Raw genomic sequence first — 56,806 nt, 5'->3', positions numbered from 1 at the left:
GGTGAACTGTTTAGAAATTACAACACTTTTTGTACCTAGTCCCCCCATTTTAGGGGACCAGAAGTATTGGGACATGTTCACTTATTTGTATTAAATTAGTTAAAAGTTAAGTATGTGGTCCCATATTCATGGTACGCAATGACTGCATCACGCTTGTGACTACAAATTGGTTGGATGCATTTGCTGTTTGTTTTGGTTGTGTTTCAGAGTATTTTGTGCCCAATAAAAATGAATGGTAAATAATGTATTGTGTCATTTTGGAGTAACTTTTATCATAAATAAGAACAGAATGTTTCTAAACACTTCTACATTAATGTGGATGCTATCATGATAACGGATAATCCTGAATAATGATTGAGAATGTTGCAAATATCATACCCCTCCCCCAAAAATGCCAACCTCCCCTGTTATTGTAATGGTGAGAGGTTAGCGTCGTATGATATTTATGCGTTTGTAACTTTCTCAGTCATCATACTATGGGCCCGTGCACCCAGGTAATCGTTTCTTGCTTATATTTATGTGTTGTGAATCACATTTTCTTCAGTGAGGCGGTTCACATTTGATGTAACATCATGTCCACATTTATGATCCATAACAGCAAATGAGAACATGACTCACTGGGCACAGATGTCAATTCAACGTCTATACCATGTTGGTTCAACGTAATTTCACTGAAACAACATTGATTCAACCAGTGTGTGCCCAGTGGGGATGAAGTGGGCTAAAGAACTCGGAAAAATACATATTAGTATCATAAACTGATTAATCAATTCCAATGACAAGCAATGGTATTATGGACCCTCTTTTAGATCCTAAATGCATTATGAATTCTTATTATATACAGCAAAGTCAATAAACTGAATCAACTGATTTAATACTGAGTGAATGAGTTAACTAAATTAACCTAATAGATTAATTGGAAGCATTTAAAATCACCAGAACCTCATGGAGATGGTCCAATGTTCTTGAGGCAGTGATTAATTATGCTTGACGTTAAACTGCTGTAAGGGCTTGTGTTGCTATGAGATAAGTGTTCTCCCATGTAGGGGTAATATTGGATTTTGGCGAACACCACATCCTCCCGCCCAGCTGTCAGCTATGTCTAGAGCAGGGGTGGGCAACCCTGTTCCTGGAGTGCTGCAGGTACTGCAGGATTTTGTTCCAACTAGGCACCACACCTGACCAACTGATGTAATAGATCATTTCAGTGATAGCCTAAATTCAACACACCTGGTCTCCCAGGTTGGTTAAATCAAAATTATGAAGTGCCTGAGTCATGCCAGGGTCAGTGTTGCCTAACCATGAACTAGAGGTTTGGCGTTTAAAATCCTATATACCAGGGATATTGTCACGACTTCTGGTGGACATGTCCATTCGGTTGGATAACCTGCTGGTCACCCGCGGACGTCTAGAGAGGGCTCTGTCGATTCCAGTTCCCAGCACCACCGCTCCGGTGCCTATGGAGCTGGGAGGGTGCTGCGCTCAGGGAGACCGGATGAGGGGCTTTCACTGTACCATCTGTGGCCGCAGATGTCACACTGCTGGTCGGTGCCGTATTGGTTCCTCTAGGGTTCGAGGCAGCAGGCAGGGCACTCTGGCGTCACCCCAGGTGAGAAGGCACCATTCTCACCCAGAGCCCTCTGTTGCACACATTTTTGTTTGTTACTTTTCCTGAGCTTTTCCTCCAGGAATCACGTGTATCCCCTATCCCCTCTCACAGGCGGAGACAGGAGCTATGGAACGGGGATACATTCGGTCCTCCATTTCACCCGCCTCCTCGAGTTCATTTTTTTGTGAAGAAGGAGGGAGGTCTGCGCCCCGTGTATTGACTATAGGGGTCTGAATCAGATCACTGTGAGGTATAGTTACCCGCTACCGCTCATAGCCACAGGATAGAGTCAATGCGCGGTTCTTCACCAAACTAGATCTCAGGAGCGCTTATAATCTGGTGTGTATTCTGAAGGGAAGATGAGTGGAAGGCGGCTTTCAGTACCACCTCTGGGCAGTATGAGTACCTCATCATGCCGTACAGGTTTATGAATGCTCCATCAGGCTTCCAAGCCTTTGTAAATTAGATTTTCAGTTCAGGCACGGGCAGGGTGTAGTGGTGTATATTGATGACATTCTGATCTACTCCGCAACACGCGCAGAGCATTTGTCCCTGGTGCGTAAGGTGCTTGGTGGACTGATGGAGCATGACCTGTACGGCTGAGAAATGGCTGTTCTTTCAACAGTCTGTCTCCTTCCTAGGGTACTGCATTTCCACCTCAGGGGTGGAGATGGAGAGTGACCGCATTGCAGCCATGTCGACTCCCACCACGGTAAAGGAGGTGCATCGGTTCTTAGGGTTTGCCAACTACGGTTTTGGTCAGGTAGCAGCTCCCATTACGTCACTGCTGAAGGGGGCTTTTAGTCACCTGAGGGCTCTGTTTACCTGGGCACCCGTGCTGGCTCATCCGGATCCCTCTTTGGCGTTCATAGTGGAGGTGGGCGTGTCCGAGGCTGGGATAGGATCTGTGCTCTCTCAGCGCTCGGGTATGCCACCGAAGGTCCGCCCTTGTGCCTTCTTCTCGAGGAAGCTCAGCCTGGCGGAGCGAAACTATGATGTGGGGGACCGGGAGTTGTTAGCTGTCGTCAAGGCTTTGAAGGCATGGAGACATTGGCTTGAGGGGGCTAAACACCCTTTTCTCATCTGGACTGACCACCGCAATCTGGAGTACATCTGGGCAGCGAGGAGACTGAACCCTCGCCAGGCAAGGTGGGCCATGTTTTTCACCCGTTTTGTTTTCACCCTTCCTTACAGACCAGGTTCCCGGAACGTGAAGGCAGACGCACTGTCCCGGCTGTATGACACAGAGGATCGGTCCATGGATCCTACTCCCATAATCCCAGCCTCCTGCCTGGTGGCGCCTGTAGTGTGGGAGCTGGACGAGGACATTGAGCGGGCATTGCGTGCAGTGCCCGCTCCCCTCCGGTGTCCCTCCTGGCGTCTGTACATTACGTCTGCTGTCTGTGACCGGCTGATCTATTAGGCCCACATGTCACCCTCATCTGGTCATCCAGGCATCGGTCGGACGGTGCGCTGTCTGAGCGGGAAGTACTGGTGGCCCACTTTGGCTAAGGACGTGAGGGTTTATGTTTCCTCTTGCTCGGTGTGCGCCCAGTGTGAGGCTCCTAGGCACCTGCCCAGAGGTAAGTTACACCACTTACCCGTTCCACAGCGGCCATGGTCACACCTGTCGATCGATTTCCTTACTGATCTTCCCCCATCACAGGGAAACACCACAATCCTGGTCGTTGGGGATCGTTTCTCTACGTCCTGCAGTCTCCTCGCTCTGCCCGGGCTCCCTACGGCCCTACAGACTGCGGAGGCCTTGTTTACGCACGTCTTCCGGCACTACGGTGTACCTGAAGATATACTGTCTGATCGAGTTCACCAGTTCACTTCGAGAGTCTGGAAGGTGTTCATGGAACGTCTGGGGGTCTCGATCAGCCTTACCTCAGGGTTTCATCCCGGGAGTAATGGGCAGATGTCTCATAATCACTATTTTGTTTTTATTAAATCGGTCCATATATAGCCTAGATATCGATCTATGAAGACTGTGTGATAAACGGAAGAAAATAGCGTCTTATAACGTAACTGTCACGCCTTGGTCATTGTATTTTGTGTTTTTGTTATATGCTTGGGTAGGCCAGGGTGTGACATGGGTTTATATGTTGTATTCGTATTGGGGTTTGTATTATTTGGGATTGCGGCTGATTAGGGGTGTGTCTAGTTAGGCTTGGCTGCCTGAGGCGATTCTCAATCAGAGTCAGGTGCTTGTCGTTGTCTCTGATTGAGAACCGTATTTAGACAGCCTGACTTTCGCTTTGTATTTTGTGGGTGTTTGTTCCTGTCTCTGTGTTGTATTCACCAGATAGGCTGTAATTAGTTTCTCGTTTCGTTTGTTGTTTTCGTAGTTCAGTTATTTCATGCACCGTCTTATCATTCATTAAAGTCATGAGTAACCTACACGCTGCATTTCGGTCTGACTCTCTTCTTACAACAGACGAACGTCGTTACAGAAACACCCACCACTCACAGACCGAGCAGCGTGTGAACTGGCAGGAGCTAAAGGACGACGTTATGGACAGCAGAAGCATGGAGTATACGTCGTGGGAGGAAATCGACAGGTGGGCGGCCAACCCAGAGCGAGTGCAGGAGCCAGCCTGGGATTCGCTTCAGCAGTGCGAAGAGGGCTACAGGCTAATGGAGTCTAAGAGGAAAACACGGCGACGCAGAGCGAAAAAAACGAAAGTAACGGGGGAGAGCGCAGAGAGAGAGTGGCTGAGTCAGGAGTCAGACCTGAGCCTACTCTCCCTGTTAATCGTGAAGAGCAGTTGCAGTGGGAGAGGCTGCACCACTTGGAGATTTGGACATGGGAGGATGAATTAGACGGAAAAGGACCCTGGGCGCAGCCGGGAGAATATCGCCGTCCCAAGGAGGAAATAGAAGCAGCTAAAGCGGAGAGGCGCAGGTATGAGGAGGCAGCACGGCGACACGGTTGGAAGCCGGAAAAACAGCCCCAAAAAATTATTGGGGGGGGGGCTAGAAGGGAGAATAGTTATGCCAGGTAGGAGACCTGCGCATACTCCCTGTGCTCACCATTGGGCTAGAGAGACCGGGCAGGCACGGTGTTATGCTATGGAGCGCACTGTGTTTCCAGTGCGGGTGCAGAGCCAGCTGCGGCACATACCAGCCCTTCCTATTGGCCGGGCTAGAGTGGGCATCGAGCCAGGTAAACTTGGGCAGGCTCGGTTCTCAAGAGCTCCAGTGCGCCTGCACAGTCCGGTCTATCCAGAGCCACCTCTACACACCAATCCTCCGGTAGCAGCTCCCCGCACCAGGCTTCCTGTGCGTGTCCTCGCGCCAGTACCACCAGTTCCAGCACCAGGCACCAGGCCTCCAGTGCGCCTCGCCTGTTCAGCGCAGCCAGCGCTTTTCTCCTCTCCTGCGCTGTTGGAGTCTCCCGCCTGTTTAGCACAGCCAGAGCCTTTCTCCTCTCCTGCGCTGCCGGAGTCTCCAGTCGGCCAGCGCGGCCAGTGCTCCCAGTCTGCCCAGCGCGGCCAGTCTGCCCAGCGCCGCCAGTGCTCCCAGTCTGTCCAGCACCGCCAGTGCTCCCAGTCTGCCCAGCGCCGCCAGTGCTCCCAGTCTGCCCAGCGCCGCCAGTGCTCCCAGTCTGCCCAGCTCTGCCAGTGCTCCCAGTCTGCCCAGCTCCGCCAGTGCTCCCAGTCTGCCCAGCGCGGCCAGTGCTCCCAGTCTGCCCAGTGCTCCCAGTCTGCCCAACGCCGCCAGTCTGCCCAGCGCCGCCAGCGCCTCCAGTCTGCCCTGTGCCACCAGTCTACCCAGCGCCGCCAGTCTGCCCAGCGCAGCCACTCGGTCCAGCGTCGCCAGTCTGCCTGGATCCGCCAGAAGTGCCAGTCTGCCAAGATCTTCTAGATCGGCCAGACAACCTGAATCATCCAGTTCCACCATCCAGCCAGGATTTACCGGAGCCTACTACCTGCCTGAGCTTCCTCTCAGTACTGAGCTTCCTCTCAGTACTGGGCTTCCTCTCAGTACTGTGCTTCCTCTCAGTACCGGGCTTCCCCTCAGTACCGGGCTTCCCCTCAGTACCGGGCTTCCCCTCAGTACCAGGCTGCTTCTGTCCCGAGCTGCCCCTCAGTCCCGAGCTGCCCCTCTGTCCCGGGCTGCCCTTCTGTCCCGAGATGCCCCTCTGTCCTGAAATGCCCCTCTGTCCCGAGCTGCCCCTCAGTTATGTGGGGATCTGGGTGAGGACTATTAGGCCATGGTTGGCGGAGAAGGTGGATGATCCCAGGACGCTAAGGGGAGGAACTAGGACATTAATGGAGTGGGGTCCACGTCCCGAGCCAGAACCGCCACCATGGACAGACGCCCACCCGGGTTCTGTCATGCCTTGGTCATTGTATTTTGTGTTTTTGTTATATGTTTGGGTAGGCCAGGGTGTGACATGGGTTTATATGTTGTATTCGTATTGGGGTTTGTATTATTTGGGATTGCGGCTGATTAGGGGTGTGTCTAGTTAGGCTTGGCTGCCTGAGGCGATTCTCAATCAGAGTCAGGTGCTTGTCGTTGTCCTTGATTGAGAACCGTATTTAGACAGCCTGACTTTCGCTTTGTATTTTGTGGGTGTTTGTTCCTGTCTCTGTGTTGTATTCACCAGATAGGCTGTAATTAGTTTCTCGTTTCGTTTGTTGTTTTCGTAGTTCAGTTATTTCATGCACCGTCTTATCATTCATTAAAGTCATGAGTAACCTACACGCTGGATTTCGGTCTGACTCTCTTCTTACAACAGACGAACGTCGTTACAGTCACATCATTTTTTTAAATTAAAAAAGTAGACTATAAACTTTCACAAAACACTTCGAAATACTTTTGTAATGCAACTTTAGGTATTATTAAACGTTAATAAGCGATCAAATTGATCACAAGGCGAAGTATATTCTTTAGCTGTCCGTCTGGAAAAAATGTCTGGGTAATTCTCAACCAAAATATCCGTCTGTTTGACCAAGAAACAAAGTCTAGGCAAATGACAAGAATCTAGACAACGTGTGGAAGCTGTAGGTATTGCAACATCAGCCCCATTAAATGTGGTTCACCTTTATCAATAGGTTCAAGTCGCGCATGGATATATATTTCCATTTTCAGTGATCAGATTTTCCAGCGCTTTTCGATGAAACGCACGTTCTGTTATAGTCACAGCCGTGATTTAACCAGTTTTATAAACGTCTGAGTATTTTCTATCCACACATACTAATCATATGCATATACTATATTCCAGGCATGGGTAGCAGGGCGCTGAAATGTTGCGTGATTTTTAACAGAATGTTCGAAAAAGTAGGGGGTAGGATTAACAGGTTAACAAGTCCAATACAGCAAACGAAAGATAAACATCTTGTTAATCTACCCATCGTGTCCGATTTCAAAAATGCTTTACAGCTAAAGCAAAACATATGATTATGTTAGGTCATAGCCAAGCAAAAACAACAGTCTTTTTTCCAGCCAAAGATAGGAGTCACAAAAAGCTGAAATATAGATCAAATTAATCACTAACCTTTGATGATCTTCATCAGATGACACTCATAGGACATCATGTTACACAATACATGTATGTTTTGTTCGATAATGTGCATATTTATATCCAAAAATCTCAGTTTACATTGGCGCCTTACGTGCAGTGACATTTTGATTCCAAAACATCTGGTGATTTTGCAGAAATACTCATAATAAACATTGATAAGGACTGTTATTCAGTCCTTAATGCAACCGCTGTGTCAGATTTCAAAAAAACTTTCCGGGAATAGCATAATCTGAGAACGGTGCTTAGAGGAATATCCGCCATTTTGGAATCAACAAAGTTAGAAACAACACCATAAATATTCACTTACCTTTGATCTTCATCAGAAGGCACTCCCAGGAATCCCAGTTCGACAATAAATGACTGATTTGTTCCATAAAGTTCCAAAATGTATGTCCAAATAGCCACTTGTTGTTAGCGTGTTCAGCCTAGTAATCCATCTTCATGAGGCGCAGGCACTTCATCCAGACAAAAACTTGAAAAGTTCTGCTACAGTCCTGTAGGCTACATGCCGTGTTATAGGGTTTTGTTCATAAGCCAGATGGGTTTGGAATGTTCCTCTATTTTTGTAATATTCTATTTGATTACTTGGATGGTTGATCAACCATTGTTTCAGTTATAACGGTGTAATACCAACATTAATCATCTAACACAGAAGCAGAGAAAGGTTCTAGAAACTAGGAGGAAATCCAAATAAGTGAGTGACCTTCGTCAACTGCTACAAAGTTAAAAACATCAGCTGTTACAGAGTTAGAAAACGGTAATAAAGGAATGACAGACGTCAAAGGGGCGGCAGCGTAGCCTAGTGGTTAGAGCGTTGGACTAGTAACCGGAAGGTTGCAAGTTCAAACCCCCGAGCTGACAAGGTACAAATCTGTCGTTCTGCCCCTGAACAGGCAGTTAACCCACTGTTCCCAGGCCGTCATTGAAAATAAGAATATGTTCTTAACTGACTTGCCTGGTTAAATAAAGGTAAAATTAAAATTAAAAATCAGTTCTCAACAACATGAAACAGTAGTAATAACATCAAACAGTAGCCCTAAACTTATCAACTAACAATGGTGCTAACATGTTTCTCAATTTCCATGTGAAAGCATGTGTCAGTGTCTCCCTGCTCCTACTCACACCAGGATCACAATTTGATTTGTTTGTTTTGTATTTGTCACATACGCAGAATACAACCTTACTGTGAAATGCTTACTTACAAGCCCTTAACCAACAACGCAGCTCAGAAAATTGAGTTAAGAAAATATTTACTAAATAAACAAAATATATATATATATTATTTAAAAGTAACACAGTAAAATAACAATAATAAGGCTATATACTGTACAGGGTGTACCGGTACCAAGTCAATGAGCAGGGGTACAGGTTATTCAAGGTAATTTGTACATGTAGGTATGGATAAAGTGACTATGCATAGATTAAACAGATTAATAACATGGGGCACCACGGAGAAGTTTATTTAAGGAGTTCCATCTTCTGAATGAACTCTTAGATCTCTTACATTTCAGTCATCATTCAGTCTTGAATTATTCTTTACATTCTATCAGTCTCATTTGAACGTCGTAAAATTATTGGTTATCTGCACGAACCCTAGTTACCATAATGAATCAGCAATATACAAATTGGCTTAATTTATTTACTAACAGAAATACATTACAAACAAACAGTAGATATTGGTTACTATCAATGCTAGAAAAGTCCCTAGAGGGCTAAGTGGATATGACGGCTTGGTCGACAAAGGAAAGGGGTAGGTACTGAGAAAGAGAGCGGGATAAACAAAATGGATACACTACACACAATCTATAATTATATTCATTGCAATGTTAATCCTTTGCACATGAATGGCCGCTCATTCGAGAATAATTGCAATGTATATATATTTACACCCATATGTCTTTGTGGTCTTCTCTGTTGGAATCCTCGATCATACTGTAGGGTTCATCAGAGTCTCTGGTCAACTTTCCCAGAAGTCACAATGCCTTTCGTGGTTGTAGGTGGTTAGAATGGATACTTCAGAGTATCATTCGGAAATGTTCTCATAGAATAGTATTCTCATTGTAGATTTATGTAATTTCTAGCTGCAGACTAGTAATTTTACGTCTAAGATTTGCTCTTATTCTGTAGTGATCAATAGTGTCACGTTCTGACCATAGTTCTTTTGTGTTTTCTTTGTTTTAGTGTTGGTCAGGACGTGAGCTGAATGGGCATTCTATGTTGTGTGTCTAGTTTTCCCGTTTCTATGTTTGGCCTGATATGGTTCTCAATCAGAGGCAGGTGTTAGTCATTGTCTCTGATTGGGAACCATATTTAGGTAGCATGTTTTGTGGTGGGTTTTGTGGGTGGTTGTCTTCTGTCTTTGTGTGTCTGCACCAGACAGAACTGTTTCGGTTTTTTTTCACATTTGTTGTTTTGTATTTTGTAGTGTTCATGTTTATTGTCTTTATTAAACATGATGAACACTAACCACTCTGCGCTTTGGTCCTCTCCATCGTCCACAGAAGAAAGCCATTACAGATGGTCTCAGAGTTTAACCATTTCCAGCCGTGTAGCCAATGCTCCACGTGGTATGGTCTTGTCCTTTGGTAGAGTTTTAGTGCCAACTATTTCAACATGTCGTGTCAGCTGCATGTTTTCTAGTCTTAGAAATGGAACCATTTGCAACCTTAGCATACACAGGGGTTTGCGTGGTCTGGTGTGAATTTCATCAGGAGTGGGTTTTATACATTTCAGTAGAAAAGGGTGGTTCCATGACACCTACGTAATGTCTATGCTCGCGTGGGCGTAGCCGTTGATTTGGTTTATGTAAAAAACCCATACTCACATTAAACATGAAACTATTTGTGAAAAGATGTAATCTCAAATGTTTCACAATACTTCGATGTAAACCTGACAGGTGGGAAATGAACACTTTAAGGGATACGGTTGTGTGTTTCCTGTCATGAGATCACCAAACGAAACACACTCGTCATAACTGTCCCCTAAGTGTCCACGGACCATTCTCAAAAGTAGAAATATTGTTTAATTCTCCCATTTTGGGGATTAGTAGTTGGCCAAGAGAGGTTATTTTTTCTCTTAGACTCTCTCAATAGTGCATGGCTGTTTCTACAAGGTATTTATGACCTGTGGTAAAGTTATACAACTGTAGAGAGAGAGAGCGAGGACTATGATCCTTCCCCCAGGGCACATCATGACAGTCCCCTTCTGCTTGGTTGAATGTTGTGATTATCCTGCAAGTTGCAAACCCACATGAAAATAATAACCACGTGATGTCCTGGTTGTGGATCATTGTTGCGGTCCTCCCTCTGGTGTTTGAACTTGGTAGGCTCTCTGAGAGCAGAGCAGTCCACCACAAGAATGGGCAGTGGATGTCCGGTTGGTGATCGCATAAACAAAGCATAAACAAAAGATATACAAAAAATTATCACACCAAAATCATCTAATTGGACTGTATTCTATATATGCCCAAGGTCCTAGCAAAATGACCCTATCATGGCATTGTCTAATGTCATCTCTAGAGCGTTCCTAATTTGCAGTGTGTTGCTTAGGGCACTAATCCTAAGTTGATAACTACATGATAAGTCTACAACTGTAAGGCACTAGCTTTGGGCAGTCTACAGGGATGACCAAAGAACCTTTGTGGAGAAACTGGTGAGTACTGTAGCTGTAGAGTCAAAGGCCTCAGAGTAATTTTCAACTTTACTAAGGCTGGTATTTTGTTCGGACCCTTAAGTGATCTGAGCATAGATCCTCATTAAATGTTCAGTTGTACGTGTGCGTTTATGCTTACATTGGCGCACATGCCAAGGGAAAGAACCAAGTATCCTAGTAGGTTGCAACCTGATGTCATCAGATAATTTCCAGGTCAATGGAGGTCAGTAATATATGATGTTGACCTCAAGACATGTGTTAAGGTGATCTGTAGTAGTATCACTACACATCACTGTGTCTTACACCATTGTAGCGGTGATAGGTATGAAGGAGTTTATATCCACAGAGAAGCTAACCTCATACCGGAAGTACTCTCTAAGCGCTGAAACAGTCGTATACGGTGTGATCATGGTTCATGATTTCTAATAACTTTCCTCCTTTATTTAATTTAACCTTTATTTTACTAGGCAAGTCAGTTAAGAATAAATTCTTATTTACAATGACAGCCTACCAAAAGGCAAATTAGTGGCATGTGTGATTCCCTTACACGTGTTGCAATCTGAGTGACTACTAACTGTTACGGCTCTTGGTTGTAGAATGACCGGCCCAAGATGCAGCGTGGTAGGCGTACATTGTATTTTTATTGACGACACCAAACAAAATAACAAAGCCAAAATACAAACGTGCACAGTTCTGTCAGGCTCAGATACTAAACAGAAAACAAGATCCCACAAAACCCAAAAGGAAAATGACAACTTATATATGATATGATGCCTCTGATTGGGAACCACACTCTGCCAAAAACAAAGAAATAGAAAACATAGACTTTCCCTCCCGAGTCACACCCTGACCTAACCAAACATAGAGAATAATAAGGATCTCTAAGGTCAGGGCATGACACTAATTCCTCTGTCGCTATTATCAATAGCAATTTGACTTGTGAGGTCTCTAATCCTCTTACTGATTGTTGCTGGACTGACTGTGGTATTGGTACTGGTACTCAAGGGGACCAGTTGTCCTACCAATTTATTCTGAAATGTTATCCTACAGGAACACATGATTAGAGCATTTGACTAGTTGTATTGTAGTTGAACCTACACATGGCAAGGCATTACTATTTTTGCTATTTGTTTTGGAGGTGGAAGACCACTGGACTTCCTTTACGACCAGTGTGGTACAACTCAGTAATATCTTAAATGTGTTCTAAGATAAGCCCCGTCTAGGTGTCTATCTGCTCCTCACTGTTATCACAGGGGAGTTTACAAATATATATTTTTTCTGCTCTGCTGGCCTCATACGGTGTTACACTTGGTCTCTGTGAGGCTCATCAAGGGTCTGGGCTAGTATTCCCATTCTGTGTGTCTCGGGAACGAGTGATACGTCCTGGAAGTGTAGTTTCAGCATGACTCTCAATGTGAGAGGCGAGGTAGTCTGAGTGAAACCTTGAAGTGTAGTGTCGCATCATTCTACTTTTAACCAACATTTTGTTGGCTTCAAAGTCCTTTTGAGATCATTGAACAATGTTTGAGAGATGAGCGATATTGTCGTGCCAGAATCAATTAGTGCATGACAAGTTAAGCGGTACTCCAGGACTGTTTCCAGGTATGGCCGTTTAGAGTTGCGTTTAGTGGACATATTCTCCACAAAGTGGAGTGGTCATCCGCAATGGCGTGATGTGCCATTTCTGTTCAAGGTGAAGGCAAATCAACTTTTTTGATTTTGAGTGGGCTTGGCTTTAGCAAAGCTTTTGACCTTTTTCTTCACAACCTGTGTATCAGAGTCTATAGACAAAGCCTGTTGGCTTGTTTAATGATCGAGTGGACCCTGGATAGGGTCTCAAGTGAGAGCGGGAGATATTCTATTTTTTACGTCCTCGCTAAGGGTTTTAATTCCTGCTGACCTGGTGTCCGGCAATTCCCCGTCTAGTCCTTGTGACTTATCATTTACCCTTTTCCACAAATGTTTCTCACTTTAGTTCTTCACATAGCGGAACTTCTAGGAAACATTGGTCTACATTTTGATTGTCCTTTAATAACCCTTTGTTACCCTTGTGTTCTGACACTTTGTGTGGGTTGGGTGCAAGAACGTAGTGAACAGGTCTTTTGTAGTGGTTGGCGTTTCGATGGCGACGTACTTGACAGTTATTTCAACCTCGGTGGTTATTGGATTTGTGGTTTCGTGGTACAAACCGTTGTTGTGTGTCATCCTCTAACTGGAGTGAGTGTTCCTGGTCAAACTTCAAAACCGAGTGGTCATGGCTCTTAGTGTGGTGAGCTTTTGATGCCTCAAAAGCTGTGCTTACTAGCTCTCTGAGTTGTAAGATAGGCAAGCTAACATGGGCTGTTGGGCCCTAGTAGGTAATGAAGGTAGGATACTTGTTCGACAGAAACATTTGTTTGATTGGTAACAGCTCTTCCATTGCAGTTTCACTGAGTAGGCCAAAGTAAGCTAAATGAAGCCTATAATAGTAAGCCTGTGGGTGTTCATTCCGAGCTTGTTTGACAGTGTAAGCCAGTGATCTATCGTGTTTGCGAGAAGCAGAGCCACTGAATTTCCATTTCAAAGCTGTGGCAAGTTTATCGTAGTCATTAAGCACGTGCTGCTATTGTAGACGAATGAACCTCATCACGTGTCTATTTGACGTTCGCTTCAACAAGTAAACCCTGTCAGAACCCGTAGCTTTCGGGTAGCCAACCAATGCATCCTCTGTCAGCTAGGAACTTCTCAGTATTGTTTGGCTGACCTGGAACGGGGTCAAAGGTGGGGAAATTCTTGACAAGTTTGTCAAGGCGTTCTACACCAAGCAGATGGAGAGGGTTGGCTTCATCCTGTGGGGAAATTGGGTCCGAAAGGCCAAGAGGAGAAGCCAAGCTTTGCCTTTGCTGATGAAGAGGTGCCATATTACTCAGTGCCAAATGGCCAAGAGGAGAAGACTGAGGGACACATGAGGGAGGCAAAGTCTGAAACCTTCAATCATCTTCACTCCTTTGAGTACCGGGCTCCAGTTGCTTGGTTGGGTAGTCACGCTGTAGTGTGTGACCGTTCTGGAATTCTACCAGATTGTAACTAAGAGTGGTATTCTGTCGTTGTTGTCTTTGTTGGAATACTTGATCGTCCTGTAGTGTTCATCAGAGTCTCTGGTTAACTTTCCCAGAAGTCACAATGTCTTTTGTGGTTGTAGGTGGTTAGATTGGTTACTTCAGAGTACCATTCGGAAATGTTCTCATAGAATAGATGCTTCTGCGGTTGTCGGTATTCTCGTTCTAGACTTATGTCATTTCTAGCTGCAGACTATGTAAGGTTTGCGGAACTGGTGGCAGTGAAGTCAGACGCAGGAGAGCAGAAATAGGTAATAGCCGTAGCAGTCTAATATCAAATCCAACGGCAAATAAAAAATAACCTATAGCATTGTTCCTTACCCACATCTCTGGGGACCAAATATATATCCAAAAATACACACTGCCATCTATTTATGTAAATGAATTTCACATCAGGTTCCAAATCTTAGAGGCGTAGTTTACTATTATACAACTAAGATGTTAATGTTTCCTCACAATTAAAGTAGTCTTACGGGCCAGAAAAAACTGTAATCCATGGTTCAGTTTTCTTTAAACAGCCACCACAACCTAACAATCAAATCAAGCCTAATTGTATTTGTCACATGGTTCGTAAGCAACAGGAAAGAAAATAAAGATATAGAAAAGATAGAAAAGTGGTAATAAATACACAATAAGTAATGATATCTTGGTTATATACACGGACTAACAGTACCGATTTGATGTTCAGCCAAGGTAATTGAGGTAGATACAGTGGGGAAAAAGGTATTTAGTCAGCCACCAATTGTGCAAGTTCTCCCACTTAAAAAGATGAGAGAGGCCTGTAATTTTCATCATAGGTACACTTCAACTATGACAGACAAAATGAGAAAAAGAAATCCAGAAAATCACATTGTAGGATTTTTTACGAATTTATTTGCAAATTATGGTGGAAAATAAGTATTTGGTCCATAACACATTTTTATCTCAATACTTTGTTATATACCCTTTGTTGGCAATGGCAGAGGTTAAATGATTTCTGTAAATCTTCACAAGGTTTTCACACACTGTTGCTGGTATTTTGTCCCATTCCTCCATGCAGATCTCCTCTAGAGCAGTGATGTTTTTGGGCTGTTGCTGGGCAACACAGACTTTCAACTCCTTCCAAAGATTTTCTATGGGGTTGAGATCTGGAGACTGGCTAGGCCACTCCAGGACCTTGAAATGCTTCTTATGAAGCCACTCCTTCGTTGCCCGGGCGGTGTGTTTGGGATCATTGTCATGCTGAAAGACCCAGCTATGTTTCATCTTCAATGCCCTTGCTGGTGGAAGGAGGTTTTCACTCAAAATCTCACGATACATGGCCCCATTCATTCTTTCCTTTACACGGATCAGTCGTCCTGGTCCCTTTGCAGAAAAACAGCCCCAAAGCATGATGTTTCCACCCCCATGCTTCACAGTAGTTATGGTGTTCTTTGGATGCAACTCAGCATTCTTTGTCCTCCAAACACGACGAGTTGAGTTTTTACCAAAAGGTTATATTTTGGTTTCATCTGACCATATGACATTCTCCCAATCTTCTTCTGGATCATCCAAATGCTCTCTAGCAAACTTCAGACGGGCCTGGACATGTACTGGCTTAAGCAGGGGGACACATCTGGCACTGCAGGATTTGAGTCCCTGGTGGCGTAGTGTGTTACTGATGGTAGGCTTTGTTACTTTGGTCCCAGCTCTCTGCAGGTCATTCACTAGGTCCCCCCCGTGTGATTCTGGGATTTTTGCTCACCGTTCTTGTGATCATTTTGACCCCACGGGGTGAGATCTTGCGTGGAGCCCCAGATCGAGGGAGATTATCAGTGGTCTTGTATGTCTTCCATTTCCTAATAATTGCTCCCACAGTTGATTTCTTCAAACCAAGCTGCTTACCTATTGGAGATTCAGTCTTCCCAGCCTGGTGCACGTCTACAATTTTGTTTCTGGTGTCCTTCGACAACTCTTTGGTCTTGGCCATAGTGGAGTTTGGAGTGTGACTATTTGAGGTTGTGGACAGGTGTCTTTTATACTGATAACATGTTCAAACAGGTGCCATTAATATAGGTAAGTGGAGGACAGAAGAGCCTCTTAAATAAGAAGTTACAGGTCTGTGAGAGCCAGAAATCTTGTTTGTTTGTAGGTGAGCAAATACGTATTTTCCACCATAATTTGCAAATAAATTCATTAAAAATCCTACAATGTGATTTTCTGGATTTTTTTCCCCTCATTTTGTCTGTCATAGTTGAAGTGTATCTATGATGAAAATTACAGGCCTCTCTCATCTTTTTAAGTGGGAGAACTTGTACAATTGGTGGCTGACTAAATACTTTTTTGCCCCACTGTATGTACATATAACTAGGAGTAATGTGACAGTCATCAGTAGCAGCAGCATATGTCACAAGTCAAAAAAGTTGGTGCAAAAAGTAACTTGGCAAGTCAGTTAGGAACAAATTGATATTTTACAATGACGGCCTACCCCGGCCAAACCTTTCCCTAACCCAGATGACGCTGGGCCAACTGTACGCCGCCCTATGGGGACTCCCGATCACGGCCAGTTATGCTAAAACCGAGCTCAAACTCGGGAACCTATTTGGTTATAGTCCGGGTAACTATTTGGTGAACTATTTTGCAGTCTTATGGCTTGTGGGTAGAAACTGTTCAGGGTCTTATTTGTTCCAGACTTGGTGCATCGGTACCGCTTGCCATGCAGTAGCAGACTATGACTTGGGTGGCTGGAGTCTTTGACAATTATTTGGGCCTTCCTCTGACACCGCCTGGTATAGAGGTCCTCGATGGCAGGGAGCTTGGCCCCTGTGATATACTGGGCCGTACACACTACCCTCTGTAGCGCCTTGCAGTTGGATGGCAAGTAGTTGCCATACCAAGCAGTGATCAACCTGTCAAGATGCTCTCAATGGTGCAGCTGTAAAACTTTTTGGCTCTTGACAAATCTGTTCAGCCTCCTGAGGGGGAAGAAGGTATTGTTGTGCCCTCTTCACGACTATGTTGGTAAGTGTGGACCATGATAGATCCTTAGTGATGTGGACACTGAGGAACTTGAAGCTCTCGACCCGCTCCACTACAGCCCCGTCGATGTGAATGGGGGCGTGCTCGGCCTTCTGTTCCCTGTAGTCCACAATCAGATCCTTTTTCTTACTGCTGTTGAGAGAGAGGTTGTTGTCCTGGCACCACACTGCCAGGCCTCTGACCTCCTCCCTATAAGGCCTACCACTTTTGTGTAATCGGCAAACTTAATGTTGTTGGAACCGTGCGCGGCCACGCAGTCATGGGTAAACCGGGAGTACAGTACAGGTAAGCATGTACCCCTGAGGACCCCCATGTTGAGTGTCAGCGTGGCGGACGTGTTGATGCCTATGCTTTCCACCTGGGGGCGGCCCATCAGGAAGTCAAGGATCCAGTTGCAGAGGGATGTGTTCAGTCCCAAGGTCCTTAGCTTGGTGATGAGCTTTTGAGGGCACTATGGAGTTGAACATTGAGCTGTAGTCAATTAACAGCATTCTGCCATACAGTGGCCTTCAGAAAGTATTCACACCCCTTTACTTTTTCCACATTACAGCCTGAATTTAAAATGGATTAATTTAAGATGTTATGCCACTGATCTACACACAATATCCCACAATGTCAAAGTACAATTTTGAATACCACTCTTCCTATTTTCAAGCATGGTGATGTCTGCATCATGTTATGGATATGCTCGTCATCGGCAAGGGCTAGGGAGTGTAGGTGTTCATCGTGTCCAGGTGGAAATTAGGAATGTGGAGTGCAATTGAGATTGCGTCATCTGTGGATCTGTTTGGGCGGTATGCGACATATGAAACGTATACCTGGGCAGAAGATATCTCAGAAGAGGAGTTGCTTCAATTCATAGGCACCATTTTTTTCTAGGTCAACACCAAACTGTGTACCAAACCCTGTCTAAAAAAGTAGAAACATCAAATATGAGTCATCAACAACAAAACAGTATGTTCCATTTGATCCAGTCAAACCAAGACACATGGTGAGTGACAACATGTCTTGGGGAGAAAAAAAATTGCACTGTACTGGTCTTTTCATGACACTGAGTGGAAGTGGATGTTTCCCCGTAAGTCCTAGCCTTTACTACAAACAAATGGCCTTTCATCCCAAGCTTCAGGCAGGGAGAGTTGGTCTGAGCCTTTGAATTTTACAGATCATGTTTGGTGTGTTTTCTGCCTAAGGAATGTTTGACAGACACCCCCACTTCTACACCCCACCCTTGTCTCACACATTCACTCACTCACTCACTCACTCACTCACTCACTCACTCACTCACACACTCACTCACACACACACACACACACACACACACACACACACACACACACACACACACACACACACACACACACACACACACACACACACACACACACACACACACACACACACACACACACACACACACACACACACACACACACACACACACACACACAGGTAATTGGTTGTCTCAGAGTCAATTAATGGACCCCATGGATACATTCAATAAGGTAAACTAGGACATTAGAGATAATATACTAAAATGGTGTATCTGACTTCTCTCAATTGTTTTATATGATGACATGAACATATATGCTTGTCAGTCACACTTAAATAGCATAACCCAATTTAAACCGAAAAAAGTGACATTATGTTGGAAACTTCCCTAATTACAAAAAACACGTGATCACATTGACAGAGACTTGCATGCGCTCTGATTGTGTCCTTCCGCTGCCAACAAAAGAACTAGCCGACTACAAAAAACGTAAATTGACAATACACTGACTACAATATAAAACGTATGCAAATAAATAGCTATTCTGAGAATCAACAATTATTTATTTGTTAGGAAGAAAGTGTTTTTGATTTCGCTCTAGAACTATATATTTGCGGCGGTAGGATATTTATTTTAAAAACCTTAGCCTGCTCTACATTTTCTTCCTCCGTTGGAAGCCATGATGGAAGCTTGAGAATTCAGCTGGAGAGAAACGCGAAAAGATGATCCCCAGGATATAGCTATCTGTCAGACGAATCTGTGCTCATATTTGATCCCTGTATAGACAATATAAATGCACGGTGGAGCCTGTCACTTTTTCCGGTGTAGTTTAGCAAATAATTCACGACGATGTTGATTCGCTAGGAGGTTTTTTGATTAAAAAAAGGGGGTAACGTTAGCTAGCTAGTTAGTTACTATACTAGCTTGCTAACGTTAGCTACGAGTGGATACTGTTGCTGTCCTTTCCGAGAGTAACATTATTCTTCAAATTCGAGCGCCGGAGAGTTTTCTCTCCTCGCTGTCCGGTCAATCACGGCGGCTACTGTAGATCAAGAGGTTCGGACCGTCTCTTATACCATACGGTTAGGCGGGAGGAGAATTGTATGTCTTTTTCAGGGGGGATTTGAAAACAAATTCCAGGATTGGGAAAGTTGGGCCTGCGTGGAGGAGCAGAGCAAGGCCCGTCTTTATGATCCAGAGAAGACATTCTAGTTAGCTAGTTAATCCTACTCACAAAGACTATCACTGCTAGCTTTGCTAGCTTGTCATTGCGAGAAAGGAGCTACAAAATCAAAAGCGCAAAGGGCGAGCGAGAGGCAAATCAAGCGAAAGCAACGATACTTTTTCATAAATAGACTCCTGTCACTAAGTTAGCTACAATGGCTGCGAAGATAAAATTAATGGTCAGCCGGAACAAAAGGAGATACCAAGAGGATGGGTTCGACTTGGATTTAACGTGTATCCTTTTCTTAAATAACTAACGTTAGTTTATCATACTGTAAACTAGTCACGTGAGTATGCATATTGTATCAATTCAATAGCGATGATTGCTTGCTAGCTAACGTTAGCTAGTTAAGGTAACTGGCTGTTTTTGATAAGCCGGAAAGCATGTTTGAAATATGGTGGATCTGTCAAATTAGCACGTAGAAATGTCTGAAACAAGTATGTATGACATCCAGTAACTACCTAGCTAGTTGTCATTACCAGGTACAGTGCCTTCAAAGTATTCAGTCCTCGACTTTTCCAACATTTTGTTACAGCTTGAATTTAAAATGTATTGCATTGTGATTGTCACTGGCCTACACGAAAAATACCCCATGTCAAAGTGGAATTATGTTCACAAATTTAATAAAACATGAAAAGCTGAAGTGTCTTTGAGTCAAGTATTCAACCCCGTTTGCTATGGCAAGCCTAAATAAGTTCAGGAGTAAATGTTTGCTTAAGTCACATAAGTTGTAAGGACTCCCTCTGTGTGCATGCACAATTTTTATTTATTTTTATGACAACCTCGTTGTACCCCACACATACAATTATCTGTAAGTCACCCAGTGAATTTCAAAAAGATTCCACCACAAGAGGCCAGGGAGGTTTTACAATGCCTTGTGAAGGACATCTATTGGTAGATGGGTACAAATAAAAAAAGCAAATGTTAAATATTCCAAAAATGTGGCAAAGAAATGAACTATGTCCAGAATACAAAGTGTTACGTTTGGGGCGAACAACACATTTGCACAGGCAAAATCTTAGACACCGGGAGACAAATTCACCTTTCAGCAGAACAATAACCTAAAACGCAAGGCCAACTGTACGTTGGAGTTGCTTACCAAGACAACGTTGAATATTCATGAGTGGCCTAGTTAGTTTTGATGTAAATCGGCTTAAATCTTTAGCAAGACTTGAAAATGGCTGTCTTGCAATGATCAACAACCAACTTGACAGAGCTTGAAGAATTTTTAAACGAATGTGCAAATATTGTACAATCCAGGTGTGCAAAGCTCTTAGAAACGTACCCAGAAAGACACAACTATAATCGCTGTCAAAGGCGATACTAACATGTATTGAGTGGGTGTGAATATTTATGTAAATTAAATTTCTGTATTTTATTTTCAATTTGTATGCAAACATTTCTAAAAACATGTTTTCACTTTGTCATTATAGGAAATTGTGTAATGAAAAAAATACATTTGATACATTTTGAATTTGGGCTGTAACACAGCAAAATGTGGAATAAGTCAAGGAGTATAAATACTTTCTGAAGGCATTGTAAGTTGTGTTACGAGTAACATTAGCCAACACATTATTTTACCAATTTAGCTTGCTAGCTAGGTTCAGGTTAGCAGCCAGTCATTATTACTCAACTTTGTTGGCTACAAATGGTCAATATAGGCATGATTACTTGAAACTACTACTTAAGTAGTTTTTGGGATATCTGTACTTTACTATTTATATTTTTGACAACTTTTACCTCAGTACATTCCTAAAGAAAATAATATCCTTTTTACTCCATACATTTTCCCTGACACCCAAAAGTACTTCTTACATTTTGAATGGCTAGCAGGACAGGAAAATAGTACAATTCATTCACTTATCAAGAGAACATCCCTGGTCATCCCTATTGCCTCTGATCTGGCAGACTCACTAAACACTGCTTATTTTGTAAATTATGTCTAGGTGTTGGAGTGTGCCCCTTGTAATCCCTAAATTAAAAAACAAGTATTGTGCCATCTAGTTTGTTTAATATAGGGAATTTGAAATAATTTATACTTTACTTTCAATACTTAAGTATATTTTAGTAATTACATTTGCTTTTGATACTTAAGTATATTTAAAATACTTTTAGACTTTTACTCAAGTAGTATTTCACTGGGTTACTTTTACTTGAGTAAAAGTAATATCTTTGATAGAAAATTACTCGAGTATGACAATTGGGTACCTTTTCCACCACTGATGTTAGCCAACCTTCCGTAATGTAAACTAACATTTGGTTTGCTTGCTACAGTAAAACTTGACTTATTTGACAGTGCAGGGAAGCTGGTTGGCTGCTGTAACAATGTTTTCTTCTCTTAGATGAAATATAGATGACATGAGGCATAATTCTAGCTACCTAGCAAACTACCTAACCTATTGGCCAGCTAATCAACCGCAAACTTGGTTTGCGAACACAGAGACTGCATTTACATAAGCTGCCCAATTCTGATCTTTTACCCAATTATGGACAATATATCTGAATTTGGCTGCTTGTGTAAACGCAGCCTGACAGTTCTGGGATGTTGGCCCAAAGGCCAATGTATCACAGATTTAATCATTGGACATGTTGGGAAGCAATCGATTTGAATGTTTAAGACGGTGCAATGCACCTTTCGAAAAGCACTGTTAACCAGATTGAGAAACTAAATATGTTCTCATGAATTTGGCAATCGTGCAGCATGTGCTGCTAGCTAGCTGTCAAACGTGATCTAAATTAGGTTCCCTTAGGGTATAGGGAACATATCTGGCAACCTTGGATAGAAAACATTTGAAAATGTGCTACTGCCGAAAGAGCCTCAATTCTGTTCATGTTATCTTTATGCAAATTATTAATTCAATATGCCAATTTTCAATGTCTATCTTTTCAATGAATCACTATATACTTTTTACAAATAACATTCACACTGATGCACCACTTCCTGAAAATTCTTAAATTGAGAAGATCTAATGCTAATAAAGTCCAAATGGAATCTGCATGATTGGATATTGTAAATTTATTGAGGTTACCTTCAGAACATCCTCATGTATTCTGTCAAGTGACATATGTGATCTAGGCCTATACTTATTTTGTTAACCCATAATATGCTGGTGGTGAGAATGGTAGTCCCTTGCTGCAGCACATCTCATACCTGGCCCTGATATTGAAGACAAGTTTAAGGGAGTGCACTGTATGGGTTTGGAGGAGAGATAGTGGGAAGAGTGGACACAGGGATTGTGTTAATTGTATAGTTTTCTCTGACATGGATTATGTGCACAATGTTTATTTGGAGCAGTTTTTTGTGCACTTTGCAAAAAATCTAGGGACTCTAATGGCCTGTATAGTCCTTTTTAATCTATGGTGTGGTAGGATGGTGTTCACCCTAATGGCAATACCTTTGACGGTTTAGTGAGGCATTTGTTCAGTTACTTGTGGGCCTGAGCAAATCAAAACGACTTGTCCCACAGTCTGTTTGAATCCACTGGTTGTGCAGGCTATACAGTATTATAATGTGGAGACCATATTGATGTAAGTTGCGGCACAGGTTAAGGGGTTTTGCTTTACTTTTCTATCTTGTTTTAAAATTGATACTTACATGCGACTAATAGGAAAACTGGTCACTGTCTGAGCATTAAGCTTACCCCTCATTCAAAGTGTCAAATGCCACTATTCTGTTTTGAATGGACACCACTCACTGGAGAAAGGCTTTTATGTCAATTCAACTCAGTTTATTCCCTGCACCCATTCAGTAGAAGAAACCACAGATGAATGGATAACAGGCTGATCGTGTAAAGATGCTGTTATTGAGATATTGATATCAGATTTGTCCATTTCTGTGGGGTTTTCTGCTTGTGAGATAGACGCGAGGGAGCGAGAGGGGTGTGTCATTCAACCCCAGTAATTCCTCTGTTGATGAGCAACAGCCAGTCAGTGTGAGTCCCCTCTCTGCTGATCTAAATTCAGGCACTTGTGGACGCAAACTTTTTTTATCGGATTTGGCATGGTGTCTTAAAACAATATGAGCTCTTTGCAGTTATGTAATGCAGTAGGGGTGGACATTTCGGTTAACCAGTCAAACTGTAGAAAAAATAACATCCAAACAGGAAAATAACGTGACCAGCAGAAAATACTATGCATGCATACAAGGAACTGACATATTTCATTACGAGCTTAATGAACATTTTCAACAATAGCAAGCCCTCCGTTTTACAGTCAAAAGGCTATTATTGAACGTTCAACAGCTGTAGTGAAGCAGGTAATAATATTTTCTTTTTAATACATTTACCAAAATGCAATTTGCGTGAACACCATTCTAAGCAAAGCACCTAATGCGAGCGGTTCCATTTATGACGTAGATGAACGTCTCCATTTGAAACTTAGAAAGAGGGAGAATCTAGTAGCAACAACTAGGATGGGTTGCTAATATGACTATGATTGTGCCTTTGGCTTCTGGACAATGAAAGAAAGTTATGAAAACCAATAGAACAGGATAGAAAGGCTGCTTAATGGCATGAGGAAGTATTTATAAAATAATTGCCACCATGTTTCTATGGTTGGATTTTGGCTAGGCTAATTTGAAGCAAGGTAAGACATTCTACATTATTTAAAGTTAAGTAAAATGTTCAGGTTTCAAGCAATGATACCGCCTTAAGATCACATTGCAATATGGTGGGTGACGAGCTGATAGCCTGCCTACCGTTGACTATAGCCTATACATGCGAATAGGAGGCGCACTTGAATTGAGAGTTGAGATTGAGATTGTGGCCATCAAAACTGTTTTTAACACACCATTGCATTTAGAATTATTTGTTGCACAATGACTGGGTTTATTTATAAAAACATATTTAATTCCAATAGCAGCTTTTTTAAAGGGTCTGCTCTCGTGTTGTCTGACAGGTGATTGGCCATTCCGCTCCTCAAACTAGGCTCTGTATGCTGTGCATGTTTGATAAATAATTTATCCTTTTATTTAACTAGGCAAGTCAGTTAAGAGCAAATTCTTATTTACAATGACGGCCGAACCCGGATGACGCTGGGCCAATTGTGCGCCGCCCTATGGGACTCCCAATCACATCCGGATGTGATAAAGCCTGGATAATAAATGAGATGCATGACGACTAACAGAAATACACACGCGCCAATTTAATTCCACTAAATTATGCAAATTAACATAGAGACCGATAAGCATGACTGGTCAAATGTGTTTTCGACAGCTAACCCATTAACAGTTAACCGTTTATATCCCTATAATGCAGTATCAGGGTTCTGGGAATAATCCTCATAATAGAGCACCAGTGATCTTGTATCAGCAATGCTGCCTGAGTCCCCAACCAACCAACTGCCCTCTTCCCCATATTCTCTCCTCTACTCTTATCCACCCTTCCCATATCATTCGCTCTCTGCCTGCTCCTCTCATTTTCTCTTTTCAACTCTCTCCCCCTCTACTCTCTTTTTTTTCTGTTGCCCAGCCGTGGAGTTAGCTAGAGCACAGAGCTGTGGCAGGACAGCTGAAAACGCCAGAGAGAAAAGGCGTTCCTGAAATGTCCGGTTTTTAGAGGAGCTTCCGTCGGGGGTCCTGTATGTGCGTTTCCTCCCAGCTGCAGAATTCCGAGCCCCCCGTGCCCTGGGCAGTAGCTCCCCTAGGAGCTCTGGAGCTTTTTAAAACACTTAAAATAGTCTGAGTGGAATGATTTTGCCAGTAGGACCAAAGGCAGAGGTGGAGGTTGTAACCCATTATGTGGTATAGAACGGCCTGGATTTGGTTCCTAATTAGGTCTTTGAGGCATTAATGGAAATGATTATGTTCCTCTATGTAATAGACAGGCTCATATGCTGAAGGCCACAGGCAAGTAGCTTGGCATTATGCAAATACTATAATAAAATCTCTGCTGTGTTTTATTGAATTATTGCAATGCATTGTGTTCCTCTTGAATTTTAATGCCATAGCTGGAATTTGGTAGATACTACGCCTATCTGACATAGGGCATCATATTCTTGCTAGTTTCATTCAAATTTTGGTCAAGTTACATTGGATCTTGGCAAATGTGTTCATCCACAGATACTGCCATTGTACTGTGTGTTTGTGTGCATGCAGAAATTAGAGGCAGTTCAAGGTTCAAGGGAGTCAAGTCTTCACCTTTCTCACCAGAGTCACCAGAGTCGTCAGTGGTGTGTCAAATCTTGGAGACCAGTTTTAAAATGATTTGCTCCAAAATAACTTCTGCTAGTAAAAAACAGACATTATATTAGAGCTGTTCGCCATTCTATTTCTGACACGGTGACACAGGAAACGTACAAAAGGGTGACCTTTCGTCAGTGGTTAAAGTGCAAAATCCCACGGCTTATGTAGGCAGACAGGCTTCAGAATTTCAGTTACAGGTTGGAGTTGAGATGATGTGCAATCAATTCAATAATGTTTTGAGATATGACATTAAAGTTGATATGGGCATGATCACACATAATATGGTTGACATTTGTCCTCCAGAGACAGAAATTAGTTTAGTAGTTTAAAGTATCTTTCAAAAAACCGCAGATGCACTAGAAAATGTTCAATATGCAGCTGAAAGTAACAGCTTCATTTTGCACTTAATGAGTGTGTGGGTTTAGCAAAATGGTTGGTCAATAGAAACGTTTTTGCAATCATCTTAAGTCGTACACAGTGCCATTGAGATGGTATTATTCAAGATATTTTGATGTGCAGCCTAAACCAGTGATTGTAATGAATTTTGGGGTTACAATTAGCCTGTTGCTGTATTTTACTCTAAAAATAGGGATCCAGAATTGCTGTCTTTAGTTCAATACATTTGCATACGTATTTTGTGTGGCTACAAATAGGCTATCACAAATAGCTACAAATAGGCTAATTCCTTTAGGGCTAATTTGCCAACTGAGGAAGTGGAAACTCCAAATGCATTAGCTAGGTTGAGGAATATAATATGTTGCTAGTAAGCCATGTAATTGGTTAATCTAACAGCAAATGTAATAACTTTGTAGCATTCCCAATGATGTCTAGGCCTATGTAATCACTGTAAATGGCAGATGCGTGCTCCCCCGTTCCGCATATCTCAAAGCCCATAGCCTACCAGATACTTTTGTTTAAAAAACGGCACTCAGACAGTCAATATTGAGAGTTGAGAAATAAATGTAATACAGAAAGCTGAGAACCTCTTCTCTCCAACAGTCACAACAGTAGTTGCTTTTGGAGAATAACAAATATTTTGTAAAGGTTGCTATTACAACTCATTTTTCTCAGCCACTCCTCTCCCACTAGCCTACTCAGAGCCTGCAGGAAAAATGGGCACAGGCAAGCACTTTCATGCACTTTAGGCCAGGGTTTCCAAAACTCTCTCCTGGGACCCCCCTGGGTGCACATTTTGGTTTTTGCCCAAGCACTTCACAGCTGATTCAAATAGTCAACTCATCAATCTTTGATTATTTGAATCTGCTATGTAGTGCTTGGGCAAAAACAAAACGTGCACCAAGGGGGGGGGCAAGACCATGGCCAGGACTGACTTTGGGAAACAGTGCTTTACGCTAGTTTGACCAAGTCATGATTTTAGCCACCCCATAATAGAATGTTTCGAATGAAGTAACCAGATAGATTTTGCAGCATGCGCCAATGTGACCAATTAAAAATGTAAACTTGACAATTCAAGTCAAAGGGTGCCAAAATGTAACCACCCTGGAGCCCTGTTCATCGCTGAAGTCACCTCATCAGTGTGTTTCACTGCTCCACTGTTCCTCCCCATGAACCCCATAACCAATTGTCATTTATCCCAACAAGATACTTTTCTTGTCCGTCAAGGCAGGGTCCTCATTACTCTTACATTTGATCTGTTAAATATTCCATGTGATTCGGCTGGGGCTGCAGGAAAATTAAGCCCAACATCTGCGACGATCTCAATATAACTAGGGCTCTATAAATACATGCAGGTCAAGCTGTGTAAATTCTCCTAGTGCACCCACATGTGGGCCCCGCTTGATTAGGAGTGCTCCGGTCCTCTCGGCCTCTCTCTCGCCCTCACACAGCCAACACCATCTGTTATTCTACTGATCACAACCCTTCTGCCCAGCACTATACTTTCCCTTTCTGTTCATTACTGCACAATGACACCCACATGGTGATACAAACGTCATGATGATCTTTCCTCAGACCTTTTGTGATAGGATTACGTTGTAAGCTAGAGGTTTTGGTATTGTATGAGCTATACAGTGCATTCCAAAAGTATTCAGACCCTTTGACTTTTCCCACATTTTGTTACAGCCTTATTCTCAAATTGATTACATTTTCCCCCTCCTCATCAATCTACACACAATACCCCATAATGACAAAGCAAAAACAGGCTTTTATATTTTTTGGGATCAAATTTATTATAAAAAAAATAAATAAACATAAGTAAACTGAAATATTACATTTACATAAGTATTAAGATCATTTACTTTGTTGAAGCACCTTTGGCAGCAATTACTGCTGCACAGTTATTTTCAGGTCTCTCCAGAGATGTTCGATCGGGTTCAAGTCCAGGCCACTCAGGGACATTCAGAAACTTGTCATGAAGCCACTCCTGCCTTGTCTTGGCTGTGTGCTTAGGGTTGTTGTCCTGATGGAAAGTGAACCTTTGCCCCAGTCTGAGGTCCTGAGCGCTCTGGAGCAGGATTTCATCAAGGATCTTTCTGTACTTTGCTCGGTTCATCTATCCCTCGATCCTGACTAGTCTCCCTGCCGCTGATAAACACCCCCACACCATTTTTGTTATTTTTTATTTAACTAGGCAAGTCAGTTAAGAACAAATTCTTATTTACAATCACGGCCTACCACAGCCAAACCCGGACATCGCTGGGCCTATTGTGCGCTGCCCTATGGGACTACCAATCACGGCCGGATGTGATGCAGCCTGGATTCGAACCAGGGACTGCAGTGACGCCTCTTGCACTGCGATGCAGTGCTGCAGAAATGGTTTGGTACTCTTCCCTAGATCTGTGCCTTAACACAATCTTGTCTCTGAGCTCTACGGACATTTCCTTCGACTTCATGGCTTGGTTTTTGCACTGAGATGCACCGTCAACTGTGGGACCTTATATAGACAGATCTGATCCTGTCCAAATCATGTCCAATCAATTGAATTTACCACATGTGGACTCCAATCAAGTTGTAGAAACAGCCCAAGGATTATGAATGGAAACAAGATGGACCTGAGCTCAATTTCGAGTCTCATAGCAAAGGGTCTGAATGCTTATGTAAATAAAGTATCTGTTTTTTATTTGTAATACATTTTCAAAAATGTCTAAACCAGTTTTTGCTTTGTCATTATGGGGTACTGTGTGTAGATTGATGAGGGGGAAAAAAATAGTTAATACATTTCATAATAAGGCTGTAACATAAAAAAAATGTTGAAAGCAGAAAGGTGTCTGAAAACTTTCCAAATGCACTGTATATAGGATTTTCTTCTATCTGTGTGTCCTTGACCCAATGGTGACCACAGATATCTATCCAAACATCATTGCTATGGGCTTTCCTGCAGAGCGACTCGAAGGAGTGTACAGAAACAATATAGACGAGGTTGTACGGTGAGTAACAGCCACCCATGACCTCAACTGGTGAGGACTGTGAAATTAATGCATGTGGAATGTGGTTTGTGACCAACATTAGACAAAACAATCCAAGTTGATAAAGTATCCTGAGGTGTTTTACATTCTCATTAGATACATTATGTTGTCAATTTCTGTAGTTGCGGAAAGTTTTGAATGTAACTACCTTTTACCTCAACAGGTTTCTTGACTCGAAACATAAAAACCATTATAAGATTTACAATCTGTAAGTATACCGCTAAACACTTAAATGCTAATATCAATGTTTTGTTTACAAATGAATTGTTCCTTCATGACTGCTGACTTAATATCCTTCCTATTTCAGTTGTGCAGAACGACACTACGATGCTGCCAAATTTAATTGCAGAGGTACGCCGTCACAAACAAAATGTTTTTAGAGCCAGGTTGCTTAAAGGAAACTTACTCTTTATATTTCTCTCTCACTCTCCACCCGCCAGTTGCACAATACCCCTTTGAAGACCACAACCCGCCTCAGCTAGAGCTCATCAAGCCGTTCTGTGAAGACCTCGACCAGTGGCTGAGCGAGGATGACAATCATGTGGCGGCCATCCACTGCAAGGCAGGGAAAGGCCGCACCGGGGTGATGATCTGCGCCTACCTCCTGCACCGTGGCAAGTTCCAGGACGCCCAGGAGGCACTCGACTTCTACGGGGAAGTGCGGACAAGGGACAAGAAGGTCAGTGACAGTGACTTGCCAGGGGTGGTGACTAGTGATGGGCCTTTTACATGATTTAACTATTCAAATAACATGACATTTTATTATTTGTTCGAATATCCGGATAGTGATTTATCAGTACGACGCAAATGCACATGACAGAGAACTGAGGACAGGCTGTTTTTTTTTTCTCTGCTTATTTTTTTGGCTGAAAGCAACAGTGAAAGAGAAGTCCAATTTTTGCCATGATAGAACTGATTCTGTTACAAAAAGGTTTTCTGATGAATGTTTTACATTCATCTGGGTCAGTTATTGTGGGAACTCTGTTAAGTGTGCGCCTGTAGTTGTTATTCAAAGTGGGGGAAATAGCAAACCAATGTCAATTCATTTTTTGGGGTCAAAATTGCCTTTTAAAAAATCACACAAAAATGAACACAAGTAAACGAATAATAACGTCCGTTCTGATATTCAATTAACCGTGCCCATCCCTAGTGGACACTAGACGCTAGTACTCGGTGTGAGAATTTTTAATAAACGCAGACTAGGCCTAGATCGTCTGTTTTGTCATAGACCTGCCGTGATTACATTTTTACATTGACATTTTAGTCATTTAGCAGACACTCTTATCCAGAGCGATTTACAGTAGTGAGTGCAAACATTTTCATACTTTTTTGTACTTGCAAGCACCATGCGCTACCAGCTGAGCCACACAGGATTTCAAAGACATATTTTTCACAATCTGTATATCCTCTTCTTTGCGGTAATTATTAAATTGAGGTCATTCCCTATCATTGACTGTTTTTGTTGTCTTTCCTTTTCAGGGAGTGACGATCCCAAGCCAACGGCGCTACGTGTACTACTACAGCCACCTGCTGAAAAACAAGCTGGACTACAAGCCTGTGGCTCTCCTCTTCCACAAAATGGTGTTTGAGACGCTACCAATGTTCAGTGGAGGCACCTGCAGTGAGTCACTCATGTTTAACTTGAACTCCGACTCAGGGTGTAGGCATGTAGCTCTTTAAATGGTGTGTATACGGCCACCCACGGTAGTAGAGAATGGTGCAGGTCAACTTGTGTAGTAAGAGCATAGAGTCGTAATTATGTACTTTACATTGAAGCCAACGAAGCTCTTGATCAGTTGCTTGTACTCTTTAAGAAAGATGGCTAGATATTGATGAGAAAGAGAGCATGGATGACACTATCCTCAGCTGCGTTCAGCAAGGCTGGCTTCTACCTGCTTTATCCAAATTGTGACATGTTTTGCTCTGCAGTTCAGAGGAGGAATTCAGTACGTGTAAATAACAAGTCACCAATGACCTCTTACAGATAGCAAATATAATAACTGCGTTTATTGTTGTCCAGGGATTTTTAGAGAGACAAAGACTTCAACTCCTAGCTCAAGTAGACATTTTCACCTATGATCTTTAATCAAGAGATGTAGTGATCTATGTTTTTCATCTAATAGAATGTGAATGACTATGCATGTACATCTACTGCATGTAATTTGCTTGGCTGAACTTTTCTGTGAAACAATGATTTTAATATCTTTCCATTTTGGTCATATGAAATATGGATTTCTGGTTTAATGTGCCTGAGTCATGGATTATCTTCTTGTTTTTTCTCAATATTTCACTGTTGCACAAAAATGCACCTTTTTCCTCCTTGGATTATCTGTGATGCTCTAACCTAGCATCTGAATGTGCTCAACTGCTCTGAACTAACCCTTCTCTTTCCCTCTTAACACTCCCTAGAGAGGGCCCTATTCTGAGTTTGACGTTCTCTATTTGCAAAGACCTAGATAGAAAACATCATGTTACTTGTTCGCACTCATTTTAAAGTATTGGCTAAATACTGAGGTGTATTGTAGTGATGTGCAGATCAGCTGTTTGTTCACCCCCCCCCCCCAAATCTGAGGCCTGCACTCGACCCTAACCTGTAAATATTGAAAATGCGCTGTGCTGTCAGATGGCACAACTATTTTTTGAAGAAGTCTTTTTAAATAGGTCCATGTTTCGTCTTATAATTTCCGACATTTTGTTAGGCTATTTGTTAGTCAACTTGTCTATAAATAGATACATGCAGCTTCTCTTCTGTCATTACTTGTTTCCCTTAGACTAAATAAAACCTTTTTCAACAAAATGTCCTAAATCGATAGAATGAATGATTCAAACTAGTTGGCATCGGTAAAGTTTGCTTTCTGTTTCCTCTTTCATCTCTGCTTCTCTACAACGTTGTTTAGGTACTGGGGAGAAAATGCAATAACTAAAAAATAATAATAATAAGATTTTCAGTACAACATTTCCTAATGACATTGGTTTGACTGGTTTTAAGGAAATTTAAATCTGTTAAAATTACCCAACAATTTGTGGTTGAAATACTATCAGCTTTTATGACGCTGATAAAGACAGCACATATACAGATGGTCGTGTCCATTCTCTCAGGATGTTAAAATAAATCAATCCTATTTCTCCACTCCTGTTAATATTATATCAGGCTATGAGCGAGGTTATAGAGCTACAGTGTATAACCTCCTGGTCCCTAAACATCTTTCCAGGTTTCAGTTAGGCTACTATTCCATTTAACCCATCTGAACAGTACAGTTACCTTGATGTGCCATATTGATATCCCTGTCTTGTGACTGTCAAATGTATATAGAGGTTCACAATCATCACACACAACATAGCCGGACGGCACTGCTATCATCCTCTCCTACCACTTCAGCAAATCTTTCCCAAACATTAGACTACTGTTCTTGCCCTCCGTTTAATTTATTTTCAACTCTCCATTTCACAGCATTCCTCTTATTGAATTCAACTCTTAACATTATCCTTTTTTGCCTCAGTCGATTGACATGAACCTTTTCCCAAAAGCATTTGGCAATTACAGTGTTTGTCCCTAAAGCCTAGGCTTAGGGAATGCACTAATTCCAGATTCAAAATAATTAATGAAAACCTCAATGTAGACTATAGATATAAATTGCACATTACATACATTTATGTATTTGTTATGCATTTTCTCTTTATTTAATCCTCCCGCCACCCACCTGCCTTTCATCCACACATATTTAATGACCCATAACCCATCCGCCCAAGCGGGTCCTGTGGGTTATGAGTCAACCCGCACATCACTAGAGTATTGGGTGAGAAGTTCATTTGGAGAGAACTTTCCTTTTTCAATGGACTAGCATATAAGACTAGGTAGCATATAAGACGGTTCTCATTGGTGAATACATTATCACACATTGTTAAGAATTAAATTGGCTAGATGCAGGTACTGCCATTGGGATTTATGGTGGTCAATTGAGATGTTCTTGGAATATCTACAGTCTGAAGTTCCCACATGTTCTTTTTCCTCTGAATTATTAATGTATTGCACCATGTATCCCAAGTCTTGTGGACTAGATTTAACTTGATATCTCCATTTGAAAGCATTGTTTTTGGATATGTGGCTGTGTATGTATGTATATAATTGATATCCTAGCATATATCTGTACTGTTAGAAGTGTTCTTGCTGTGTTCTGAAGGCCCAGCTTGCCAGCCCAGCCAGGCTGTGAGTTAATCTCCTTCTCTCTCTCTAAGGGGACAGTACCGTTAAAAACAGGAGCGAGCCGATCCCTCTGGGCTTCAAGAAAGGGAATTGGCATTGGGGTAAATGAGCCTTTCATCCGTTTTGATGTCCTTCCCTCATATACTGTTCATTTGGCTCCAGTTCCAACAAGAACTAGAAAGGTAGAACTTATTCTAGTGAAGGCTAGAAGAAGGAGTTGTAGCATTAAAACATCATTGCAATGTGGAGGCATACAAAGACCAACCAACCACCCCCTTATGAGAGGTTTCAAACTCACAAATGTAAGGCTATTGTTATAGAAGAAAGCACAACAGTCATCAGAATGGGGTCCCATGTCTTTAGTTCTGGTTCTTTTTGGGTGCTATTTGTGGTCTGGTTTTTTCCCCCTATTCTCCTTTGTGGTCTGGTTCTTTCCTTCTCTCCTCCTATATTGGAAAACACGGTTTTAGAGAACTCCCAACTAGGGGTTGCTTTTGTAACTGTCATGGCAGCAACTCCAAGACTACTAAGACTTGTATCCTGTCTTGTCTGGTTCTCTCTACCGCCATTACCCTTCATTGCAACCTCTCTCCATATCTCTGAAACACTCACCCCTTTTAGATCCTCAGTTTGTGGTGTATCAACTTAAAGTCAAGATCCACACATCCAACCCGGCTCACACGCGGAGGGAAGAAAAGCACATGTTATTTGAGTTTCCCCAGCCGCTGCCCGTCTGTGGAGACGTCAAAGTGGAGTTCTTTCACAAGCAAAACAAAATGATGAAGAAGGTTGGTTAGTTCCGCCTGTCACATGAGTGTCTAATTTCCACCTGGGTTTCTTTGGCTTCAGCTGTTATGGTGTTTTCAATTGCTGCCCCATTGTAGTTATTGTCATAATTGCAGTGTCACTCCAATGTTTGCCTGGTATTTTATCATAAAAGGTGTTTTATGTGAGTCCCTTATAGTATCATACATGATAGTCGTAATGACGTTAAACGGCACTCTGACGTTATAATTGGCTAGCTTACCTGGAAATGTATTGAATCATGTTACTATAAATAGCTGATAAGGATTTTCACACTTATGTACTGTAAATGTGTAGCTTTTCTAAGCCGGCATTAGCGTGGTAACTATAACCACAATGATCGTCAGACATACTCCATTACAATTAGTCAGTACCTCTCCCTCTCCACTATCCAGGATAAGATGTTCCACTTCTGGGTTAACACCTTCTTCATCCCCGGGCCACCGGAGGAGAGCATGGAGAAGGTGGAGAACGGGTCGGTGGTGGTGAACGATGTGGACGGGGTTCAGAACCAGTCCACGATTGGCACCCCTCCCCAGGCCCCGCAGAGTGCCGAACGCAGGGACAGCGACAGGGACTACCTCATCCTCGCGCTCACCAAGAATGACCTAGACAAGGCCAACAAAGACAAAGCTAACCGCTACTTCTCACCTAATTTCAAGGTGAGCCATTCAAACTAATGGTTGTAATGGAATCTTTTATTTAACTAGGCAAGTCAGTTAACAACAAATTATTATTTACAATGATGACCTACCCCGGCCAAACCCTAACCCAGGGAACGCTGGGCCAATTAATAATATGAGGAGGGTACTGCAAATCTGTTGTGTAAATCTCTCAATTGGTCTTTGCGCTATTAGAATCCCGATGAAATTGAAACATTGGTTTTCAATGACAGCAGTGCTGAGTTCTATTTTTTTGACAAGGTTCCTTGTTCTGATATCATGGCTTCCCCTTTCTCTCCCTATCTCGCTCCTTTAGGTGAAGTTGTATTTCACGAAAACCGTGGAAGATTCTTCGAATTCCGAGGCGAGCACTTCGACATCTGTCACTCCGGACGTTAGTGACAACGAGCCAGACCATTATCGATATTCTGACACCACTGACTCTGATCCGGAAAACGAACCTTTTGATGAGGAGCAGCACACGCAGATCACGAAAGTGTGAACTCTTACTTTTTTTTATAGGAACACGAAGAAAAAGATATGTACACCAGAGAAAAAAAAGGAGCAAACTTGAATATGAACTCAAAAGAAGAACCTTTGTTCCCCTGCTTCCCCCAAAACGGCAGCAGAGCATCATGTCAAATGCCAATTTTAAAAGAAAAAAATAATATTCTGACCAATATATTGTTTTTAGGACTCTTTTCTTTGGCACGGCCATGTACCATGCGCGAGGTATTGACGTTGTTGGGGGAAGGTGCTGTAGCTGTAATGTTTATATATACACATACATACATACATACATATGTAAACAAACTTTTTTGTGTCATAGACAATGGAAAAGAGTAACAATCAGGAGGACTATGCTGCTCCTTCTCCTGTCCAAACCAAGGCCAGTGCTGCAGTCACTTTGTTTATTTTCCCGTCTTCTCTCCCTCCCTCTTCTCTTCTACCCCCTTCACCACACCTCTTCCCTCATCCTCCTTTACTGTGAATGCTTCTCATGCTCTTTGCAAGCTGTCTCACACGACGATGACCTTTGGCCTTTGTGCTGTGGAAGCTGCATGCAGGCAGTGGGTTGGGGGCGGGGCTGGGTTATGAGTCTGTGATGTCTAAAGCGTTGCCATTCCTTTCCGTACTGTTTAAATTATGCAGAACAAGGCATCCCATGTAATTGTCTGTTTTTTTTAAATCCTAAAATAAATAAAAAATATAATACACAAAACAGCAGGGAGACAAGTGTTTGCAATGTCAACACTTTATATACATTTAAAGAACAGTGGCGGTATGCATGTATTGGAATTTAGCACCCATCCCTAATAAATGTATGCAATGTCATCCTTTCTTAGACACAAGCTTTTCAATGTCTTTTAAGATCTTGGGGTTACCCTGTGGATCATTTGTCATAATGGACTTCCTGGTCTTTGGAGTGAATTGCATCATGGAAGTTCATGATGTTTTATGATTTAGGTGATTTCACACCATTTGCAGTGTGTGTGTGTGTGTGTGTGTGTGTGTGTGTGTGTGTGTGTGTGTGTGTGTGTGTGTGTGTGTGTGTGTGTGTGTGTGTGTGTGTGTGTGTGTGTGTGTGTGTGTGTGTTACAGTTCATGTAAGGACATAAAATAATATCATTAGGCCCTGATCTAAGGATTTCACACTGGGAGTACAGATAATGTATGCATCTGTTGGTCACAGATACCTTAAATAAAAAAGGTAGGGGCGTGGATCAGAAAACCAATTAGTATCTGGTGTATGACCACCATTTGCCTCATGCTCTGCAACACATCTCCTTCTCATAGTTGATCAGGCTGTTGCCTGTAGAATGTTGTCCCACTCCTCTTCAAGACTGCGAAGTTACGGGATATTGCTGGGAACTGGAACACGCTGTTGTACACTTCGATCCAGAGCATCCCAAATATGCTCAAAGGGTGTCTGGTGAGTATACAGGCCATGGAAGAACTGGGACATTTTAAGCTTCTAGGAATTGTGTACAGATCCTTGCAACATGGGGCCGTGCATTAGCATGCTGAAACATGAGGTGATGGTGGCGGATGAATGGCATGACAATGGGCCTCAGGGTGTCTGTGCAGTCAAATTACCATTGATAAAATGCAATTGTGTTCGTTGTCCGTAGTTTATGCCTGCCCATACCATAATCACACCGCCACCATGGGGCACTCTGTTCACAACGTTAACATTAGCAAATTGCTTGCCCACACGACGCCATACACGTGGTCTGCGGTTGTGAGGCCGGTTGGATGTACTGCCAAATTCTCTAAAACAACGTTGGAGGCGGCTTATGGTAGTGAAATTAACATTCAATTTCTGGCAACAGCTCTGGTGGACATTCTTGCAGTCAGCATGCCAATTGCATGCTCCCTCAACTTGAGACATTTTTGAGTGGCCTTTTTATTATGCCCAGCACAAGGTGCACCTATTTAATGATCATGCTTTTTGATATGCCACACCTGTCAGGCGGATAGATTAACTTGTGCAAAGGATAAATGCTCACTGAAATGGATGTAAATACATTTAAAAGAAATAAGCTTTTTGAGTGTACTGAACATTTCTGTGATCTTTTATTTGAGCTCATGAAACATTGAACCAACACTTTATATGTTTTGTTTATATTTTTGTTTAGTGTTTATATTTTTGTTTACGTAGTGTATCTCCACACTATGAGGTTGTAAAATATTGGTTTTGGTGGGATGGAGTTTTTGCCTGCCTGGTGATATTAGTAATAGACCAGAAAAGGTTCCAAACCGTTCTGCCAATAAAATCTAGTTTTCCGTTTTCCCCTCCCCACTCAGACCACTCCCAGACAGTCCTAGCAAAAATCGTCCTTGAGAAATTGCTCTTTGCTAAGAAGCTATTTTTGTTTCTTTTTGACCATTTTAATTAAAAAAATCATAGTAAGGTGCTTAATTGTTACCCAGAAATATTGATATTGAGATAAAAACAGCTGCATTGGCCCTTTAAAGGCAATGTGCCTGCATTCCTGGATACCACATTCATGGTAAATGCTGCATATGTTGGATTAATCAGAAAATCCCTTTAAATGTCAATCGCACTGTAAGGCGGATGTAACGCGGATCAGAATGAATCCCGGTCCTAGTCTGAACAGCATCTATCCATTACCACAACTAGATCAAAAACCCAGACACAGTTGACTTTCATTTCATGCAGGGGCGCAAATCGATTTACATTGCGGGCGGCATACCAAGTTTCTCAACTTTAACCAGTTGATTTCATACCCAGCTATCAGTATCAAGCCAGTGGGCTGTCTGTCTGTTTGTCCAGGTCTTCTCCATCCCAGCAGTTGAAGGATAGCCAACTCCGCATTACTTCCTGATAATTGAGATGCAGCCCTGGAGAGACAGAGAGAGCTAGAGCTGCCTGGGTAAAGCAGCTTGCTGCGCTCCCCACCCTTCAGTGGCTCTCCAAATGAAAGAGTAACACGATTAAGTACCATGTCACTGTGATAGGAGGCACAGAGAGGCAGGACCCTGGCTAAAGCAAGGTCCCGGGTCCTCCGATAATAAAATAGAATTTAAATAAAGTACAAAAAAAGTTTTCCCACCCCAGGGACAGTCAGTCACATAATCTCCCCCTCGGCTCTATTAAGAGTCGCTCCCCCGGTCGCCTCATGTTGATGGACATCAAAGACGCAGATCGTCAGCGAATGAGTCTGGCAGCAGTCGGTGGGGCATTACTGTAATTGGCTAGAGCGATGGAGAGAGAAAGAAAGTCCCTGGTATGTGAGATTAATAATGAATGTTCTGGGTTGGGTTGGGAGACCAGAAGAGAGATGCCTCAGCACTCTCTGAACAAATAAAGACTGAAGCTAAACACACTGGCCTCTGAAAGAATCCAGCTCAAGCTGGCAACCCACATGGTTTTAATTATGCCTTCATCGCAGTGACATATAGATAAATAAAATTCATACGCATCTTTATGGTATAGTGAACAGCGATCCCCCAAGAGAAAGACTTCCCCTAATATACTGGGTTTTTCATGGTATTTCTTTAACATTATATCTCTCTGGCTTCACCATCTTACATTCACAGCACTGTATCTCTAAAAGAATGGGAGGGGTAGAGCTTACATCAAATATATAGATTTAAACACTATGATCAAATGGGGGTCAATTTGGCCTATAAAATCTGAGATAAACCCAATCCGGCAACCCGTTTTTCCCCTCCCATCTGCTGGGAGCAGTTGCAAAGTATGGCTCAGCACAGCAGGACCTGGCAACCCTCCCCCAGCTCTCTGCCTGGCTCAGCACAGCAGGATCTGGCAACCCTCCCCCAGCTCTCTCTGCCTGGCTGCACAGCTGTGTTGCGCTTGGATTAGGCCAAGAATAAAACAGGAAGTCAAAATTAAACAAAAGCTTAAAAAAACACAGGCTCTTTAAGTTACCAAAGACTTAGCGGCATGACTCTGACAGCCTGTGGAAAAAACACATACACTACACCTACACGCACTTACGGTATCATATTAAAAACACACATAAACGCTCAATCATTCTGCGAGCACAGTAATTCACATACATTTAGTCTAACACATTTCACACCCCTCCATGCACACCCAGCACACAAGCATATTGTCTATAGCTCACGCCCACACATATGGTCCATACACACATGTTAAGTGCCTCAATGCTTTTTTCCCCTTTGGTAGTTTATTGTAGTAGTTTATGAGGGTTATTGCAGCCGAAGAGATCCTCAAAATAATAAATGGCAGAAACATCTGTGGAATATCACTCGCCTCTCTTTGATTGTTATTCCTAAAGAGGCTCAGAGCTTCAAATCAATATTTTTTTTGTTATGCAAAATTAGCCATTTAGCTACTTCACTGACTTGTCATACGATGAATGAATGAACGAATGAATGAATGAATGAATGAATGACGAGAGAAAAGGTGAGAGCAGTGGCGACCCGTCATTCAGGGCAGGTGAATGCTGTTTTGAATGTTATTTTGGCATTAATACGTGTCACATAATCGTTTTTTAAGAGTTAATAAACCTGCAACCTTTATTGATTGAGGCAGCTTCAAAATGCAGGTGTTTCAAGCCTAGCTCAGTGCTTTCTGTGGTGGTGGGGCAGCCAGCGGAAAATACGGAGCGTAGGTGTTGGTAATGTTCTCTAGTTTCACTGTGATTGGCTCAGTGTTCTGTCACTCATGGGGACACTACGTCACCGCCAAGTCTAAGGGTAGAGCTCGAAAATAAGCCTCTTGGGTGCTGCCATAGAGTTAAATTAGAAGTGCCCATCCAAGAAGGCTCAAGGTCATTGACCACAGATAAAATGACATCATATCACATTATATCTACCATAGCTTTGATTGGACTTTCAAAATCTTAGCTAGTAGTCATCATCATGAATCAAATCCTTTTTAATTCTTGTCATATGAAGAGAAATTATAGACAAAACGTATCGGTGCTCATCGGCCATTGGACATAAACATTACACAACAAGTTGGAAATCGTAAATTCAACAATGAGTGGTTAGGAAGGAATCAGTGGCTAACTGCAAGCATTGCAAAGCAATCTGCTATTCAGTGGAGTGGCTGTGTGGTCCCAAGTCTGGGATTAAGGGTCTCTTTTCCAAGCTTAAAATGATAAACATTCAACATTGGCCATGCTGTCAATGCTCAAAACAACTGTTAACTCGGAAGACAAGAAAACTGGGAACTCGGGAAAAACGGGACCTTGACTGGGAAAATACGTTTTGAACAGTCATCCAACTCGGAATTGTAAATCCGGAACTCGGGCCTTTTTCTAGAGCTACGACCTGAAGATCACTGACGTCATCATGATTCAACATTGTTTTTTTTCCAGAGTTCCCAGGTGTCTTGAAAACACAATAAATCCAGAGAATGCCAGACTTTGATGACAAAGTTTGATGACAAAATCTGCCCACAAAGGACCACAGCACCAGCTTCCTGTTCAAGTGAGCACAGCATAACAAGGTGAGTCCAAAAATGTCTTGTATGCTGCTGCATAAATTATGTAATATGCCAGGGAGATACAGTGGTTCTTCCTTTAAATGTTTTGGGCTTTTGCAGATTGTGGTAAATTTTGTCTTTCTGGCAACAATGGCTGACAATTAAATGACTTGCCATAGAATTCTGCGGCACCACGCAAGTTGTGCTGCAGTACACCGCAACTTTTAAAGGAAGAACCACTGTATGTATACTGTAGCTATGAAAGTAATACTAAGTGTATATTGTGTGAGCTGTTTGTAGGCCATGTGCCTCCGCCAAATAATTTCCTTCTTAATATCGCCTACTGTTCTGACTGGTGGTGCACATGTAGCCAATAACCTGTTTTAGAGAAATGTAATCATTGAATATTGTAAGAGCTTTCAATGTCTGCTTATATGCCCCCTTTATTTATCCTACGGTTCTTACTTGGTGTACAGGGAGAACACTGCAAGAACGGCCCATGTTCTGAATTCTGTCACTGTCAATTTCAAAAGTGCTGAACAACTAGCAGTGGCTTCTTCGATTACTGTGGATATAGATACTTTTGTGCCTGTTTCTTCCAGCATCACAAGATCCTTTGCTGTTGTTCTGGGATTGATTTGCACTTTTCACACCAAAGTATGTTCATCTCTAGGAGACAGAACGCGTCTTGTTCCTGAGCGGTATGGCGGCTGCGTGGTCCCATGGTGTTTACATTTGGATACTATTGTTTGTACAGATGAACATGGTACCTTTAGGCGTTTGGAAATTGCTCCCAAGGATGAACCAGACCTGTGGAATTTTTTTCTGAGGTCTTGGCTGTGGCTTTTCTTTTGATTTTCCCATAATGTCAAGCAAAGAGGCACTGAGTTTGAAGGTAGGCCTTGAAATACATCAACAGGTACACCTCCAATTGACTCAAATGATGTCAATTAGCCTATCAGAAGCTTCTAAAGCCATAAAATCATATGGGACAAGGAATTCCCGGCCGGCTGGCCAAACCCTCCCCTAACCCGGACGACGCTGGGCCAAATGTGCACCGCCTCATGGGTCTCCCAGTCACGGCCAGCTGTGACACAGCCTGGGATTGAACCCGGGTCTGTAGTGATGACTCGGGCACTGTTAAGTAGTGTCTTAGACCGCTGCGCCACTCGAGAGGCCCCTCCACCCTCCCTGTTAACCCTAAAGAATGTCTGACAACTTCTCAGGGTGTTGGGCCTTTTCCTTCCATTAATGTATTGTATAAACCATAGTCCCAATGCATTTTGTTATGACAATGTTTAATCTATTCAACATTTTATGATAATTTAGTTAGTTAATGTCGGTGTTACTGTAATTGTTTGTCTTTGTGCATGTGTGTGTGTGTGTGTTTGAATATAGTCCTATGCATGTGACAATCACATGGAAATAGTTACCGCTGTCACCACAACTAACCCCCTCCCCAACACTCACCACACACTAGCGCATGACCACCCATTCCCCAAAATGTATTCTAGGAAGAGTGCACTTGTGTCTAGGGTCCATTGCATACAAATCAAATCACATTTTATTGGTCACATACACATGGTTAGTAGATGTTAATGCGTGTGTAGCGAAATGCTTGTGCTTCTATTTCCGACAGTGCAGTAATATCCAACAAGTAATCTAACAATTTCACAACAACTACCTAATACACACAAATGTAAAGGGATGGAATAAGAATATGTACATAAAAATATATGGATGAGCGATGGCCGAGCAGCACAGGCAAGATGCAGTAGATGGTATAAAATACAAGATATACATATGAGATGAGTAATTTAAGATATGTAAACATTATTAAAGTGGCATTTTTTTTAACTGACTAGTGATCCATTTATTAAAGTGGCTAATGATTTGAGTCTCTATGTCAGTAGTAGCCTCTCTGTGTTAGTGATGGCTGTTTAACAGTCTGATGGCCTTGAGATAGAAGCTTTTTTTTGTCTCTCAATCCCAGCTTTGATGCACCTGTACTGACCTTGTCTCCTGGATGGTAACGGGGTGAACAGGCAGTGGCTCGGGTGGTTGTTGTCCTTGATGATCTTTTTGTCTTTCCTGTGACATCGGGTGCTGAAGGTGTCCTGGAGGGCAAGTAGCTTGCCCCCCGGTGATGCAATGTGCAGACCGCACCACCCTCTGGAGAGCCTTGCGGTTGAGGACTGTGCTGTACTGTAATTGTTGACATTATACTGTGCAGTACATATGCACATGTCCATAAACAATAAACAATTACAGTATAAATCATTCACACACAAATAGTCTCCATATTCACAGAACACACGCACATACAGGAACTTGCAGTATGTTGTGCTTGGCTCAGAGGAGTGTGGTGGTAAAAAGCGTCTCTCTCCTCAGTTGTGTTGGCCTCGGAATAAAGACTCCACATTTATCAGTCTTTACTGGAACATGTCCCATTCTACCTGACTTTTACTCTAAAGTCAGAGCTGGTATAATCCTCCCTCTTTCCTCCCCCTCTTTCTATTTCCTTCTCCGTTATCATTTATTCATGTTCATTTGCAACAATGTTCTATTCATGTTTGTTTCTGTGTAATGTTGCTAATGTTACTTTGAAAAGTGTTTCTTTGAAAATAAAAATATAACTGGTCTGTGCTTGTGAGTGGCTGTATTACCTAAACACATAGAATATACTGCACTATGAATAACACTCACACGACAGTATGCATGTGTCCTCTCATTTGTACCCAGCACGGCAGCCAGTGTTTTTTAAAGGGCCTGTGATTTGACAGAATCCTGAGGGGGAAAGAGGGATTAGGTTTAGCAGCTGTTTCCCCTCAAACACTGGAGACGATACGCCGTGGCTACGCCATGCCACTGACGGCAAATTAATAGATGAAAAGGACATGCGTGGGTCGTCTCAGATAATGCTTAAACCCACCCGCTTCTTAAATAGCGAAGAAGGTGTCCTTTTCTTGAACCCAGCTGTGTGAATCCACTGACACACGAGCATGCAAGCACACACAAACACACACAAACACACACAAACACACATACACGCAGACACATGGAGAGAGTTGAAGGCATATCGTGTCCATGAGAAAGGTTTAAAACATCATGTCTTTAATCTGAGAGCAGCACAAAGCCAGCCTACAGATTAAGCTGCCTGCCTCTCAAGCTACTGTGCAGCAGATCTAGATGGCCCACACTAAGACCCACAGAGACAGGGGTTTTTAACACCAGACACACACACATACACTCATATGAGCCGGCTACTGACAGCAAACCAGAAAACACGTGCACACACACACACACACACACACACACACACACACACACACACACACACACACACACACACACACACACACACACACACACACACACACACACACACACACACACACACACACACACACACACACACACACACACACACACACACACACACACACACACACACACACACACGCATCAGGCTAAAATACATTCCAGCTCCAGTCATCTCACTAATTGAATAGACAACTAAGGACATGTTTTATTCAAATCAAATAAATTGTATTTGTCACATGCGCCGAATACAAAAGGTGTAGACCTTACTGTGAAATGCTTACTTACAAGTCCTTTAACCAACAATGCAGTTCAAGAAAGAGTTAGGAAAATATTTACTAAATAAAAGTTTTTATAAAAAACAAAAAAAAACAAATAGCAACAATAAAATGGCATAACAATAACGAGGCTATGCAGTGCGGTAGCAGAGAGAACAGTCTATGACAATTCCTGAAATTTTATCTTTGTAAAAATCCCTGGCTTAGGTCAGTTAGGATCACCACTTTATTTTAAGAATGTGAAATGTCAGAATAATAGTAGAGAGAATGATTTATTTCAGCTTTTATTTATTTCATCACATTCCCAGTGGGTCAGAAGTTAACATACACTCAATTAGTATTTGGTAGCATTGCCTTTAAACTGTTTACCTTGGGTCAAATGTTTCAGGTAGCCTTCCACATGCTTCCCAAAATAAGTCTCGTGATTTTTGGCCCATTCCTCCTGACAGAGCTGGTGTAACAAGTCAGGTTTATAGGCCTCCTTGTTCACACACGTTTTTACAGTTCCGCCCACACAGTTTTTATGGGATTGAGGTCAGGGCTTTGTGATGGCCACTACAATACCTTAACTTTGTTGTCCTTCAGCCATTTCCTCCTGACAGAGCTGATGTAACTGAGTCAGGTTTATAGGCCTCCTTGCTCATTTTGCCACAATTTGGAAGTATGCTTGGGGTCATTGTCCATTTGGAAGACACATTTGCGACCAAGCTTTAACTTCCTGACTGATGTCTTGAGATGTTGCTTCAATATATCCACATAATTTACCTCCTCATGATGCCATCTATTTTGTGAAATGCACCAGTCCCTCCTGTAGCAAAGCACCCCCACAACATGATGCTGCCACCCTGTGCTTCACGGTTGGGATGGTGTAGTTCGGCTTGCAAGCCTCCCCCTTTATACTCCAAACATAACGATGGTCATTATGGCCAAACAGTTTTTGTTTCTTCAGACCAGAGGAAATTTCTCCAAAAAGTATGATCTTTGACCCCATGTGCAGTTGCAAACCGTAGTCTTGTTTTTTTATGGCGGTTTTGGAACAGTGGCTTCTTCCTTGCTGAGCGGCCTTTCAGGTTATGTCGATATAGGACTTGTTTTACTGTGGATATAGATGCTTTTGTACCTGTTTCCTCCAGCATTTTCACAAGGTCCTTTGCTGTTGTTCTGGGATTGATTTGCACTTTTCACACCAAAGTACGTTCATCTCTAGGAGATTGAACGCATCTCCTTCTTGAGTGGTATAACTGCTGCGTCGTCCAATGGTGTTTCTACTTGCGTACTATTGTTTGTACAGATGAACGTGGTACCTTCGGGCGTTTGGAAATTATTCCCAAGGATACAATTTTTTTCTGAGGTCTTGGCTGATTTTCTTTTGATTTTCCCATGATGTCAAGTAAAGAGGCACTGAGTTTGAAGGTAGGCCTTGAAAATCACCGGTCTTCTAGCCATCATTGATCCATTTGTCATTTACCATTGGTTTTGTCTTGTCTTCCTACACACCTGGTTTCAATCCAATTCATTACCTGTTGTGTATTTAACCCTCTGTTTCCCCTCATGTCTTTGTCAGAGATGGTTTGTTATTCAGTGTTGTTTTCGTATTGGTGCGCGTTGGGTCCTTGTATAACCACTTTGTTTATTGTTACATTTAGCGTTTGGAGTATGTTTCATTTATTGTTATTAAATAACTTCGTTACAGTCAGTTTGATTCTCCTGTGCCTGACTTCCCTGCCACCTATACACACGACTGACATACACTCACAGGTACACCTCCAATTGACTCAAATTATGTCAATTAGCCTATCAGAACTTTCTAAAGCCATAACTTCATTTTCTGGAATTTTCCAAGCTGTTTAAAGGCACAGTCAACTTAGTTTGTGTAAACTTCTGACACACTCGAATTATGATACAGTGAATTATAAGTGAAATAATCTGTCTGTTAACAATTGTTGGAAAAATGACTTGTGTCATGAAGAAAGTAGATTTCCAAACCGACTTGCCAAAACTATAGTTTGTTAACAAGACATTTGTGGAGTGGTTGAAAAACGAGTTTTAATGACTCCAACCTAAGTGTATGTAAACTTCCGACTTCAGCTGTCGGTCCTGGATGTCAGGAAGCTTGGCCCCAGTGATATACTGGGCCGTACTCACTACCATCTGTAGTGCCGAGCAGTTGCTATACCAGGCGGTGATGAAACTGGTCAGGCTTCACTCGCCAGGTGGCGAATCGCATCTCTGCATGTCTGGCAGACATATCAGTGTGGATGACGGATCAACACCTCAAGCTGAACCTCGGCAAGACGGAGCTGCTCTTCCTCCCGGGGAAGGACTGCCCGTTCCATGATCTCGCCATCACGGTTGACAACTCCATTGTGTCCTCCTCCCAGAGCGCCAAGAACCTTGGCGTGATCCTGGACAACACCCTGTCGTTCTCAACCAACATCAAGGCGGTGGCCCGTTCCTGTAGGTTCATGCTCTACAACATCCGCAGAGTACGACCCTGCCTCACACAGGAAGCGGCGCAGGTCCTAATCCAGGCACTTGTCATCTCCCGTCTGGATTACTGCAACTCGCTGTTGGCTGGGCTCCCTGCCTGTGCCATTAAACCCCTTCAACTCATCCAGAACGCCGCAGCCCATCTGGTGTTCAACCTTCCCAAGTTCTCTCACGTCACCCCGCTCCTCCGTTCTCTCCACTGGCTTCCAGTTGAAGCTCGCATCCGCTACAAGACCATGGTGCTTGCCTACGGAGCTGTGAGGGGAACGGCACCTCAGTACCTCCAGGCTCTGATCAGGCCCTACACCCAAACAAGGGCACTGCGTTCATCCACCTCTGGCCTGCTCGCCTCCCTACCACTGAGGAAGTACAGCTCCCGCTCAGCCCAGTCAAAACTGTTCGCTGCCCTGGCCCCCCAATGGTGGAACAAACTCCCTCACGACGCCAGGACAGCGGAGTCAATCACCACCTTCCGGGGACACCTGAAACCCCACCTCTTTAAGGAATACCTAGGATAGGATAAGTAATCCCTCTCACCCCCCCTTAAGTTTTAGATGCACTATTGTAAAGTGACTGTTCCACTGGATGTCATAAGGTGAATGCTCCAATTTGTAAGTCGCTCTGGATAAGAGCGTCTGCTAAATGACTTAAATGTAAATGTAAATGTATATAACTTTTTGAGGATATGGGGACCCATGCCAAATCTTTTCAGTCTCCTGAGGGGGAAAAGGTTTTATCGTGCCCACTTCACAACTGTCTTGGTGTGTTTGGACCATGCTAGTTTGTTGATGAAGTGGACACCAAGGAACTTGAAACTCTCGACCCGCTCCACTTCAATCCTTTCGATGTTAATGTGGCCTGTTCAGCCCTCCTTTTCCTATAGTCCAGAATCAGCTCCTTTGTCTTGCTCACATTAAGGGAGAGGATGTTGTCCTGGCACCACACTGCCAGGTCTCTGACCACCTCCCTATAGGCTGTCTCATCGTTGTCGGTGATCAGGCCTACCACTGTTTGTATCATCAGCAAACTTAATGATGGTGTTGGAGTCGTGCCTGGCCATGCAGTCATGGGTGAACAGGGAGTACAGAAGGGGACTAAGCACGCACCCCTGAGGGGCCCCCGTGTTGAGGATCAGCGTGGCAGACTTGTTGTTGCCTACCCTTGCCACCTGGGGACAGCCCGTCAGGAAGCCCAGGATCCAGTTGCAGAGGGAGGTGTTTAGTCCCAGGGTCGGTAGCTTAGTGATGAGCTTTGTGGGTAATATGGTGTTGAATGCTGAGCTGTAGTCAATGAACATAGGTGTTAGGTGTTCCTTTTGTCCAGGTGGGAATTGGCGATTGAGATTGTGGATCTGTTGGGGCGGTATGCGAATTGGAGTGGGTCTAGGTTTCCGGCATATGGTGTTATTGTGAGCCATGACCAGCCTTCCAAAGCACTTCATGGCTACCGACATGAGTAGTAATCATTTAGGCAGGTTACCTTCGCTGGGCGCAGGGAATATGGTGGTATGTTTGACACATGTAAGTGTTACAGACTCGGTCAGGGAGAGGTTGAAAATATCAGTGAAGACAGTTGCCAGTTGGTCTGCGCATGCTTTGAGTACACGTCCTGGTAATCCATCTGGCCTCGCGGCTTTGTGAATGTTGACCCATGCAAAAGTCTTGCTCACATTAGCAACGGAGAATGTGAACACACAGTTGTCCGGAACAGCTGGTGCTCTCATGCATTTTTTATTTATTTTTATTTCACCTTTATTTAACCAGGTAGGCAAGTTGAGAACAAGTTCTCATTTACAATTGCGACCTGGCCAAGATAAAGCAAAGCAGTTCGACAGATACAACGACACAGAGTTACACATGGAGAAAAAAAAAATACAGTCAATAATACAGTGTAAACAAGTCTATATACAATGTGAGCAAATGAGGTGAGAAGGGAGGTAAAGGTAAAAAAGGCCATGGTGGCAAAGTAAATACAATATAGCAAGTAAAACACTGGAATGGTAGTTTTGCAATGGAAGAATGTGCAAAGTAGAAATCAAAATTATGGGGTGCAAAGGAGCAAAAATAATTAATTAATTAAATACAGTTGGGAAAGAGGTAGATGCATGCTTCAGTGTTGTTTGCCTCGAAGCGAACATAAAAGGCATTTAGCTGATCTGGTAGGCTCGCGTCACTGGACAGCTAGCGGCCGGGTTTCCCTTTGTAGTCCGTAATAGTTTTCAAGCCCTGCCACATCCAACGAGCTTCCGAGCCGGTGTAGTAGGATTCAATCTTAGTCCAGTATTGACGCTTTGCCTGTTTGATGGTTCGTCTGAGGGCATAGCGGGATTTCTTATAAGTATCCGGATTAGTGTCACGCTCCTTGAAAGCGGCAGCTTTAGCCTTTAGCTCAGTGCAGATGTTGCCTGTAATCCATCACTTCTGGTTGGGATATGTTCGTATGGTCACTGTGGGGACGACTTGATGCACTTATTGATGAAGCCGGTGACTGAGGTGGTATACTCCTCAATGCCATTTGATTAATCCCGGAACATATTCCAGCCTGTATTAGGAAAACAGTCCTGTAGCGTAGCATCCGCATCATCTGACCACTTCCGTATTAAGCGAGTCACTGGTACTTCCTGCTTTAGTTTTTGCTTGTAGAATTATGGTCAGATTTGCCAAATGGAGGGCGAGGGAGAGCTTTGTATGTGTCTCTGTGTGTAGAATTTGGTCAAGAGTTTTTTTTCCCACTGGTTGTACATGTGACATGCTGGTAGAAAAGAGGCAAAACGAATTTAAGTTTTCCTGCATTAATTGGCATTAACTGGCCACTAGGAGCGCCACTTCTGGATGAGTATTCCTAACTCATTTTGAAGTAAATAGCACACTGAGTATTTGAAGGGACGGTACATTTCAACAATAAAACACCAAAATGCCAGTGAAGCAGAGGTTGGTGGTTATTTTGAGGACCCAGGCATCTGTGTGAATGACATGGACTGATAGACATAAACTTGAATTACTCTGACTGAAGAACAACCATCCCTATAGAATGACCTCAATCCAGAAAACCAGTTACAGATATTGATTACAGAACTGAGTCGGGACTAATCAGCTGATTCTACATCCAGTCACTGACCTCTCATAGACAAGACCAGCTCTGTTGGTTGGAGTAAGGAGCTGAGACACAAAGTGAGTTAGCTCTGCTCACTCGATTAGAACTAGGGCAGACATGATGAGCCTGTTAACTCAGTTCACCTGTGAGCATCTCCACCAGTTAACTATCAACCACCTAGACAGACACAATTTGTTTACAGAAGCCTAGTAAAAAGAGAGATAGAAGAGGGCGACAACGGTTCCCTACAATCGACTTCAGACCAGACACTGATGTCAGACAGTAGTGGGTCATTTCTATGAAAGAATATATCCACAGACATGGCAGAGAGAGAGACTAGCTACATGTTTCCAAGTTATGTTTCCAGAGAGAAAGAAGGTGGGAGAGAGGAAGTAAGACAAAAGATGAGTTGGAGTATAAGTGATTTTGATGTTAACAGTATCTTGGGTTTTCAAACCCAGATAGTGGGTGACACTGTGGGGTACAGTGTGTTCATGGATGCCAAGGGAAGCCAAGCTTCCCTGAAAAATTGACCAAGAAAAAAATAAAATAATGTATCTTTCTTCTCTCTGTGTTTCATGATTTTCCTTCAATTCACAAGAGGCTGAATGTATCTCACTGGAGAAAGCATCCGAGCGAGCGAAACAGCGCCCCTCTGTCTCAGTATGTGTAGGCCATATATCTGATGCTGTCTGGTCAAACAGAGTATGACATTGTTGCCGCCTGTAGCATTGAATTTAAGGGAAGCCAGAGAGCACTTGGCTTTCCGTTTAAAAATAATAATAATAGCCAATCAGCGTTGAGCTAAACTGAGTGAGCTCAAAGCCAGTTTAGATTTGGCTTCACACCAATCACAAGCCAAAAGTAATTTACAGAAAAAATGTGAATTGTTCCATCTCACTGTGTCCTTGTCCTCCAGTGGCTAGCTAACTAAAATCGTCCCTTTAGCTATGGATGGAGATAGGGATTTGGCAGTGGTTTTACTTAATTATCCGTACTGGCCAATGATTATAACGGTAATTCTGATCTAACCATAAATTCTTACATTGTGCCCTTGACCTAAATTCAATATGAGGCTAGATCTAGTAGGCTAATGTTAACTAGCTGGCCTGGCGCATCATTGCCCACAAAAAGCATTTTAGCCAGTTAGTCTACTACGACAACAAAAACAAATAGCTTGTACTGTATGACAGTCATGAAAGAAAGGAGGATGGCATTGGTGTTTCTGGGTGACTCAACATGTTTTTTTTCACATGCGCACACGAATACACACACACACACACACACACACACACACACACACACACACACACACACACACACACACACACACACACACACACACACACACACACACACACACACACACACACACACACACACACACACACACACACACACACACACACACACACACACACACACACACACACACACACACCATGGACAGCTATATGAAATTTAGTTTATGTTGATTGGACAAAATAGTTTTTGGTATCTTAGTTGTGACTGTATTAGGCTAAGCGTAGGTGATTTGATGATGTTGAAATATTGAAGTTGAAATAGCAACTCCGGATGCTGGCCTTCTAGACACAGTTCCTCTGTCCAGTGTCTGTGTTCTTTTTCCCATCTTTGTCACGACTTCCGCCGAAGTTGGCTCTCCTGCCTGTTCTGGCGGTGCTCGGCGGTCGTCGTCACCGTCCTACTAGCCACTACCGATCCCTTTTTCGTTTGTCTATTGGTTTTATCTTATTAGTTTCACCTGTGTGTATTTTTGTTTAATTAACGTCCTTATATGTAGTAGGTTGTCCCGCCCTTGTTTTGTGTGGGATTGTTTTTGTATTCATGTCATTTGGTGTAGTGCTTGTGTTTTATTCTCCGGTCTGTTTTGATCCTGTGTTGGATTATTCACCCTGTGTGTTGGGTTGACCGTGTTTTTTGTGCGCCGGAGAATAAACTGTCAAATATCTGAAACCTGCTCTCTGCGCCTGATTCCACCCACCTTGATAAAACGTGACAATCTTAATCTTTTCTTTTCATTGGCCAGTCTTAGATATGACTTTTTCTTTGCAACTCTGCCTAGAAAGCCAGCATCCCGGAGTTGCCGCTTCACTGTTGACTGTCATGTTTTGTCTTAGATTGTCTTGTCATTTTGCTTTTCCCTCTGTTCGTTTTCCCCCTGCTGGTCTTTTTAGGTTCGTTCCCCTTTTTCTCTCTCTCTTCCTCTCTCTCTTCTCTCTATCGTTCCGCTCCTGCTCCCAGATGTTCCTATTCCCCTAATCAATCATTTAGTCTTCCCACACCTGTTCCCTATCTTTTTCCCTGATTAGAGTCCCTATTTCTCCCCTTGTTTTCCGTTTCCTTGTCTATTGTTCACCGTGCTGTGTCTGTGTATCGCCCTGTCGTGTCGTGTTTCCCTCAGATGCTGCGTGGTGAGCAGGTGTCTGAGTCTGCTACGTTCAAGTGCCTTCCCGAGGCAACCTGCAGTTCTTGATCGAGTCTCCAGTCTGTTCTCGTCATTACGAGTGGAATTATGCCTTATGATTGTAGATTTACTTTACTGGATTAAAGACTCTGTTTTCGCCAAGTCGCTTTTGGGTCCTCATTCACCTGCATAACAGAAGGATCCGACCAAAGAATGGACCCAGCGACTACAGACGCTCGTAACACTGCCGTCGAGATCCAAGGAGCCATGCTCGGCAGACACGAGCAGGAATTGTCTGCTGCTCGCCATGCCGTGGAGAACCTGGCCGCTCAGGTTTCCGACCTCTCTGGACAGTTCCAGAGTCTTCGTCTCGTGCCACCTGTTACTTCCTGGCCTGCCGAGCCTCCGGAACCTAGGGTTAATAACCCACCTTGCTACTCCGGGCAGCCCACGGAGTGCCGCTCCTTTCTCACCCAGTGTGATATTGTGTTCTCTCTCCAACCCAACACATACTCTAGCGAGAGAGCTCGGGTTGCTTACGTCATTTCACTCCTTACTGGCCGGGCTCGAGAGTGGGGCACAGCTATCTGGGAGGCAAGGGCTGATTGTTCAAACAATTACCAGAACTTTAAAGAGGAGATGATTCGGGTTTTTGACCGTTCAGTTTTTGGTAGGGAGGCTTCTAGGGCCCTGGCTTCCCTATGCCAAGGTGATCGATCCATAACGGATTACTCTATAGAGTTTCGCACTCTTGCTGCCTCTAGTGACTGGAACGAGCCGGCGCTGCTCGCTCGTTTTCTGGAGGGACTCCACGCAGTGGTCAAAGATGAGATTCTCTCTCGGGAGGTTCCTTCCAGTGTGGACTCTTTGATTGCTCTCGCCATCCGCATAGAACGACGGGTAGATCTTCGTCACCAAGCTCGTGGAAGAGAGCTCGCGTCAACGGTGTTTCCCTGCTCCGCATTGCAACCATCTCCCTCCTCTGGCTCAGAGACTGAGCCCATGCAGCTGGGAGGTATTCGCATCTCGACTAAGGAGAGGGAACGGAGGATCACCAACCGCCTGTGCCTCTATTGCGGATTTGATGGACATTTTGTCAATTCATGTCCAGTAAAGGCCAGAGCTCATCAGTAAGCGGAGGGCTACTGGTGAGCGCTACTACTCAGGTCTCTTCATCTAGATCCTGTACTACTATGTCGGTCCATCTACGCTGGACCGGTTCGGGTGCTACATGCAGTGCCTTGATTGACTCTGGGGCTGAGGGTTGTTTCATGGACGAAGCATGGGCTCGGAAACATGACATTCCTTTCAGACAGTTAGATAAGCCTACGCCCATGTTTGCCTTAGATGGTAGTCATCTTCCCAGTATCAGATTTGAGACACTACCTTTAACTCTCACAGTATCTGGTAACCACAGTGAGACTATTTCTTTTTTGATTTTTCGTTCACCTTTTACACCTGTTGTTTTGGGTCATCCCTGGCTAGTATGTCATAATCCTTCTATTAATTGGTCTAGTAATTCTATCCTATCCTGGAACGTTTCTTGTCATGTGAAGTGTTTAATGTCTGCCATCCCTCCCATTTCTTCTGTCCCCACTTCTCAGGAGGAACCTGGCGATTTGACAGGAGTGCCGGAGGAATATCATGATCTGCGCACGGTCTTCAGTCGGTCCCGAGCCAACTCCCTTCCTCCTCACCGGTCGTATGATTGTAGTATTGATCTCCTTCCGGGGACCACTCCTCCTCGGGGTAGACTATACTCTCTGTCGGCTCCCGAACGTAAGGCTCTCGAGGATTATTTATCTGTGTCTCTTGACGCCGGTACCATAGTGCCTTCTTCCTCTCCGGCCGGGGCGGGGTTCTTTTTGTTAAGAAAAGGACGGTACTCTGCGCCCCTGCGTGGATTATCGAGGGCTGAATGACATAACGGTTAAGAATCGTTATCCGCTTCCCCTTATGTCATCAGCCTTCGAGATTCTGCAGGGAGCCAGGTGCTTTACTAAGTTGGACCTTCGTAACGCTTACCATCTCGTGCGCATCAGAGAGGGGGACGAGTGGAAAACGGCGTTTAACACTCCGTTAGGGCATTTTGAGTACCGGGTTCTGCCGTTTGGTCTCGCCAATGCGCCAGCTGTTTTTCAGGCATTAGTTAATGATGTTCTGAGAGACATGCTGAACATCTTTGTTTTTGTCTATCTTGACGATATCCTGATTTTTTCACCGTCACTCGAGATTCATGTTCAGCACGTTCGACGTGTTCTACAGCGCCTTTTAGAGAATTGTCTCTACGTGAAGGCTGAGAAGTGCTCTTTTCATGTCTCCTCCGTTACTTTTCTCGGTTCCGTTATTTCCGCTGAAGGCATTCAGATGGATTCCGCTAAGGTCCAAGCTGTCAGTGATTGGTCCGTTCCAAGGTCACGTGTCGAGTTGCAGCGCTTTTTAGGTTTCGCTAATTTCTATCGGCGTTTCATTCGTAATTTCGGTCAAGTTGCTGCCCCTCTCACAGCTCTTACTTCTGTCAAGACGTGTTTTAAGTGGTCCGGTTCCGCCCAGGGAGCTTTTGATCTTCTAAAAGAACGTTTTACGTCCGCTCCTATCCTCGTTACTCCTGACGTCACTAGACAATTCATTGTCGAGGTTGGCCTTCAGAGGTAGGCGTGGGAGCCATTCTATCCCAGCGCTTCCAGTCTGACGATAAGGTTCATCCTTGCGCTTATTTTTCTCATCGCCTGTCGCCATCTGAACGCAACTATGATGTGGGTAACCGCGAACTGCTCGCCATCCGCTTAGCCCTAGGCGAATGGCGACAGTGGTTGGAGGGGGCGACCGTTCCTTTGTCGTTTGGACAGACCATAAGAACCTTGAGTACATCCGTTCTGCCAAACGACTTAATGCCCGTCAAGCTCGTTGGGCGTTGTTTTTCGCTCGTTTCGAGTTTGTGATTTCTTACCGTCCGGGTAGCAAAAACACCAAGCCTGATGCCTTATCCCATCTGTTTAGTTCTTCTGTGGCGTGTTGTCGGGTTGACAGTCTGGGGAATTGAAAGACAGGTTAAGCAAGCACTCACGCACACTGCGTCGCCGCGCGCTTGTCCTAGTAACCTCCTTTTCGTTCCTGTTTCCACTCGTCTGGCTGTTCTTCAGTGGGCTCACTCTGCCAAGTTAGCTGGTCATCCCGGTGTTCGAGGCACTCTTGCGTCTATTCGCCAGCGCTTTTGGTGGCCGACTCAGGAGCGTGACACGCGCCGTTTCGTGGCTGCTTGTTCGGACTGCGCGCAGACTAAGTCGGGTAACTCTCCTCCTGCCGGTCGTCTCAGACCGCTCCCCATTCCTTCTCGACCATGGTCTCACATCGCCCTAGACTTCATTACCGGTCTGCCTTTGTCTGCGGGGAAGACTGTGATTCTTACGGTTGTCGATAGGTTCTCTAAGGCGGCACATTTCATTCCCCTCGCTAAACTTCCTTCCGCTAAGGAGACGGCACAAATCATCATCGAGAATGTGTTCAGAATTCATGGCCTCCCGTTAGACGCCGTTTCAGACAGAGGCCCGCAATTCACGTCACAGTTTTGGAGGGAGTTCTGTCGTTTGATTGGTGCGTCCGTCAGTCTCTCTTCCGGGTTTCATCCCCAGTCTAACGGTCAAGCAGAGAGGGCCAATCAGACGATTGGTCGCATACTACGCAGCCTTTCTTTCAGAAACCCTGCGTCTTGGGCAGAACAGCTCCCCTGGGCAGAATACGCTCACAACTCGCTTCCTTCGTCTGCTACCGGGTTATCTCCGTTTCAGAGTAGTCTGGGTTACCAGCCTCCTCTGTTCTCATCCCAGCTTGCCGAGTCCAGCGTTCCCTCCGCTCAAGCGTTTGTCCAACGTTGTGAGCGCACCTGGAGGAGGGTGAGGTCTGCACTTTGCCGTTACAGGGCACAGACTGTGAGAGCCGCCAATAAACGTAGGATTAAGAGTCCAAGGTATTGTTGCGGCCAGAGAGTGTGGCTTTCCACTCGCAACCTTCCTCTTACGACAGCTTCTCGTAAGTTGACTCCGCGGTTCATTGGTCCGTTCCGTGTCTCCCAGGTCGTCAATCCTGTCGCTGTGCGACTGCTTCTTCCGCGACATCTTCGTCGCGTCCATCCTGTCTTCCATGTCTCCTGTGTCAAGCCCTTTCTTCGCACCCCCGTTCGTCTTCCCTCCCCCTCCCGTCCTTGTCGAGAGCGCACCTATTTACAAGGTCCGTAGGATCATGGACATGCGTTCTCGGGGACGGGGTCACCAATACTTAGTGGATTGGGAGGGTTACGGTCCTGAGGAGAGGAGTTGGGTTCCGTCTCGGGACGTGCTGGACCGTTCACTTATTGATGATTTCCTCCGTTGCCGCCAGCATTCCTCCTCGAGTGCGCCAGGAGGCGCTCGGTGAGTGGGGGGGTACTGTCATGTTTTGTCTTAGATTGTCTTGTCATTTTGCTTTTCCCTCTGTTCGTTTTCCCCCTGCTGGTCTTTTTAGGTTCGTTCCCCTTTTTCTCTCTCTCTTCCTCTCTCTCTTCTCTCTATCGTTCCGCTCCTGCTCCCAGCTGTTCCTATTCCCCTAATCAATCATTTAGTC

At 43.6% G+C, this 56,806-nt stretch overlaps 1 protein-coding gene across 2 annotated transcripts; it reads left to right on the top strand.

The window, feature by feature from the left end:
- Nucleotides 1-18,680: 18,680 nt before the first annotated feature.
- On the top strand, nt 18,681-36,003 carry LOC124041252 (phosphatidylinositol 3,4,5-trisphosphate 3-phosphatase and dual-specificity protein phosphatase PTEN-like). 2 transcript variants are annotated; one of them, XM_046358623.1, is made up of 10 exons: nt 18,684-19,613; nt 28,863-28,947; nt 29,150-29,194; nt 29,294-29,337; nt 29,427-29,665; nt 30,466-30,607; nt 33,223-33,291; nt 33,812-33,978; nt 34,390-34,656; nt 34,973-36,003. In XM_046358623.1, the coding sequence occupies exons 1-10, from the start codon at nt 19,535-19,537 to the stop codon at nt 35,156-35,158; spliced, it is 1,323 nt and encodes a 440-aa protein (XP_046214579.1). In that variant the 5' UTR covers nt 18,684-19,534; the 3' UTR covers nt 35,159-36,003. The 2 variants fall into 2 exon arrangements, with proteins under 2 accessions (XP_046214580.1, XP_046214579.1); XM_046358624.1 differs by lacking the exon at nt 33,223-33,291 and having other exon boundaries at nt 18,681-19,613.
- The last annotated feature ends 20,803 nt before the right edge of the window (nt 36,004-56,806 follow it).

The sequence above is a fragment of the Oncorhynchus gorbuscha genome, linkage group LG08, assembly GCF_021184085.1.
Source record: "Oncorhynchus gorbuscha isolate QuinsamMale2020 ecotype Even-year linkage group LG08, OgorEven_v1.0, whole genome shotgun sequence".
NCBI lineage: Eukaryota > Metazoa > Chordata > Actinopteri > Salmoniformes > Salmonidae > Oncorhynchus > Oncorhynchus gorbuscha.
The sequence above is the reverse complement of the archived record's forward strand: the minus strand, read 5'-3'. Positions and strand labels throughout refer to the sequence as shown.

Excerpts from the sequence above, each read along its gene's own strand:
- LOC124041252 (XM_046358623.1), top strand. The coding sequence starts at position 19,535 with ATGGCTGCGAAGATAAAATTAATGGTCAGCCGGAACAAAAGGAGATAC. Across the intron at positions 29,195-29,293 it reads CATTATAAGATTTACAATCT|TTGTGCAGAACGACACTACG; the intron begins GTAAGTATACCG and ends TTCCTATTTCAG. Across the intron at positions 33,979-34,389 it reads AAAACAAAATGATGAAGAAG|GATAAGATGTTCCACTTCTG; the intron begins GTTGGTTAGTTC and ends TCCACTATCCAG.